Here is a 58,056-nt window from a genome sequence, read left to right on the forward strand (position 1 = left end):
CACTGACAAAATGGGCCGAATAGCCACCTTCTCTACTGCATCAATCTCTGATTCTGCGATCAAGAGACAGAGAATGAAGAGAGAGATTGAGAGAAAGAGGGCGTGAAAGACGGAAATCGGAATAGAAAGAGCGGGAAAATCAGGTTCGCATCGCTTATTGGTCAGAGGGGTCATGCAGTGGCCGTTCCTGTTGAGGTAGGTGACACACAAATCTCCTGCCGCCTCCTCATTTCCATGAATTCGACGTTCCTCCCAGGGTGACCCGCACTGATGTCTGTCTGCAGGCTTAACAGGGGCCTAATTGCGTTTGAAACTGGCATGTGTTTCAGCTAGGATTCAGCTCTTAAAGGCAGTCTGTCCCTGTTAAAGGCAAGCTGCACTGAATCACAGGAGGCTGCTGCTGCGGACTGTGACTGCCACAATTGGAGACAAGGTAAATGGAACACTAGGACAGAAAGAGGGCTCTGTGGCTCTGGAGGCCTTAGTCATGGAGCGTGACAGGAGGAGAGAGACCATGTTTCCGTGGAGTGGGGTGGAGACCCTCAAGGAACGCCCTCCGAAGTGAATGAGAGCAGGTGGCCAGGGAGGTCAATGCAAGAAGTCTGGCCCCGAGGACCTGGCAGCAGTGCCAGAAGAAGTTTAATGAGCTCACATGCGTGGTCCATGTCAGTGAATTCATCTCCACATAGTATCTCCTACCCCCTTCACCGTCAACCTCTCACAATGCTCAATCTACCACACCCCCGTCACTCACCCATCAGCAGTTGATGTTCGGCACAGACCCGGTGGGCCGAAGGGCCTGTTTCAGTGCTGTATCTCTAATCTAATCAACACTCAGGGCTCACACCTAACATTCACATACGCCACCTCATCCTCACACACCTTCCACTGATGTCAGCCTCACACCCACTCTTCACTGCCTCCACATAATTCCAACTATTCAGCTATGGCAGACACATCACCTAAACACAGTGCAACACAATCACTGACATTCTGCATTATCTCTTATAGGACAAGGTGGTCCATAATCGCAGGGAGCAGCAGTGAGCTGGCGGATGCCAGGCATACCTTCATCCCTTGAGCCTGAGGAAGTAGAAGGTTCTCCACATCATGGGATCGGCTGTGACAGAGCCCGCCGCATCCGGCATCACCGAGAACATTCAGTATGGTGCTATTTTCCTGCCTTATGTCCCTTCTTAACGCCCACATCCCCCTCATCCTGCTCTCTAGGAGGATGTACAAGCTGCCGATGGTGGGACCATTGATGTCACCGTTGTGTATGCGTGAGGTTGAGTGATTGGTGGATAGCATGTGTATAGACGAGGTTACCCAGCAGCTTAAGAGTATGCAGGCGAGAGGGAATGGCTGATCAACAGTCAGTCAGGAAGAATCAGGTAAGTATCAGAGGAGACCCCTGAGTGCATATCATTCTCCAAATAGTATTCAATGCAAAGAAAATTGATGGTTCAACTGGGGACTGCAGCCAGAGACAAGGCCATGCTACCAGGGCTGTCTCAGCTGCACTGACGGTACAAGGAAGACTGGGATGTTGTTAGTGATTGGAGATTTGATACTCACTGGAACAGACAGGCATTTCCGAGGGCGCAGACATGCCTCCTGTATGGTGTGTTACCTCCCTGGTGTTATGGTCAAGGATATCACTGAGCATCGGCAGAGCATCCTGAAGGTGGAGGGTGAGCCGTCGTGGTCTACAACGATATGAATGAGATAGGCAGAAAGAGGGAAGTGGTCCTGCAGACATATTTCAGGGAGCTGGGAAACAAGCTCGTGAAGGACCTCAAAAGTAGCAATTTCCAGATTGCTTACAGTACCCCTTGCGAGTGAGTATATACATATGAGGATAGTGCGGATGTATGTGTGGCTGAAAAAGATGCTGCTAAAATGAGGAGGTTTAGATTCCTGAACACTGGGACCAGTTCTGGAAAACGTGGGATCTGTACAGACCGGACGGATTGCACCTGATCAACTTTGCGGGGTGATTTATCGGTGCTGGTGGAGACGGTTTAAACTAAATTGGTAGGGGTGTTGGAACCAGGAGTAAACAGCAGAGAGGAATCTTAAATGGAACAGCATACTGAGAGAGATGGATAGCACAATAGTAAGGTTTAGAAATGTATTATGTGTGGTCGGGTTAAGGGAGATTGTAATAAAGTTTAAGTCAGGGTAAATGTGCCTGTATGTGAATGCACGGAGTGTCGTTAATAAGACTGATGAGCTAAAGGTGCAGATTTCCAGAAGGAATTATGATGCTGCTACTGTAACTGAGACCTAGCTCAAAGGAATACAGGACTGGACGTTAAATATTCCTGGATACAAGGTGTTCAGGAACGTTAGGAAAGGAAGAAAATGGGTAGGGGTGGCGGTATTGATTGAAGAGCACATTATAGTTCTGGAGAGAGAGAACGTTCCGGAGATGGGGAGGGTGGGGGGGGGGGGGTGGGGGGAGCGCGACGGTGATAGGTATTCCAAGGACAGAATCTATTTGGCTGGAGTTGAGGAACAAAAAATGTGCTGTTATATTTATCGGTCGTCTATTGAGCAGCAGCTCATGAGAAGGCCGTGGAGGAACAAATTTGCAAGGACATTACTGAACGATGCAAGAATTATACAGTAGTTACAATGAGGGATATTCATTATCCAAATTTGAACTGGAGTAATAGTAATGTAAAGGGCGGGGGCGTGAGGGCAGGAACATTTTCCACAGCAGTATGTTCTTGTCGAACGAGAAAAGAGGCACTGTTAGACCTGGTTCTCGAAAATGAGCTGGGCCAAGTCAATCAAATATCAGTAGGAGAGCATTTTGGGGACAGTGACCATTGTATCATAAGGTTTAGGTTGGCTTTGGGAGAGGACAAATATCAATCCAGAGAAAGAGCAATTAACTGGGATAAAACCAACTTCAACCGCGTAAAAATAGTGCTGGTGGTGGTGGGGAGGGGGCGGGAAGGGCGGGTGGGGGGCGGGGAGGTGGATGGGATAGATAGGAGTCAAACTTTAACAGGAATAACAATAGCTGAGCAATGGGCTTCCTTCAAAGAAGGGATAGTTCGCACACAGTCAAGGTGTATTCTCCCGAAGGGGAAAGGTAGGGTAAACAAACAAATCCACAGCTCAATGGAAGACCAAATAGATGGAGTTGAAGATGAAGAAGAAAAAGTGCGCTTATGGCAGATGTCAGATAGATGATACAGGGAGAACCAGGCTGAATGTAGAGGCTGAGAGGAGAACTGAAAAAGCAAATAAGCGAATCAAAGAGAGAGTACAAAAAGAGACTGGCAGCTAACATTAAACAGAATCCTAAAGGTATTCTTCAGTTTCCCCCAGTGAAAGTCAGCAGCCTTCCACCAGCCATGCTGCAGGCACTGGGGAAGCACTGTGTAGGAGCTTTAGGCAAATCGAGGGAACCCACATGACAGGCCCTAATGGGATAGAAAAGAATGAATCGTCCAGATTTGTTTGTACAATGGGATGTGTTATTGGATAAATATTTTAATGAAAAGCTTTTTGTTTGTGGTTCTATTTGCAGGATGGTGACCAAGGGGACGCTGTGATGGGGCGTTTCAGATGTGTGTAATGGTGGAGAACTGGGGATCCATGGTCGGAAAGGGAAGCTGTCCAATGGGAAAGGTAATCTTAGCAGATCTCTCTCCAACAACCTGTCTGGGTCGAAGGCATCCAGGAAATATCCTCCCTGCCTCCTCCTCCTCCTGAGGTGACCTCTGGATCCCAGGTGGCAAAGCTTGTGTCCTCAAGATGATAATTATATGAAGGGTGCAGCAGAACACCATGAAGTTGGAATCCTGCTCCAGTGTGTACTGGAAGGATCCCCCCGAGAGGTTCAGACATCGGAAGCATTGATACATCACACCAAGCGTCTGTTCCACGATATTCCTGGTGGTTCCTTTGTTCACGTTTTACACATGTTAATTGTGTGTGGTTGCTTGGCGTGGGAGGTGGTGTCGGGGTGCAGAAACATGAATTATGCCCAGAGGGGTTATCCTTTGTCTCCGTGGAGTCACATCTTTGTTTTGCATGGATGTCTGAATTGTTTGGGAACAGCTGACTGCTTCATGATGAAAGAATCATGACTGCTGCCAGGATAGTGAACATTCACCAACATGATGGTCACACACCAACTGTACATTAAAGGAATGAAAATTCCTTCAGTTCCTGTACCTCTCCCCGTTGACATGTGGGCCTCGCAGACCACCTACACCATCAGGAATCCCACTGTTCTGACAAAGCCACGGGACTTCTCATCCTGCTTCTCACTGCTGAGGGAGAAAATGAAAGAGTCACCTCACCCAGCACAGATGGCCACTGTGACCCAGCAGATGTATCAATGGACAGGATAGGGAGAGATAATGGATACTTCACTAGCTCCTGCCTGGAAAGTGCTGGACACACAGACGTTCAATGAATCTGTGCAATAAACGGCCACTGACAGCTCGGCCTCACCTTGGTGTGAGTCTCCATGTCTTGTTGCAGGCGGTGACACGGCTCTGTGACAACCTCTTTATTGAATCAGAGACACTTCATGCACTGCTCCTGGGTTAGGTATAGGTAGGAAACCCCGGTGTGGGTAGGGCAGAGCCTCCTCCTCTTCCCTTTTTACAGAGCTTCACATCTCTGCACTCTCGGCTCCATTTGTTGGTCATGTTACAGACCCAGAGACACTGTAACTACAGTCCTCATACCTCGTCGAAACTTGGGTCAGAAAATCCTCGGACCTTCCCGAATGACTTCAGCAGTTCACAACACAACCTCCAGTAAACCATCCACAGCACATCTACTCAATTTGCGGCAACATAAGTAAGTTAAATGCCCCTTACCTGTAAGTTGGATGCCTGGTCCTTTCAAATAACACTAGAGAGGGATCCTGGTGCTGCTGAATATATGTTCAGTTGAGACGGACCAGCACGGGCGGTCAGTGGACATGCATAGACCAAGTTTTAAAGACGTGCATGAAAGTTGCCGGAATGACTGATAGACACTTTATTCAGACTCCTCCTCATGCTGCAGATACACATACGTTACACCCACGCTATCACCCCGGCCAGCCTGTGTGTCCTGTACAATGTGTTGGATGTGACCGGTAGCTCAGTGTAATAGTGTTGGACAGTGTAGCTCACACCGTTCTATGGATCCAAGCTTCCACAGCACCAGTGGAGCTGGAGAGATAAAATGTGTGGTTAGGGAGAGATACAAAGGGAAATAAATTTACTTTTAAAAGGGAATTAGAAAAAATACTTCAAGATGAACAAGTTTCAGGAATATTGGAAATGGACAGGGGATTGGGATAATCAGAAGGGCAAGGCCATGGAAAGAATTGATCACACGAGTGAGAATATAAAAATTCAGGTGTTACTGGACCAAGAGCCAATGCAGGTTAGTGAACACAGGGATGTTGGTGAACAGAATTTGGTGCCAATTAGACGATGACAGAAGAGTTTTGGATGACCACAAGGTTACAGAGAGTAGAAGATGGGAGACCAGCCAGGAGTGTGTTAGAATAGACAAGTCTCGAGGTAACAAATGCATGGATGAGGGTTTCAGCAGCAGATGAGCTGAGCTGTCTCTCTCTTCCTGTCTGTCTATATTTCTCTCTGTGTAAATCTCTACCTTACTCCTTTTCCATCCGTATCTCTCTTACACTGCCAATTTCTGTCACATTGCCTAACTCCACTTCTCTCTCTTCATTTCCGTCTTCCCCTTCTTTTTTCTTGCTCTCTCCATTTTCTGTATGCCGAAATTTCCCATCTCTTTCTCCTTCTGTCTCTCTTCCTCTCTTCCTCTGACAGTTCCTCGTGCTGCATCTCTCTTTCATACCCTCTCCCACTCTGACTCTCGAAATTCTCCCTCTCGCTTTCCCACTCATTATCTATCTCCGTATATCCATATCACTGACTATTGCTGGACCTTTCCGTTTCAATGTCTTCCTGTATCTCATTCTGTCACGTTCCCTGTCCCTCTCTGTGTCTCATTATTTCTATCTTTGTGTCTCTGTCCCTTCATCCCGGTCTGTCTCTCCATCTCTGTATCCCATTCTCTCTCTCTCTCTCTCCCTCTCTCTGCCTTTCTAACTCTCTCTTCCTCTTCCATTTCGTCAGACAATACTCCTCCCACTCTTTGCTTTCTGCTACGGCCACGTATCTGTTCTTCACCCAGCTCTCATCATCTCTTTCCCTCTCAATGTCTTTTTTCTCCGAATCTCTCTCTCTCTGCATCACCTTCTCTATCTGTATATTCCTATTTATTTGCATCCCTGTCGCTCTCTATATATCAAATTTTATTTTCTCTGTCTGACCTCTCACTCTCCCTTTCTCTCTCTCACCTTCACTCCTACCTTTGTCTCACTCTCTGCTACACAGTCTCTCTCTCTTTTTCCAGTTCTCTCCCTCTTTCCCCTTCTCTAAGAAGCTATGAAGATTATAAATGGGAGCAAGAATAGGTCATTCAACCCTCAGAGCCTGCTCTGCCGTTCAGCAAACTCATGGCAAATCCTGTACCTCGACTCTACCTTCCCACACTCTCCGATATTCCTTAATTCCCTTAGTACCCACAAATCTATCAATTTTTGTTTTGAATATATTGAGCGAATGAGCATCCACAGCTCTCTGGGATGGAGAATTCCAAAGATTCACCACCCTCGAGTGAAGAAACCTGTCCTCATCTCATCCTTAATGACTAGCCCCTTATCCTGAGACTGTTACGACTGTTCTATATTCAATAGCCAAGGGAAATATGCCGCCCCTACTCACCACCCAGCATCTATCTTATCAAGAATTTCATATGTTTAAATTAGATCACCTCTCATTCTTCTACATTCTGGGGAATGTTGTAAGAAATGGTCATTGGAATAGTGTCATAGAATTACAAAAAGGTGCAGCAAAAGTGGGTGTTTTTTAACAAAGGAATCTCTCTCATTATTACTAATGCTTCAGCAGCCAGTGAGAGCTCACACAAACAGAGAACACACAGTCAGTGAGATTAAGTTTTTTCACAAGGGTTGTTATTTAGTCAGGGACATAACGCTGATCACAGGTATTTCTGTAGATATTCCTGGACCTGATAATGTGGAGTCTCGTGGAGTCACATATCTAAGCAACTGTTCGTTAGATGTAGTAATATTTTATACTTGATTGATTATTCTATTATTCGAACACGAGAATTACAAGAAATAATAAGACAATACTCAAAGCTAAAATTAAACACTAATGGATTTACTGAGTTCGGTAGGAATACCATTCGTTAACAACAATGCTAAACACCTAGTTACATTACACCTGTTCTCAATATGCACATTAGTCACACATACGTTACAAGGAGTCAGACATAAATGATTACTCAGTGAGTGGACACCTCTCTGCTGATCATTCTCTTCAGCAGCTGAGAACGTTACCTGACTAAAACACTAAATCTGTTTGCAATAATTTTTATACCTTTCTTTCCAAGGTGGGCCGAATGTTTCTTTGACAAGATCACACACTGTCTCATCAAATTCCACCTAAAGCTACAATTGTCCAATGTGATGTCTAATTCTTTGTTCAGACTATGGCATGAGAGACTACCTTGATGGTCAGCATGTGTTTACATTTCCTTCGGTAATTTCATCACCCCTTGTGGATGTTACACATGCCTTAGGATTGTTATCAGCACGAACAGTAGCAGCTTCCCTTCCTGGTCACATACGCATTTTAAACCACAGGACAAGTAAAAAATCTAAGTCTCCTAAATTCCTGACGGCTTACAAATGTTGCTTAGAGAATTTCTAGTTTCTTGTCCTTAAAAAGAAAGGCAAACTCTGACGTCATCAATAAATGCAAGTTTGTATCGCTCTGTTGCAGCTTTGCAAATCACATTGGACCACCTAAGACAGCTGAATTATTTTTTTTTTAATATGGTAACCATGCTAGACACCATGACTGCATTTTTTTTGTGAATGTGAAGCTTCTTTAAATTTACAAGTTAGCATCAAAGCCAAACATAACTTTGAAGTAAATCTCTATTGGCTTTGATTCAACTTTAATGATCCAACCCCCATGCTGAAGTAAGAGTCCCACAGTGCATTGCTTCAGTTGCTACCTCTGACAGAAGAAATTGCTGCATTAGTGAGGCTAACAGTAACAGTGATTCCTACGAACACCGAGGCTGGGCCACTGTGCCTGTGAGTGCTGCAGTAGGGACATTGATCAGTCTGACAGTAACACTGCTTCCTGTTATCCTCTGAGACGGGTCCAGACCCTGTCGAGAAGCGTTTTGAGAGGATTGAGGCAGCAATAGAGGTCTTGCAAATTAGTAACACAGCTTGGTCAATTACCACAGTGTGCCAGGTACCCAGACAAGTGGCTCATGATCGTCAGTGACAAAGGAACATTCACGACTAACTCCCTGCTTTAGCCAGTTGGAAAACCGGATGGCCGCTGGTGAGTGACTATTGCCCGCCACAAATACAACTCAGTCACCTCTGAGTGAACCCGGTTGTCTGAGCGACACTCACCCTACTCTCCCTGATTCCCAGAGGCAGGACTGTCTTCCCCAAACTGGATATCTTTCATGTTTATTGGAGTATCCCAGTAAAACTGGAGAAACAATTTAAATTCACATTCACTTCTAAGGCCAGAGATACGCCTGGATTTGTCTGTCAGTAGGGGTTCCACAGTAACCCCATTGATAACATTTTGCAGCCTTTCTGCCTGCTGCAATATTTCGATGATCTCCTCCTCATCACCACACACCATGTCAGCACAGTTAACCCTTTAAAAGGAACTGCTGCAGATACTTTGGGATCTGCAATAAAAGACCATCCACGTAAGGCCCAGCTGGTTCAAGATCGTGTCACATTTCCAGATGTCCAGACTCGATCATCCAGCATCAGCCCAGAACAACATCAGGTCGAGACCATCCAGTGCCTATCCCTGTCCACCTCAAAGACTGCCCTCTGTCCTATCCTCAGGCTGGTCGGGTACAAACGGACCCTCATCTCTCGATTTGCAGAGAGTACAACTCCTATACATGAACTGCCTAATGGTGATGATGACCAGTTTTAAACCGGTTGGACTGAAGAGAACACAGAAGCAGTAACACAATCGAAGAAAGCTGTTGCCCAGGGAACGTGTCTTATGTCACCTAAACGTGACAAGGCTTTCAACATGGAGGTGGGGGACACAGAGAAAAGCCTGGCTGCTGTCCTATTTAGAGAAAACCAGAGAAACTACTCCCTATAGTGAATGATTCCAGAATTATGCGTGAGGCTGAACCGATTTACTCCGATTGTCAAGGACATTTGTTAACCATTTGTTCTGGGTCATCAAACATTTCACTTCCATCACGGGATTCAACCGGGTGCTACTGCCCAGTCCATTATAAACTTTCCCAGCATAGCAAAGGAGTAGTAATTGTATTCCCCTGTCATAGAGTTGTAGTGTTCTAGTCATTTTAGCACAGAATGTCGCCATTCAAACCAACGAGTCTCTTCCATCTTTTTGTGGATAAATACAGTCATTGTCATTCCCCAGCTCTGTCTCCATATTCCTCCAAGCTTATTTCTCTCAAGTGTTCATTCAATATCCACTTGCAATCATTCACCATCTCTGCTTCCACCATCCTCGTAGGCAGCGATTTCCAGCCCATTCCCACTCGCTGTGTAAAGAAGTTGTTCTTCACATCCCCCTGCATCTCTTTCACACAACCTTAACTCTAGTCCTTGTACCATTAGCTAATCTTTTCCTGTCTACCTGATCCAAAGATGTCATCATCTTGTATACCTCTATCAAATCTCACCTCAATCTCATTTACTCCAAGGAAAACAATCCCAGCTTTTCCAGGCTAAACTTGCAGCTAAAATGCTCCATCCCTGGAAACATTATGGTAAATCTTCTCTACGACCTGTCAAAGACCCTCACATCCTTCCTAAAATGTGGTGAACAGAACTGGATGCAGTAATCCAGTTGGGGCCTAACCAGAGATTTATAAATGTTGAGTATAACTTTCCTTCTTCTGTACTCAATACGTCTATTTATCAGGTTGAATATCCAATATGCTTTACTAACAACTCACTCAATATGTCCTGCCGCCTTCAAGGATCTATGCATATGAACTCTATGTCCCTCTGTCCTTGCGCACTCTATCAAACTGTATATTGCCTCGCCTTGTTATTCCGATGGATCACCTCACATTTGCCTGTTTTAATTTCCATCTACCTCTTGTCTGCACAGTCTGCTAGCCTATGTATGTCCTGTTGCATCGATTGTTATCAATCTCACTGTCTTCACCACCTTCAATTTGGTTTCATCATCAAATTGTGAAATTTTCCTCTGTATTCCAAAATGCTTATCATTTATACATATCAGAAAAATAAACAGTGGGCCTAACACCAACCCTTGGTGAACACCACTGTCTACCTTCCTCCAGTGTGAAAAACAACTCTTTACCACAACTCACTGTTCTCTGTCTTTAATTCAGATTTTAATCAAAGCTGACAGTGACCCTTCTATTCCATGAGCATCAATTAACTCTCCAGTTGTCGCAAACAGACTGTGAAAGAAACTACATGTTCAGCTTAAAATTAATTGAGACGCTAAATGTAGCATTAACTAAATTTTGGAAAGAGATGAACTCTGAGATCTCTTAACATTCAGTCATTCATTCACTTTACTACATTTAGTGCTCTATACATGCATTACTCCCTAAAACTGGACACTGTGCAACTTACCGTATTTATGGTTTAGAAAGGGAATTCCAGAGATTCGGGATGAGAAGAGAAAATGCCGGAAATAATTAGCAGGCCTGGCAACATCTGTGTAGAGAGAAACACAGTTCACGTTTCAGATCTGTGACCCTTCATTAGAACGGGCAAACTTTGAGCAAGTGGAAGAGGGGAATGGAGAAGAAGAACAAGGAAGCAAGGACTGTGATGGACCGGAGAGGAGAGATTAAATGACAGACTTACACTTCTAACACTTACGAGCTTTGATGAAGGGTCACAGACCTGAAACGTTAACGTTCCACAAATAATGCCAGACCTGCTGAGTATTTCCAGAACTTTCCGCTCTCTTTTCAGAGTTTCAGCATCCGCAGTATTTTGCTTTGATTTTAGTGCTTAATTCACTGCCACACCTCTTCCAGGAATGCTTACTTTGAAGAAGTTCTGCTCTTCTCTTCCAGAGATTCGGGCCTTAGCAGCCGAAGGCACGGCCACCAATGGTCGAGTAATTAAACTCAGGGATGCTCAAGAGGCCAGAATTAGATGAGGGCAGATATCTAGGAGGGTTGCAGGGCTGAAGGAGTTTTGAGAGATAGGGAGGGTTGAGACAATGAGGGATTTGAATAGAACGCAAGGAGTTTTAAAATTGAAGTGTTGCTGACCAGGGGCCAGTGTAGATCAGCGAGTAGAGAGAGTAAGAGGTGAACAGGATTTGTGTGAGTTAGAACATGGGCATCAGTATTTTGTATCACCTCAAGTTTATGGAGGGTAGAATGTAGGAGACCAGCCAGGTTGTATTGGAATAGTCAAGTCTACAGATTACACAGGCAAGCAGCAGTGTTCCATCAGCAGAAGAGCTGAGGGAGAGGCAATGTTGGGTGAGGGCACAGAGGTGGAATAGGCAGTTTCAGTGACAGTGTGAATATTTGGCAGGAAGCTCATTGCGGGGTCACATTTGACACCAGGTTGTGAACAGTTTCGTTCAGTCTCAAACAGTTGCCAAGAAGAGGATGGAATCTAGAGCTAGGAAATGTCTGATGTTAAGTTTGAAAATAATGGTTTCAGTCTTCCTAATAGGCATGGCAGATGTGTAAGGCGATACATTAGAGTCATAGATTTAGACAGCGCAGAAACTGGCCCTTCGGCACATCATGTCTGCGCCGGCCATACAGCACCCAACTATTATAACTACATATTCCTGCAAATGGCCCGCAGCCTTGTATGCTTTGGAGTTTCACGTGCTCATCTAAATACTCCTTAAATGTTGTGAGGGTTCTTGCCTCCGCCACCTCTTCAGGCAGTGCGTTCCAGGTTCAACATTCCAACCACCCTCGGGGTGATAAAATGCTTCCTCACATCCCCCCTCAACATCTTGCTCCTTAACTTTAATCTATGCCCACTGGTTCTTGACCCCTCCACCAAGGGAAAATGTTTCTTCCTATCTAATCTATCAATGCCTCTCATAATTTTGGATACCTCAAGCATGTCCTCCCCCTTAGCCTTCTCTGCTACAAGGAAAACAACACAAGCCTTTTCAGTCTATCTTCATAGCTAAAATGCTCCAGCCCAGGGAACATCCTGGTGAATCTCCTCTGCACCCTCTCTAATGCAATCACATCCTTCCTATAGTGTGGTACCCAGAATTGTACATAGTACTCCAGCTATGGCCTAACTAGCGTTTGATATGGCTCCATCATAACCTCCCTGCTCTTATATTCTATGCCCTGGCTGATAAAACACTTACCTCGGGGATTCATGGCCTACATCCAGGGAGAAGACTCGGAGGGCGGAGTTCCGGACCAGTAAGTATAAAAAACCTACCTCGGGGATTCGCGGCCCACAGCCAGGGAGAATACTCGGAGGGTGAAGTTCTGGACCGGTAAGTATAAAAAACCTACCTCGGGGATTCGCGGCCCACAGCCAGGGAGAATACTCGGAGGGTGAAGTTCCGGACATGTACGTATAAAAAACTTACCTCTGGTAAAAAAACTGAAAAAAAAACTAAAAAAAAAACCTGAAAGTGACGTCAACGGAAAGCTGTGACCTCATTGGCTGGTAGGGAATCTGTACTGAATTTGAAAATAAAACATTGACAAAATTGATTTAAACACTTATTAACTAATTAATAAGTAGAGAGATTACTGTATTTATTTTTCATTTAATATCTGTAGTAGAAATCTCGCACCAGGGACCATATAGTTAATTGGAACTTAATGTAGCAAGGATTTAAGCAGTATTTATTTATTTGAAATGAATTTACTATAAATGGGTGGGCGGCACTGCGGCACAGTGGTTAACACTGCAGCCTCACAGCTCCAGCGACACGGGTACAATTCTGGGTATTTCCTGTGCAGAGTTTGCAAGTTCTCTCTGTGTCTGCATGGGTTTTCTCCGGGTGCTCCGGTTTCCTCCCACATGCCAAAGACTTGCTGGTAGGCAGGTTAATTGGCCATTATAAATTGCCCCTAGTATAGGTAGGTGGTAGGGAAATATAGGGACAGGTGGGGATGTGGTAGGAATATGGAATTAGTGTTGGATTAGTATAAATGGGTGGTTGATGGTCGGCCCAGACTCGGTGGGCCGAAGGGCCTGTTTCAGTGCTGTATCTCTAAACTAAACTAAACAATTGTCAGTTAGTGCTTCACCTGTGAGATGTGGGAGGTCCATGACGATTCCAGCATTCTGGACGACTACATCTGCAGGAAGTGTACCCAGTTTCAGCTCCTTACAGACCGCATGGATCGGTTGGAGCAGAAATTGGATGCACTTAGGAGCATGCAGGTGGCGGAAAGCATCATAGAAATGAGTTTTAGAGAAGTCGTTACACCCAAGGTGCAGGCAGATAGATGGTTGACCGCTAGAAGGGGCAGGCAGTCAGTGCAGGAATCTCCTATGGCTATCCCCCTCTCTAACAAGTATACCGTTTTGGATACTGTTGGGGGGAAGATGGCTTATCAGGGGAAAACAACAGCAGCAGCCACGGCTGGCTCCATTGTTCAGCAGGGAGGGACAAATCACAGAAGAGCAACAGTTATAGGGGACTCCATAGTCTGGCGCACAGATAGGCGCTTCTGTCGACCTGAAAGAGAGTCCAGGATGGCATGTTGCCTCCCTGGTGCCAGAGTAAAGGTTGTTTCTGAACGGGCAAGGGACATTCTGAAGGGGGAGGGTGAACAGCCAGAGGTTGCCGTACACATCGGTACCAACGACATAGGCAGGAAGGGTGACGAGGTCCTGCAGGGGGAGTTCAGGGAGTCAGGTGGAAAGTTAAAAGACAGGACCTCCAGGGTTATAATCTCGGGATTACATCCCGTGACACGTGCCAGTGAGGCTAGAAATAGGCAGATAGTTCAGCTAAACACGTGGCTGAACAGCTGGTAAATGAGAGGGGTTTTCAGATAACTGGATCATTACGAACTCTTCCGGGACAGGTGGGACCTGTACAAGGAGGACGGATTATATCTAACCTGGAGGGGCACAAATATCCTGGCTGCGAGGTTCGCGACTGTCACTTGGGAGGGTTTAAACTAGTGTTGCCGGGTGGGGGGGGGGGCGCGGTGAGAACCAGATCAATCGGATAGCAGGTGAAATAACTGTGGGGGAACAAGTAATTAAGGCCAGTACGACTAAGAGGAAGAGCAGGCAGAGTGATGTTGCGGAGCACAGTGGGACTGGTGGTCTGAACTGCATTTGTTTCAATGCCAGACATATAACAGGTAAGGCAGATGAACTTAGAGCTTGGATTCGTACTTGGAACTACGATGTCGTTGCTATTACAGAGACTTGGTTGAGGGAAGGACAAGATTGGCAGCAACATTTTCCAGGATTTAGGAGCTTCTGGATAGAGGGCGATGTAAAAGGGCTGGGGGAGTTGGGGCGGCACAGTGGTGCAGTGGTTAGCACTGCAGCCTGACAGCTCCAGCGACCCGGGTTCAATTCTGGGTACTGCCTGTGTGGAGTTTGCAAGTTCTCCCTGTGTCTGCGTGGGTTTCCTCCGGGTGCTCCGGTTTCCTCCCACAAGCCAAAAGACTTGCAGGTTGGTAGGTAAATTGGCCATTATAAATTGCCCCTCGTATAAGTAGGTGGTAGGGAAATATAGGGACAGGTGAGGATGTGGTAGGAATATGGGATTCGTGTCGGATTAGTATAAATGGGTGTTTGATGGTTAGCATAGACTCGGTGGGCCGAAGGGCCTGTTTCAGTGCCTTATCTCTAAACATTACTGGTTCAGAAGAAAGCCACAGCTGTATTGCGGGAAGACACCACGGAGGGGTCATGCAGCGAGGCAATATGGGTAGAACCCAGGAAAAGGAAGGGTGCAGTCACGAAGTTGGGGGTTTACTACAGGCCTCCCAACATCCAGCGGGAGGTAGAGGAGCAGATGCGCCGACAGATTCTGGAAAGATGTACAAGTAACAGTTTGTAGTGGTGGGTGATTTTAACTTCCCCAATATTGACTGGGATGCACTTTGTGCGAGGGGTTTGGATGGGGCAGAATTTCTTAGGAGCATCCAGGAGAGCTTTTTGAAACAATGTGTAGACAGTCCAACCAGAAAAGGGGCCGTACTGGACCTGGTATTTGGGAATGAGCCCGGCCAACTGGTCGAAGTCTCAGTAGGGGAGCATTGACCATAATTCCATAAGTTTTAAGGTACTTGTGGATAAGGATAACAGTAGTCCTCAGGTGAGGGTGCTAAATTGGGGGAAGGCTAATTATAAAAATATTAGGCAGAAACTGAAGAATCTAGATTGCGGGCAGCTGTTTGAGGGTAAATTAACATTTGACATGCGGGGGCCCTTTAAAAGTCAGTTGTTTAGAATCCATCACCGGCATGTTTCAGTGAGGAAGAAGGATAAGTTTGGCAAGTTTCGGGAACCTTGAATAACGAGGGATATTGTGAGCCTAGTCAAAAAAGAAAAAAGGAAGCATTCATAAAGGCTGGAAGGCTGGGAAGAGACGAAACCCTTGATGAATATAAAGACAGTAGGAAGGAATTTAAGCATGGAGTCAGGAGGGCTAAAAGGGGTCATGACAATTCATTGGTAAACAGGATTAAGGAGAATCCCAAGCCTTTTTATACGTCTATAAAGAGCAAGAGGGTAAACGCGGAAAGGGATGGCCCACTCAAGGACAGACGAGGGAATCTATGCGTGGAGCTGGAAGAAATGGACGATGGACAAAATGAGTACTTTGCATCAGTATTCACCAAAGGGAAGGACATGGTGGATGATGAGTCTAGGGAAGGGAGTCTCGATAGTCTAGGTCATGTCGTTATCAAAAAGGAGGAGGTTTTGGTTGTACTGCAAAGAATTGAGGGACACAAGTCCCCAGGGTCTGATGGGATCTACCCCAAAACACTGAGGAAGGAAAGGGAGGAAATTGTTGGGGCCTTGACAGAGATTTTTGTTACCTCATTGGCTACAGGTGAGGTCCCAGATGACTGGAGAATAGCCAATGTTGTTTCTTTGGTTAAGAAGGGTAGCAAGGGTAATCCAGGAAATTATTGGCCGGTGAGCCTTTCGTCAGTGGTAGGGAAATTATTAGAGAGGATTCTTCGGGAAAGGAGTTACCCCATTTGGAAACAAATGAACTTATTAGCGAGAGGAAGCATGGTTTTTTTTAAAGGGGAGGTCGTGTCTCGCTAACTTGATTGCATTTTTTGAGGAAGTGACGAAGGTGATTGATGAAGGAAGGGCAGTAGATGTTTTCCATATAGACTTCAGTAAAGCCTTTGAAAAGGTCCCTCATGGCAGACTGATACAAAGGGTGAAGTCACACGGGATCAGAGGTGAGCTAGCAAGATGGATACAGAACGAGCTTAGTCATAGAAGACAGAGGGTAGCAGTGGAAGGGTGTTTTTTCTGAATGGATGGCTGTGACCACTGGTGTTCCGCAGGCACCAGTTCCGACGGCTTTGCTGTTTGTAGTATATATAAATGATTTGGAGTAAAATGTAGCTGGTCTGATGAGTAAGTTTGCAGATGACACAAAGTTAAGTGGAGTTGCAACAGTGACAATGATTGTCAGAGGATACAGCAGGATACAGATCGGTTGGAGACTTGGGTGGAGAAATAGCATATGGAGTTTAATCCGGACAAATGTGAGGTAATGCATATTGGAAGGTCTAATACAGGTGGGAAGTATACAGTAAATGGCAGAACCCTTAGGAGTATTGACAGGCGGAGAGATCTGGGCGAACAGGTTCACAGGTCAGTGAAAGCGGCAACACATGTGGATAAGGTAGTCAAGAAGGCAAACAGCATGCTTGCCTTCATCGATCTGGGCATAGAGTAAACCGAGTGGCAAGTCATGCTGCAGCTGTACAGAACCTTAACTGGGTCACACATAGAATTTTGCGTGCTGTTCTGGTCGCCACACTACCAGAAGGACGTGGAGGCTTTGGAGAGGGTACAGAAGAGGTTCACCAGGATGTTCCCTGGTCTGGAGGGCATTAGCTATGAGGATAGGTTGGATAAACTCGGATTGTTTTCACTGGAACGACGGATGTTGAGGGGCAACATGATAGAGGTTTACAAAGTTATGAGTGGCATGGACAGAGTGGATAGTCAGAAGCTTTTTCCCAGGGTGGAAGAGTCAGTCACTAGGGGACATAGGATTAATGTGCGAGGGGCAAAGTTTAGAGGGGATGTGCGAGGCAAGTTTTAAACACAGAGGGTGGTGAGTGCCTGGAACTTGCTGCGGGGGGAGGTGGTGGAAGCAGGTACCATAGCGACGTTTGAGAGGCATATTGACAACAACATGAATAGGATGGGAATAGAGGGATACGGTCCCTGGAAATGCAGAAGGTTTTAGTGCAGACAGGATCAATATCGGTGCAGGGTTGGAGGGCCGAATGGCCTCTTCCTGTGCTGTACTGTTCTTTGTTCTTTGTTCTATAACCTCTGCATTTCCTATACTATTGAGATGGTACTAGTGTCCTCCACCGTGAAAACTGAAGGAAAAGACTGATTTAGTGTCCCTACCATTTCTGTGTTCCCTTCTATTAGCTCCCCAATCTCATCCTCCAACGGAACACCATTCACTTTAGCTACTTCTCTTCCCTTTTATATGCTTATAGAAGCTTTTGCTATCGTGTTTATACTTTGCGCCAGTTTTCTTTCCAAATTTTCCTTAGCACTTTGTATTACATTTTTAGTAACCCTTTGTTGATCTTTAAAAGTTTCCCAATCTTCTAGCCTCCCACTAGCTTTTGCGATATGGTGTGCCTTAGTTTTGGTCTCTATTTTATCCTTAACTTCCTTTCTTAGCTATGGGTGTTTTTTTTTCCACTTCCTAGAATCTTTCTTCCACTCTTGAATATATTTTAGTTGGGATAAACTGAATATCTCCTTAAACTTCTGCCACTGCTTGTCAACTGTCCTATCTTGTAGTCTTCCTGCCCAGTCCACTAGAGCCAAATCTATCCTCATGCCTATACAATTACCTTGGTTTTACCCAAGAACGCTCTTGTGGGACTCCAGCTTCTCGCCATCAAACTGAATTTAAAATTCTAGCATGCTCTGATCATTTTCTCTGGAGGAACCTCGAGGGAAAAGTGATCATAGCATGCTAGAATTTCAAATTCAGCTCCTCTTGGTTAAGTATGCAGCCGTGGGAGCTTTTTATAACTGGTGATATTTCACACAACAAATCTGACCCATATTTACAGTTATATTTGCCAATTATTGTTTGTACTTCATTTGATGCTGTAGTATTTATGCATTAGCTTGCAATTATTCGGTAAAACCTTCTTAACATTTATCACTTTACTATAACAAGAGCTAACCAAAAAGGAAAATGGTCATTTAACACAAATTGTTTGAAAGATCTTCCACTTGCAGTTTATATAAAGCTTAGCGATAACGACCTCCACATTCTGACAAAGTATTTTTGCTGCTGGAATAAAGTGTCACTTGTTTCCATTTGCTTCCTAACCTTTTCTTTCCTCTGCACTCCTGGGCGATTCAAAGTTGATTTTTGTCCATCGCTTGTCCACATTCAGGAGGTTCCAGCTCCTCTGCAGCTGCTGCCCTGGAGAAATTCATTGTATTCAAAATCTTTCCCTCAGTTTGGGGACGTGAGGAGAGACTGTTTACACTAGCAGAGGGGAAAAACAAATAGGCAGGGAGTTGTTCTGGTCTGGAATTCACTCTCTGACAGGTGGATAAAGTAAACGTTGGTCCTTTAGAGGATGAGAAGCGGAATTTAGTTATGGGATATGATGAAATGGCCGAGGCATTGAACAGGTATTTTGTATCGGTCTTCTCACTGGAGGACATTAATAACATGCCAGTAATTGACAAAGAGACGAACGTAGGTGAGGACTTGGAAACAATCATTATTATGGAAGAGGTAGTGTTGGGCAAGCTAATGGAGCTAAGGATTGATAAGTCTCCTGGCCCTGATGGAATGCATCCCAGGGTACTAAAAGAGATAGCGGGAGAAATAGCAGGTGCACTGGCGGTAATTTTCCAAAATTCGCTGGACTCTGGGATAGTCCCAGCTGATTGAGAAACAGCAGATGTGACGCCACTGTTTAAAGAGGGAGGTAGACAAAAGATGGGGAATTATAGACTGGTTAGCGTAACCTCTGCAGTGGGGAAGATGCTTGAGTCTATTATCAAGGAAGAAATAGATCTCGGTAGAAATTGTCCCGTTGGGCAGACACAGCATAGGTTCATGAAGGGCAAGTCATGCTTGACAAATCTTTTGGAATTCTATGATGACATTACGAGCAAGGTGGACAATGGGGACACAGTGGATCTGATGCACCTAGATTTCCAAAAGGCGTTCAACAAGGTGCCGCAGAAGAGGCTACTGCATACGATAAGGATGCATGGCGTTAGCAGTAAAGAATTAGCATGGATAGAGGATTGGTTGACTAACAGGAAGCAGAGATTGGGGATAACTGAGTGCTATTCTGTTTGGCAATCAGTCACTAGTGGTGTGCCTCAGGGATCGGTGTTGGGACCGCAATTATTTAGAATTTATATAGATGGTTTGGAGTTGGGGACCACGTGTAGGCTGTCAAAGTTTGCAGATGACACTAAGATGAGTGGCAGAGCAAAGTGTGCAGATGACTGTGAATCTTTGCAGAGGAACATAGATACATTGAGTGAGTGGGCAAAGGTCGGGAAGATGGAATACAATGTTAATAAATGTGAAGTCATTCATTTCGGTAGCGGTAACAGTAAAAAGGATTATTACTTGAATGGTGAAAGGTTGCAGCATGCTGCTATGCAGAGGGACCTGGGCGTCCTTGTGCATGAATCGCAGAAGGTTGGTCTGCAGGTACAGCAAGTAATTAGGAAGGCAAATGGAATTCATTGGATTTCAGAAGAATGAGGGGGGATCTTATAGAAACATATAAAATCATGAAGGGAATAGATAAGTTACAAGTAGAGAGGATGTTTCCACTGGCAGGTGAAGCGAGGACAAGAGGGCATAGCCTCAAGATTAGAGGGAGCAGATTTAGGACTGAATTAAGAAGGAACTTCTTCACACAGAGGGTTGTTAATCTATGGAATTCCTTGCCCAGTGAAGTAGTTGACGCTTCTTCAGTAAATGTTTTTAAAGCTAAGGTAGATATCTTTTGGAAAAATAAAGGAATTAAGGGACACGGTGAGAGTGCATGTAAGTGGATCTGAGTCCACGAAAAGATCAGCCATGAACTTATTGAATGGTGAAGCAGGCTCAAGGGGTCGGACGGCCTACTCCTGCTCCTAGTTCTTATGATATTATGAAAGTAGAATAATATTAACTTTCAAAAGACAATTGGATCAAAACTTCAATTAATATTAGTTAGTTAAAGTAAATGCCAGCATAGAAAGCGAAGTGAAACAAAGAGATGTCATAACGTTAGTGATGAAGAACTCAGCACCACATACATAGAGTGTTTTTACTTATCAATGATTGTTTCGGTTTTGTTAGATCCTGTTGTTTTATTTATGCATACCTTTAATCACACAAAATAATTTTCCAAACAGGAATGAGGTTAATGTTACAGGTGTTCACATAGTAGGAAAATAGCCATTTAACAAAAGTTGCCCTGAAAATATTTCAATCGGCATCTCAAGTTTACATCAAGTAAATTCCTCAAACTTGTAGAATCTTTCAACCTCACAGTCACACAGAATCTCCAATCAGCAATGGCTTAGCAGCTCCATCTGCTGGTGTCCCTGCCTCACTGCAGTTGCAGCTACTCTCACCATCACCATCTGCTGGTTTCCCTCTCTCACTGCAGTTACTGTCCTCCACCTCACCATCTCCTTCTGCTGGTGTCCCTGTCTCTCTGCAGATACTGCCCCATCTCTGCATTTCCATCTGCTGGTGTCCCTGTCTCACTGCAGTTACTGTCCCCCAACACCCCATCTCGATATGCTGGTGTCCCTGTCTCACTGCAGTTACTGTCCCCTCTCACCATGTCCACATGATGGTGCCCTGTTCTCACTGAAGTTACTGTCCCCCTCTCACAATCTCCATCTGCTGGAGTCCCTGTCTCACTGCAGCTTCTGCCCCGGTCACCATCTCCATCTGCTGGTGACTCTGCCTCACTGCACTTTCTGCCACTCTCACCATCTCCATCTGCTGGTTTCCATTTCTGACTGCAGTTACTGTCCCCCCTTATTATCTCCATCTGCTGGTGTCCCTGTCTCACCACAGATATTGTCGCCCTCTCACCATCTCCCTCTCCTGATGTCCCTGTCTCACTGCAGTTACTGTCCCCCTCCCACCACCTTACATTCACTTCGATTTTCAGCTTTGTCCACTGGCTACATTTTTTGACAACGCAACCACTAGGTGGCGCTGTACTGGCACATGCTCACATGTAGACAGTTCCACTAAAACGTCGTGATCTGCCACGTTCGGGCAGCTGCCAGGATCAAAGATGGCGCCGGTCAAAGGCATGTGGAGGGAGGGTGGTGGAGCGGGGTGGGGGGCGGAATGGGATTTAGTTTCAGTGTTTGAAACCCTTCAGCTCTTTCTATGATTTCACTAATTTAACAATGAGATTGAAAGGGTATTTCACCGCCTTCTTCAGCTCCTGTCTGAATTTAGTCTGGGTCACAGTGTAAATACATGTGTTGGTGCAGGAACTGAGGAGCTGCAGCATCCTTGATGTGTGATCTGTGATAAAGAGAGGGTCAGTGTAGGAGGAATAATCGTGAATTTCTGCAATTCGCACATAAATGATAAACACAATCCGGGTCACCCATAACAGTGTAAAACTGCCGGATATACTGAAGAGTAAAATTATTGATTTCCTGCGATTCTCCATCTCTGGGTCCTTGTGATTCTCTGTATTGCTGTGGTGCCGGAAACCTCTGCGGACTTTGCTGGAGAATAAAATCCGTCTGACAATCAGAACATTAAGCAGCAAAACCAGAAAGACCGGGACACAAGGGGTTAAAATGCGGTTAATCAATTCAAATGCCACCCACGCGGGGGACGTAAAGAAGCTCAGTTTACCAACACAACTCATGGGAACATTATCAATAATGTACTCTTGTTCTAGAGTAAAGTACCAGGGGAGAGACTCTAAACAGCCCAGCACACTCACTGTTCCTACAACCACAGCCGCCGTTTTCTCGCTGCAATATTTTGTTTTCTGCTTCTCACAACAAATGGCCACAAATCGATCAAAGGTGAAAGTGACTGTGAGCCAGACAGAAACAACTGTGGCTGCAGAAAACAGGACGACAATCAGAGAACACACGGGAGTAAGGTTCAGGAATGAATATGGGAAATAAATTGGAACAATCCAGTACAATATAGGATAAGTGATAACGACCAGTAGATCAGACACTGTCATTCCCACCAGGTAGACGCTGATACATTTGGAGAGACCGCACTTTCCTCGGGACAGGATCACAATCGCCACTAAGTTAACTGGAAGAGAGAGAAAAGGAAGCAGGGAAATTACTGATCAGACCTGGAGGCAAAACAGCAGTTTGACATGATCTGGGCTGAAATTTCCAGCTTGGTTGCCGCATCGAGCAGTGAAATCTAATTCATTGAGCTGGGCAGTACTGAGTGAGGATGCAGTGCCAGTGGGAAAATGCGATGGGGTTTTACAGATATGGAATCCAATGGGTTAAGTGGGAATGCGTCTCCAGACCGTTGGTTAAGAAAGTTTGGGGAGAGTGGGATGTGTAGCTGTTTTTTTGCTCTGGTCTCGGAGAACCGACAGGGACTGTTGCCAAATGGAAAAAGGGTGACAACTGCAGCGCTGAGTTTGACTATCGGCCATGATCCAGAATGGTGGAGCAGGCTCGAAGGGCTGAATGGCCTCCTCCTGCTCCATTGTTCCTGTATTCCTATCAGGTTGGTCGAGGCAGCTGGAAGTAGAGCCATTGAGTGAGATTGGGAGGGAGAGAAGGAAACGGACATGTTGGAGTTCGAGGGAAGACTGAAGCAGATGGTTTTGGAAAGTGGATAAATTGAATCAATGGATGAGGAGACTGAGGATTCAATACAGTGAAAGGAGAGGCTGAGATTCACAGGGAGAGACTGCAGCAGAGTGTTAGAGGAAATCTAATCGATAGATCCCAGTAATACAACTCAATTCTTGAATTCAAATAATAATCCCTGTGGTTATTGGTGTTGGAGAGCAGTTCGTTGTTTATAGAATATAGTCAATATATTTAGTTAGTACAGGGTATTAAATATAAAGTTAAATACATTTCTGATGTCAAACGCGCTCTTTATTGAATTCAGTAGTCACAGCGATTTTAAAGTGCAGTATTTAAATAATGAATTCCCTTTAGTGAAGAACTGATTCTATTCTGTTTATTCAATCACTAAGTAAGGAACAGGAACTTTCGACAAAACAAAATGAGGCCTGACAGAAATCAACACAGAGGATCAAGCCCAACAGAAAAATAAACACAATCTGACAACAGACAACTTCAACTCACAGTTTCTTTCACTAATTGTTCTGGACATTCCAGCACTTTATGATAGTGAATTATTCACGCTGCTTCTTCTTTCTCTTTCTCTTTCCTTCTGCTTATTTATTTCCCTCGGTTTCATTCTCCCTGCTCCTTTTCTCCTTCCCTATCTCTCTGGAGTACTCACACCCTTCAAACTGTTACTTGATGCTACTTTTGATATACGATTTACTCCTAACCTTCTGCTTCTGTGTTCTGTTCACCTGCCCCAGGTTCAATGATTCTATTTTCAAAGTCACTTTGTTCAATGGTGAAACCTCTTTGAATAATTTATTGTATCCACAGAACACCCAAGTCTCCACATGTTCACCTGCACTCTTCACTTCATCTACAATGCGTGGAATAAACAGGATCGAAAGCTTCTTCGAGACAAACCTCCCAATCATTGAAATTCCTTCTCCTGGAATTATAAAGTAATCCGTTGTAATGTGGGATTGTTTAATTAATGAAACACCAACATCAGCGCTGGAGCTGATAATCCACAGAAAGATGGAAAGACTCTTGATTCCAACTGATGGAGTATAAACCAATAAAATATGACTTCAATACTTTCTATTTTACAATGTAGTCCAGTGACAGTGAACGCTCCGCAATGAAGCAGAGAAGGAGAAGTGAAAGTGTTAGCAGCAAACACAGTTCAGTAGCCAGACCTCTGAAGCAGCGTCACACACACAGAAAGAAATAATATTTGAAACAGTGATGACCAATCCGTTCATTGATATTCCAGTTAAACTGAAACATGTTCTTGGGGAGGGAGGACATTGTGCTGTGTCCTTGCAACACTGAGACCGTGAGATGTCTCAGGATCAATTACTGAAAAAAAAATCATAAAAGTATTCCAGTGCCAGTTAGATCCACATCATGGAACTGTTAAAAGCTCCTGATGGTCTGATTCTTGACCTTCACCGAGCCATCTCTTTGAACTGCATTCAATACACAGAATAATCCAGTAACAATGCCAGAGTTACAGAAAACAATGTCATTAAAATGTAATACAGCTCCTGCACGACTGAAAGAATAGTCAATGAGGTGATTCCATCAGTAACTTGCTGGAAAAGAACACGTGGCTGCGTAACGCACGCAGTGTGAAATAATTCAGAGTACAGCAGCACAGTTAACATCGATTTACACCATTATCAGATGAGATATTGGTTTACCAGGAACTCCAATTGCTGCAAGTGTAGGATAGTAAATGTCTTCTATCTGAAATATTACTGGATATCCCATTTCTGTTTGAAGCAGAGTCTTCTGTTAGCCTGGAATACACAGCTCCAGCAGGCGCTCTGAGCTGATCCATTCCAATGTGTCCTGATTTATACAGGGGATAGGTCTCCACTGACACGGTTATACACCTGAGCATTGCTCTTAGTTACATTCACCTGAACAAACACATTACATCAGCAGCTTTGACTCTGATGTAAATAATGTGGTGGATTAAGCACAATCATTTCAATGTCAATCAAATTTTCTTCGTAAGCCTTCTCTCGGGGATAAACCTGAAATTTCTTCTCACACTGGATGGTGGTACCATTATGAGTGGCATCATTTACATTTTCCATATTATTGCATTGACCTTGTTCACTCCTGGCGTTTCTATTGTAAATGCAACTGATCTGTCTGCAGTGGATACTGAATTCGGGGACAAAAACAATCCCACTTCACTCTGTTCCTGCCTTTTCCCAGTTAAAATAGAAACTTTGAGTCTCTGATTCGGGAACATGTTCAGAGTTACAGCCTAGAAATTACTGTGGGTGATATTAGGCGGCAGGCACTGTACATGTCCACTGGGGAGGCAGTTCCATAGTGATGATATCCAGAAGCCCAGACCAATGGCCTGGTGACTGGGGTTCAAATCCCAACATGACAGCTGCTGGAAGTTATATTCAATTAATTAACAAAAGTCTGCAATTGAAAACTGGTCTTTGTAATGGTGCCATGAAACTATCACCGATTGCTGTAAAAATATATTTGGTTCGATCACTCCTTTCAGGGAAGGAAATTGGCCATCCTTACCTGGTCTGGCCGACATGTGCCTACAGACCCAAAGCAATGTGGCTGACTTTTAACTGCCCTCTGAAACGGCCCAGCAGGCTGTCAAGGGCTATAAATGCTGACCTTGTCAGCGGAGTTCACATCACACGGAAGAGTAAAAGAAAATCTTCTCTCTGCTATTTCACTGCAGTTATTTACCTGTTTATTCTACAGTAGTTCATGGCTCCGGTAAAATTACAACTCTGACAACTCCTGACTCCTTTCCTCCAGTTCACTGCTGATCAGAAACCCAAATCCCACCTTCCCTCACTATCAACTTCTTAAATGCCTGCTTCCATGTCCAACTCTCACCAAGTCCATCTCACCCAATACCTTCAGCCTAACTTACCTGCATTGGCTCGCAGTCCTCCTGGTGCTGACATTTATAATTCTTAGCATTGGGTTAAAATTCTTCCATGTCCTCACCACTCCTCATGTTCTACCACGCCTCCAAACCTGTAGCAAACCCTTCCATGACCTCCCCATATCTCTCACAATGATATCTTTCAGTGGGACTGTCCCCGTGTGGTTCCAATATTACTGATCTGATTGTAACCAGAACATCTCCAGCAATGGCCTTTTTTCCTGCACCAGCACCATAACCTCTGGAGTCCCGGAACTTTCCATTTTTACTCCATCCTCTTCCGTATCGACGCACTGCCCACTGGTGACATCATTGACAGATATGGGGTTAATTTCCACATGTGTGCTGACAACACCCAGCTCCAGCTCTCCATCATCTCTATCCATCATCTCTATCCATCCTCCACTGTCTCTGTGTTATCAGACTCTCACAGTCTGTTTTCCATGAGCTCCAATATCCTCCAATTAAACAGGGGACAGAATGAAGCCTCCACCTTTGGCTTCACCACAAAGTCCACACTCTGTCTGTGATTCCATCACCGTACCTCGTTGATGCATCGGGGTGACTATGGTGTTGTGTAAAATATGATCCGCATTCATCCCTGACCTGATCTTCTGACCTGATGTTGTAACCATCGGAAATGACGCCTCCATCCACCTCCATAACATCTCCGACTTCAGCCCATCAGTGAAAACACTCAAACACTCATCTGTGTAAGATTATTAGGTTATTAAAAGTTACCAAACAGTGTACTCATTGTTAAATGCTTGTAATCATAACCTAACAATTGTCTTATTATTATAAACTAAAATCTAACTTCATTCGAAATTTTCTTAGTAGCATAGACACGATGTCAAAGTATAGTGAATCTGGGAGATTATGTCAAGTTTTAAAATGCTTACTGCAGTACAAGGGTGGGACCTTAAGAGCAGACAGTGGAAACAGCTTCAGTGTAGATATGCCTTGTAATGAGATAAGGAACCTAGAAATGTAAAAGCATTGAGATACAGTAGTCAACACAAAGGGGTACTACATGTAAAAATGCAAAAGGTCACAAAATGATTCCTGTATTCTTCAGAAAGTCATCCTTTGATACAAAGCTAATCAGTGATAGGGAGAGAGACAGCGCGTGAGAAAGAGGTTGGGGAGGAGAACGTGATTGGTGGAGTCCGTTCCAGTTCAATAGCCGGCTGCAGTGCAGCCCCCCAATGTTGAATATCCACTTTGCACGCAATGAATTCAATCATCGTTCCAAAGGTTGGCCTGTCATCCTGTGAGCGGAATCTTTACCCCAGGGGCCCCGAGAGCAGTTGTTACAACCCCCTGGCCTAGTGCCACTGCCGTACCAATTGTGCAATATTCAACATCCCTGCCCCCCACCCTCCCCACCTCAGCTCCCCGCACCTCCCCCCAGGCAGTGGAAGAAGCCCCGGTTAATGCAATTTCCTCAACAACATCCCCGCAAACACCTCCCTCTGCCCCACCACATGCCCCTGCAATCGAAAGAAAGAACAATAAGTCCACGTTTCAGAATTCTTTAAATGAGAACTGCACGATGCCACTGCAGTCAAATAGCTTCCTCATGGCACCGTATCTAGAGTCGTGAAGAGAACCTTGTTGTTCAGATCTTTAAAAGTACTTGGACAAGATGTGTTGCGTGGAGACAGAGCACGTTTTATGCAATGGTAGATCCCATGAGCACGTCAGTCAGGTTTCTTGTTTGCTGCCGGTGTATCTTCCTAACAGGGAAATGGGGATTTTTCAATTTGAATTATCTGTTCTAGGGTTGCGTGGGCATCGCTAGCAAGGCCTAGCATTTATTTCCCCTCTGAAATTGCCATTCAGGAGATGGCCTTCTTGAACCGCTGCAGTCCATGTGGGGTCGGTACACCCACTGTGCTGTTAGAGAGGGAGCTCAGGGATTTTGACGCAGTGTAGTAGTTATTCTATTCAGCAGGACACTGGTCCCAAATTGGTTTAAGTGGAGCCCGTCCCAGTGGAACAGCTCCCTCTTTCCCCAGCACTGGCGCCAGCAGCTGCCTCTCACGCCCCTCTTTCATATCCATATTTAATCTTCTAATCTGGTTCACGCTGTGCCAATTGGTGGGCTGGTGAGGCTTGGGTTCAGCTGAAAGTGTCCAAACTGAGATTGATAGATTTGTGTTTGACACGGGGATTAAGGGTAAAGGAACCAAGGCAGGCAGATGGGTTTAAGGTCCAGATCAGCTGAGATGTCACTGAATGGGGAACTTAATCAAGGATCTGAATGGCCTCCTCCTGTTCCTATAACAGATAGAGACAGAGAGACAGAGGCAGTGAGAATAATGGTGTCCCTGTCTCACTGATATATATGATGGTTTCAGAACTGATCATTGTGGAAAATCATTTCCCTCTTATAGTAACTAGAAAAACACCAGTACAATGTCAACAGTGAAATTGTAATGTGTTTATTGAGACATTGAAAGCGCAGTATTGCTGTACAATGAAATGTACAGTACTTTATAAAAAATATTAAAGCATCTTAAATATCGATAAATGCAACATCGCTTCCCAGTAACAAACACAACCAAATTCCCCTGTCCTATTGGATTGGAATTTTGCCTTTCGTTTCTGGGCGCCTGGCCTCAGAGCAGAGAGAAAAATCAGCTGCAGCAAGGGAGCAATCGCCCATCGATCACAGGGTAGAACATCCTTAATATCACTGTAAAAGCATCAGTCACATTCCATAAGAGTCACATTGACATCCCTGACAGTTTTTCCTTCTGGCACATGGCTCAGGTTTTACTGAGCGTCCAGGAGGTAAAGAATAAAATCTGTCTTCTTTCATACCCTGCTAATAAGAACAAATTCACTACTGGGGTGAGGGAATGTATCAGTGAAGGATGAAAATGATGTTCATGCATGTTCCGAGTGTATTTTAGATTCCCACGGTACAATATCCCATATTTAATGTGCCAGGATATGAAGCAGGTCTGAGTTATCACAAGTCCCGTATTGAGAGAGTGGTGAGTAAAGCATATGGGATCTTCGGCTTCATAAATAGAGGCACAGAGTACAAAATCAGGGAGGTTACTCAGAGCCTTTAATCAAGCTCCAGTTAGGCCCCAACTGGAGAATTGTGTCCAGTTCTGCTCACTACACTTTAGGAAGTAGGTGAGGGTCCTTGAGAAGGTGCAGATGAGATTTACCAGAATGGTTCCAGGGATGGGGGAATTTAGCTGCAAGGTTAGGTTGGAAAAGCTGGGTTTGTTCTCTTCAGAAGAATGGAGATTAAGGGGAGATTTATTCGAGCTGTACAAGATTATGACAGGCTTAGATAAGTTGGACCATAAAAAACTGCTCCCATTAACAAATAATACAAGGATGTGGGGACACAGGTTGAAGGGTTTGGGCAAAAGATGCAGGGGGGAATGTGAGGAAGGAGCTTTCTACGCAGTAGGTGGTGATGACCTGAAACTCGCTGGCCACAAGGGCAGTGGAAGTGGAGACGATCACTGACTTCAAGAGGAAGTTGGATGATCGCCTAAGAGAAATAGCCTAGCAGGCATACGGGAATTGAGCCGCAGAGTGGGACAGACTGAATAGCTCAGTGGAGAGCCAGCATGGACTAGATGGCCCAAATTGCCTCCTTCTGTGCCATGATAGACTCTATGACTCTATGAGTCCAGTTTCTACACTTCCACCACAACGTGGGTGCTGTTAACCTTTGTTAAATTGTTCACCTGGTTAATCCACAGTTCAAATTGTTGGACTGGAGGCTAAGTTTGTGTTTTACCCCCACACAACGCAGAAATAGCGATGCAGTATGCAGTTATCTCAAGAAGATTGGGAATACAAAAACGATGGAAGATATGCTTCAGTTGTACGTATTCATAGTAGGACACCTTCTGGAGTCATTGTGTTCAGTTGTGCTCGCCACCCCTCAGGAAGGATCTATTGGCCTTCAGAAGGTGCAGCACAGATTGACCAGACTGAGACTGGGCTCAGAGGGATGCATTATGAGGGCACGTTGCATAGGCTTGGCTTGTATTCCCTCGGGTGTAGAGGTTTGGTGAGAGATCAAATTGTGGTACTTATATATCAATTATATTAGTGATTTGGATGTGAGTAATTTTTTCCAAGTTTGCGAATGACACAAAACTAGGTGGGAATGTGTGTTGTCAGGAGAATGCATGAGGCTTCAAGGCGATTTGTAAGGGCTGACTGAGAGGGAAAGAACATGGCAGATAGAATATAATATGGAAAAATGTGAAGGTATCCATTTTGGTGGGAAAAGCAGAAATGCAGAGATTTTATGAAATGGTGAGAGGTCGGAAAGTGTTGATGTTCGAATTGGGACAATAAATGGCATATTAGCCTTATTTGCAAGGGAATTTGAGTGCAGGCATAATGATTTGTTAGTGCGGGAAGATAGCACTGAGCTGGATGATCATCCATGATCTAGTTGCATGGTGGAGTCGATCAAAGGGCCGAATGGCTTATTCCTTTTCCTATATTAGAGCGAGGCAGCTCAGGAGCAAAATCCAGAAGCATCTTTGCACACAACAATCAGCAGAAAGTGGATACTTTTCTCCCCAAAGGGTGATGGATGGTGCTGCACAGTTGCAGCTTTAGAGACTGTGATATTTTTTTCTTAATTACTGGTATCACGGTTGATGGAACAAAGACGTGTAAAGTGAGCTGAGGTGCAGAAAGTCATGATATAATTGAATAATAGCAGGCTAGCTGGGCTGAATTGCTTACTCCTGTTCGCTATGTTTTAAAGGTTTCGTGTGATTGACATGTGAAGAAAACTCCATACCAGGATTGGGGTAGGATTTCTCTTGCAGATTCTGTTTCTTAAGCTGGCTGTTTGGAAACGCATATTCTCTCTTGGTAACAATGAATGAAGTGTCAATGATTATCATGTTACTTGGCATTGGACCTCTTGCGGAGGGGCCCATACCTTGTGCCCAGGAGATCTGTAAATGCTCGATATCTTCACCGCTGCATAGACGGTGGAGTCCTCACCAATGGCTGACGCTGAAATAAATGGTGAAATTGGTCAGAAAAATCAACCTATTGTCTTAAAATCTGATAAAAGTTCAATGACATTCTCTCAGCAGTGGACGACAGCAGAAGGAAGCAAAAATAGAAAATTTCCTTGTTTAGACCAAACAATGCTGTTCATCGTCTAGCCATAAACCGAAAGTGAAACAGTAAATGCTGTACAATACTTACATCTGGTTATATAGCGGTATATTTAACATCTACACTGAAATTGTCCTAACTTAATTGTCAATGCCTTTCATTTCTTATAGAGGGCGCAGCTCTGCTCTACACTGCTCAAAGATTCATCTTCAGCTGGGGATCAATCCACTGAGAAAAACACAAACGGTTCACTTCCCTTGCCTGTGTGCATTGCTGTGGTCATTTTCAGATAGTTTGAAATGTGAATGAAAAACTATGTGTCCTCATGAATATTTACTACAAGAACCAGTGAGCTGAGATATTAATAACAGAACATGGACTCAGTGAGTGAAAGCAGCAAGATATTCGGGTACTGCTTGCCAAGCGCATGAATGAGTGAAATAAGAGCCGACATATTAAAAGGTTGGATGTAACCCCCAGGGCCATTTGTAACTTATTTTGTTTCTCTTCGGTTGTACTTTTAGGTTAAGGACAGCGTCTAAATGAAACAAAAAAAATAAATCATACATGTGCAAATACTTAAAATATTTGCTCGTTTCTTGAAGAGTTCTGTGTCGATTGTTAGATTTTCCTCATTTGCACTTCAGTAAATCATTGCACCTATTGAGCATTCCTGATTTTATTAACTCCAGCTTTGGCAGCCGTATCTTCAGCTGCCTGGTCCCCAAGCTCCCGAATTCCCTCTCCAAACCACCCCAAACTCTATTTCCCTTTCTTCCTTTAAGATGCTCCTTAAAGTGGACCTCTTTCACTAAGCCTTTGGCCTCCTGCCCTATTATCACTTCATGTGGCTCAATGTCTAATTTTGCTGGATAACCCTTTTGTGACGTTATTTGGGATGTTTTTTGTACTTTACAGGCGTTATATAATTATAGGTCGGTGTTGTATCATCTGGACGGGACACTGACTTTACTGCCAAGTGTTGGTGGCAGCTGATCCTTGACAAACCCTAAAGGCTCTTTGATTGTTCATGAAGAAGTGAATATATCTCCTTTGCTGACCTTTTCTTTCTCATTTCAACTATTGCTGCAGTAGCTGGATGGGATGGCCAAGATTTCCCTGGGGATGGGGAGCATATTTTCTGTGTGTGACTTGTTTTTGTTGAGGCTCTCACTAATGCAGCATTGCAGCGTCTGGTCCTGAGCTGAGCAATGGTCAAAATGATTGCTTAACTGTATCACTTTCCACTTTGACTATGAATCCGTATTTATCCATGTGCTGCAGTCCGAAGCATTTCTACAACGACATGCATTACTGTTGACATATTTGGATAGCTGCCATATTTGATCTTATTCCCTTGGACAATTTCTTACTAGCAGTGTCATGTTTCATATCCTACCTAGGGGTCACACTCTTCCCGTTATAACAACCTATGGCCATCACATCTCCACCACTGAGGAACTGTCTAAGCAAATAGAATAGGAGGGTCAGTGTCCAATTAGATTAGAAATTGGCAGCAGGACAGAAACTGTGAGTCACAGTATGTGGTTGATTTTCAGACTGGAGGATGGTAGACGGTGATGTACCCCAAGGATCAGTGCTGGGACCACTGTTTCTTTTCACTGTATATAAATGAATTGGATCTTGGGATACAGAGTAGAATCTAAATTTTTTTGGCGACAAAAAAACGTGGAGGTGAGGCAATTACTGAGGATGATATGAACCGCCTGCAACAGGACATAGATAGGCTGGCAGAATGGGCAAAGAGGTGGCAGATGGAACTTAATACTGACAAGTGTGAGGTGATATATTTTGGCACAATGATAGGAAGAGACAATATATACTTAATGACACAGTTCTGAAGATTGTGCAGGAACAGAGGGCCCTGGGGGTGCATGTGAATCGATCTTTGGAAGTGGCAGGCCATATTGAGAGAGTGGTTAGTAAAGCATGTGGAATTTTGGGCTTCACAAATAGAGACATTGAGTACAAAAGCATGAAAGTTATGCTGAGCCTTTATAACTCTCTGGTTCGGCCCTAACCAGAATTGTCAGCAGACAATTACGAGGAATATTGTAATAACCTATTCTTATTCATTAAATGCTGAGAAAATTCTAAACGTTAATGACAATTCTGGAAGCAGGAATGCCAAACAGAACTTACATGTAAATCTTCGCTGGTTTGGTCGCGAGGATGTTCTGTGGTCGTTCAAACAATAAAACATCACCAATTATTAACAATGAATTTCATGACCCTGGTTATGAACTTATTAAGGCAGGTATTAAATGTGTTGCGGGCGAGGTTTATTTGTTATGTGTAAAGGTGCCCCTCTTTGCATGTTCAGGAACACATGTGCCTATCCAACTGTTCAATGTCCATATATATTTCTTAGATTGAAAATAAATTATTGAGTTGAATGAACCCAGCAAAGGTTTGGATGTGCGTGCATGTGTGTGTGTGTGTCTATTAGAGTGTGAATGGGTGTGTACGTTTCCCTGCGAGTATATGTATGTGTCTGTGTGTGATTGGGTGTTCGAGTGTGTATCTATATGTATATATAAGAACATATGAAATAGTAACAGGAGTAGGCCATTCAGCCCTTCGAGCTTGCTCCACCATTAAGGTAGATCAGGGCTGATCAACTTCAACACCATTTTCCTGCACTATCCATGTTTCCCGTGATGTTTTTAATTTGTCGAAATCTACTCGACCTCAGTCTTGAATGGACCCAAATGCTGAGATTCCACCGCCCTCTGAGGCAGAGAATTCCAAATATTCACACCCTCTGTGTGAAGAAATTACACCTCATCTCAGTCCTAAATGGCCTACCCCTTATTCTCAGACTGTGTCCCCTGGTTCTAGACTCCCCAGCCATGGGGAATGATCCTCTCTGCATGTACCCTGTCACGCCCTGTAAGAATGTTGCATGCTTGAATGGGATCACTGTTCATTCTTATAAACTCCAGAGAATAAAGATCAAATCTACTTAATCTATCCTCCTAGAATAATCCCTCCATCCCAGGCCTCAGTCTAGTAAACCTGCAGTACACTCCCTCTCTGACAAGTATATATTTCCTTAGGTAAGGAAAGCAAACGGCACATAATACTCCAGGTGTGGTCTCACCAAGGCTCGATATAATTTCAGTAAGCCATCTTTACTCAAATCCTCTTGTAGTAAAGACCATCCATTTACCTTCTTAACAGCTTGCTGCACATGCATGTCAGGAGTCTGATGGAATACTCTCCACTTGCCTGGATGGATGCAGCTCCAACAACATGCAAGTAGCTCAACACCATCCAGGACAAAGACTTCTGCTTGATTGCCACCCCAATAAAAAACAATCATTCCCTCCACCACCGACACACAGTGGCCGACTTGAAGCTATATCAACCGTTGCTTCACTTTCGCTTGGAATCGCTGAGCACTGACTATTGCATGCAACTGATGCAGTTTGTCACGCAAGTAGTCCTGTGTTGTAGCTTCACCAGGTTGACATCTCATTTTGAGGTATGCCTGGTGCTGCTCCTGGCATGCCCTCCTACAAACTTCATTGAACCAGGGTTGGTGTACTGGATTGATGGTACTGGTTGAGTAAGGGATATGCCGGGCCATGAGGTTACAGATTGTGGTTGATCACAATTCTGCTGCTGTTGATGGCCCACAGCACCTCATGGATGCCCAGTTTTGCATTGCTAGATCTGTTCGAAATCTATCCTATTTAGCACGGTGGTATCCTCAAGTGAAGGCGGGACTTTGTCTCCATAAGGACTGTGCGGTCGTCACTCCTGCCATGGACATCTGCGGTTGGCAGATTGACGAGGATGGGAGCAAGTATGTTTTTCCCTCTTGCTGGTTCCCTCACCACCTGCCGCATACCCAGTCTAGCAGCTATGTCCTTTAGGACCCGGCCAGCTCGGTCAGTAGCGGTGCTCCCGAGCCACTGTTGGTGATGGACATTGAAGTCCCCCACCCAGAGTAATTTCTGTGCCCTTGCCACCCTCAGTGATTCCTCCAAGTGTTGTTCAACATGGAGGAGTACTGACTCGTCACCTGAGGGAAGGCGGTTGCTGGTAATCATCTGGAGGTTTCCTTGCCCATGTACGACCTGATGTCGTGAGAATTCATGGCGTCAGGAGTCGATGTTGAGGACTACCAGGGAAACATCCATCCAGTCTGTATACCATCGTGCAACCACCTCTGCTGGTCTTTCCTGCCAGTGGCACTGGACATAACCAGGGATGGTGAACGCAGTGTCTGGGACGTTGGCTGCAAGATATGATTCCGTGAGCATGACTATGTCAGGCTGCTTCTTGACTAGTCTGTGTCATAGCTCTCCCAACTTTGGCACAAGCCCCCAGATATCAGTAAGGAGGACTTTGCAGGGTCGACAGGGCTGGATTTGCTGTCGTTTCCGGTGCTGAGGTCGATGCCTGGTGGTCCGTCCGGTTTCACTCTTTTTCATTGACTTCAGAACTCGCTTCCTCACAGCACTGTGGCTGTGCCTACATCACATGGACTGCTGCGGTTCCAGAAGGCTGCTCACCACTCAAGGGCAATTCGGGATGAGCAATAAATGCTGGCCCAGCCAGCGATGCTCACATCTCGTGAATTAATAAAAATAAATGTTAGCTTTCAGTGACTCATGAACAAAGACACCCAAGATCTTTTGAAGTCCAACTTAGCTCATATCATAAATGAAAAAGATACAATGCGGACAGAGAGAACACATTGTGCTTCACGCGTGCTTCTGAGAATTTTAATGGTTGGAGTGATTGAAGGTTTAATTTTCTCAACTGATTTCTCCGCTGTTTCTGCACTTCCCTGAGAAGGAAGGAATAAGTGTCAGGAATTGCAAGCCAGTTACTGGTCGACAGAAGAAGAGCATGAGAAAAGTCAAAGACTTTTGACAAGTCAAAGTTCTTCAAGCCCCAATGCCCACTACAACAGGCGGAGTTGCTTTGTTGCTAAGTGATGAGACATGTCATCCGGAAGTTTACACTAATGATCTGAAAGCAAAAATTCAAATCCCATCATGGCAGCTGGAGAATGTAAAGTCTGTTAGTTCCAAAGGTTTAGAATAATGAAGCCAGCAATGATGACCGTTTAAAAAAAATGGCTTGTTGTGAAAATAAAAAACACATCTGGCTCACTAATGTGCTTTCGGAATACAAATTCACCACCCTTACCCAGTCAGGCTGGGATGTGTTTCCAGATCCCACAACAACTTTATCGACACATGGTTACCTCTGGAATGCTTCCAAGGGCAATAAAAGCTGGCTTTGCCGGTGAGGCCCTGATCCCATGAACTAACCATAATAATAAGCACAAAATGTTTGCATGGAGTGGCCCAAAAATTGCCAAGTGTGAAATGGCCATATTAGGCTCGCACTTCCAGTACATGCTTCTTAACACTGTTAATGTGCAAGATGATGATGAATATGTTGAAGGACAGAACCCAGGGTACAGTTGAAATACTGTATAGACAAGGTAGATGAAGCAAGATTAGATACTGTTATCACTCGTTTATGATACATAGGAGTAGCGGTGAAAGAAAATAGCTCCAGGGAGGTTGTCTGTGCAGGGCACAGGGTTTGGGAGCTGATCAAGAAGTGAGGATCTCGGAAGGACTGGAGATAGTTTCTTGATGGCAGCAGTTTCGAGGGATGCATCGACTGAGCCAAAAGTGGATCAGGGTACAGAGGGAACTGAGGTGAGGAATTGGATTGTGGAGATGTTCAGAAGGGAGCGGGTCCATTGAGCAGTTGGTGGGTCTCATGAACAGGGTAAGTTTAACAATTATGGGTGAGGGGATATCAAAATTGCACAGCAGCGTTGGAGCGGGGTACCCAAGCGGGACGGGCAGGCGCCATGGAAGCAGAGTGGCGGGAAGGAGTCACGTGGAGAAGCGAGTTATCTTTGACTTTGAAAGACAATAGTCATATAGAGAAGGGAACTGCATTTTAAAACATCTTCCAGGAAGTCTCTAAAGTTACCCCTGACCCCATTGCAGGCAGCATCTAAACATTCTGTTAATGATTCCAAAATAGTCACATCCGGAACTGTAGTTGGGAGTCCATTACTGGCACTATTACTCATTGAAGGACTACTCCCTTATATTTTTTTAATTCATTCACGGGATATGGGCGTCGCTGGCCAGGCCAGCATTTCTTGCCCATCCCTAATTGCCCTTGAGAAGGTGATGGTGAGCTGTCTTCTTGAACCGCTGCAGTCCATGTGGGGTAGGTAGACCCACAGTGCTGTTAGGAAGGGAGTTCCAGGATTTTGACCCAGCGACAGTGAAGAAACGGTGATATAGTTCCAAGTCAGGATAATGGGTGACTTGGAGGGGAACTTGCAGGTGGTGGTGTTCCCATGTATTTGCTGCCCTTGTCCTTCTAGTTGGTAGCGGTCGCGGGTTTGGAAGGTGCTGTCGAAGGAGCCTTGGTGCATTGCTGCAGTGCATCTTGTAGATGGTACACACTGCTGCCACTGTACGTTGGTGGTGGAGGGAGTGAATGTTTGCAGATGGGGTGCCAATCAAGCGGTCCGCTTTGCCCTGGATGGTGTGGAGCTTCTTAAGTGTTGTTGGAGCTGCACCCATCCAGGCAAGTGGAGAGTATTCCATCACACTCCTGACTTGTGCCTTGTAGATTGTGGACAGGCTTTGGGGAGCCATGAGGTGAGTTACTCGCCTCAGGATTCCTAGCCTCTGACCTGCTCTTGCAGCCACGGTATTTATATGACTACTCCAGTTCAGTTTCTGGTCAATGGTAAACCTTAGGATGTTGATAGTGGGGGATTCAGCGATGGTAATGCCGTTGAATGTCAAGGGGAGATGGTTAGACTCTCTTTTGTTGGAGATGGTCATTGCCTGGCACTTGTGTGGCACGTATGTTACTTGCCACTTGTCAGCCCAATCCTGGATATTGTCCAGGTCTTGCTGCATTTCTACACAGACTGCTTCAGTATCTGAGGAGTTGCTAATGGTGCTGAACATTGTGCAATTATCAGCGAACATCCCCACTTCTGACCTTATGATTGAAGGAAGGTCATTGATGAAGCAGCTGAAGATGGTTGGGCCGAGGACACTACCCTGAGGTACTCCTGCAGTGATGTCCTGGAGATCAGATGATTGACCTCCAACAACCACAACCATCTTCCTTTGCGCTAGGTAGGACTCCAGCCAGCGAAGGGTTTTCCCCCTGATTCCCATTGACCTCAGTTTTGCGAGGGCTCCTTGATGCCATACTCGGGCAAATGCTGCATTGATGTCAAGGGCAGTCACTCTCGCCTCACCTCTTGAGTTCAGCTCTTTTGTCCATGTTTGAACCAAGGCTGTAATGAGGTCAGGAGCTGAGTGGCCCTGGCGGAACCCAACCTGAGCATCACTGAGCAGGTTGTTGCGAAGCAAGTGCTGCTTGATGGCACTGTTGATGACACCTTCCATCAATTTTCTGATTATTGAGAGTAGGCTAATGGGGCGGTAGTTGGCTTCGTTGGATTTGTCCTGCTTTTTGTGTACAGGACATACCTGAGCAATTTTCCACATTGCCGGGTAGATGCCAGTGTTGTCGCTGTACTGGAACAGCTTGGCTAGGGGCACGGCAAGTTCTGGAGCACAGGTCTTCAGTACTATTGCCGGATTACTGTCAGGGCCCATAGCTTTTGCAGTATCCAGTGCATTCAGTCGTTTCTTGATATCACGTGGAGTGAATCGATTTGGCTGAAGTTTGTCATCTGTGATGCTGGGGACTTCAGGAGGAGGCCGAGATGGATCATCAACTCGGCATTTCTGGCTGAAGATCTGTCCAGGCTTACCTCCCACATGTTGCCGCTTTCTCTCTTCCATGCCATCTGAACAACATCTATACAATCACCTCTCCATGATCTCCCTCCAGAGAGAGAAGCCTGAGAATTCCCACGCATTCCTCAGAAACTGGCATGATTGGGGCAGGGAATTGTTTTGTTGGATCGGCCTGTGCGATATGACGCCTCTGTTTTTTTTAACCAGCTCAGGTACATTTCTAACCCAGCCATATGGCCCAGAAGCAGTGCTATGTATGAGATTCCACATCATAAATCCAGCCATGTATTCATCCCCAGTGAAAGCCATGGAACTGTATATCTGGTGTGACCGTCATTATGATATTGCCTCTCTTGGCATTCCGACCAAGGTGAATTTCTGCTCAGGTCATTCTCATGTACATCATTAACATATCTTTGCTCCATCACCTGCTGGTCAGCTCTTCAGTGACCTTGTCCTATCTGCACCTTCTCCTTTGTTATCTCTTGCCCCACTCCCACTTTACTTGCTTGTACCCTTTTAGGTTTCTAATATTTGCCAGTTGAGAAGAAGGGACACTGACCTGAAACTTTAACTCTGCTTCTCTCTCCACAGATGCTGCCAGACCTGCTGAGTATTTCTAGCATTTCTTGTTTTTAAATCTGGTGCTTAACACAGGACACAAATTGTAACTGAATTACTACTACACGATAAACAGAGAACATAATGAGATATGGATTGAAAGGTCTTGGGGCAATAGAGCAAAATGGGCGTGTTGTATGGGCCGCCATTTTCGGACCCGCCCGATATTCAGCTCCACTGAAGTCAATGCAGGTGAATATTGGGCGGGTTGTAAAGCGGGAGGCAGGTGAAATTCAGCTCAAGATGAATTTTTACATCAATCTCTCACTTCACACCGTGGTAAACCGGTCCTTACACAACTGACACGGATTGAAAATCAAACAGATACAGCTTTTACTGAGGTCAAACGAACACAGTGAATGTTACAATGTCACTCACCTCTTACAGTGATGTGTGTACATCACTTAGAGCTGATGTTATCCTCCTTCCCCCTACATCAGCTTCATACTGACAGGTATAATGTTCTCCTTCACCGTGATCTATATTCCTGATGGTGAAGGTGAGAGAATTACTCCCTGCAGCAGCAGACTGGACATCAGAGTAATTGGTTTCTCCTTGCCTGTACAAGTGAAATGTGATGCCAGGAACGTCCTGGGGGCATGTACAGTTAAATGAGACATTCCCACCCTTAGTGGTAACTCTAGAATCCACGGAAAGATTTGGTTTGGGGAGATCTGTAATTGGTAAAGTTGAATTAGTGACAATTGGTTTCAAATGCACACCAGATTTATTGTTCACACACAGCACATGTGTTCAACGTTTCTTATCTTCAACAGAGATGATACTCTTACGTCCACATAAGCGAGGTTACTTAGGTTCATCCGAGAGTCAGAACCGAGTGTATGTTCAGACCTCCCCTTCCGATTCTCCAAGTAGTTGATCAGACTACTTATTTCTGAACGAGCTATCCAGCACTTGGAAGCACACTTTCTTATACCCTACTTCGTACATGCTACCTGTGTGATCAGCTCGGGCTGGGCCGGCCCTGACTACACGATGTACAGTGATTGGTCAGTCAGCTGTTTCTAATGCCGTGGGTGCACTACGTCAGCCACAGTGGGTCTCCCTTTCACCAGTTTTGACATACACTCATTTCTGGTAACCTCATCCCTAATGTTTTGATCACATTTCCTGGCTAGTTCTCTGTTTTCCAGTATTTGGCTGATAACAAGGCATTACTTCACTCTGCCAAAGCAACACCCACCCCCCCCCCCCCACCCCCCGCCCCCACGCACTCCCCGGTCTCCAAGCAACCAGCCCACATGGCGCGTCTGATACAAATTTAGCTATAGTTTAGACATGCCTTAATGACCACCTTGCAGGTTTCACCACATTCACTTCCCCATTATCAGTTCAGTGACACGACAGTGCTGATTCAGTGCATCCCACTTCCCTACTGTGGAGTTATTTACCACTATTAGCCACACACAATTCTTTTCCCACATACCAGGTTACATACAGTTCGCGGGTTGGAAGGTGCTCATCTACAATTGATAGGGTAGATGTAGAGAAGATGTTTACGCTTGTGAGACAGACCCAAACAAGGGGGCATCAATAGAAGATAGTCACTGATAAATCCAATGGGGGAATTCAGGAAAAAAATCTTTACCCAGAGAGTGTGGAGAATGTCGAACTACTTCCCACAGGGAGAGATTGAGGAGAATAGATTACATGCTTTCAAGGAGCAGATAGATATTTATGAGTGAGTGAGTAATGGAAGGATATACAGTTTGGATGAGATGAAGTAGACTGGGATGGGGATCGTTTGGAGAATAAACACTAGAGCCCAGCAGTTGAGTCGAATGATCTGTTTCTGTGCTGTAAATTCCATGCAATTATTTGTAGATCAACACTATTCTCCTTCAACATAAGAGATGAACATGTGCTTCATTGTTACAGAGACAGTCAGAAGCTGAGTGCACAGGCACACACTGCGATATCTAAACACTGTTACATTGATACAAATATGAATTTCTGTAAATAGCAAACGGTGTTGAACAGATATATTAACAATCTCTCTTCCCCTTCAGGACATGCGCAATGCCAATATCATCACCCTCTATAAAAACAAAGGTGACCGCGGTGACTGCGACAACTGCCGTGTAATCTCCCTTCTCAGCATAGTGGGGAAAGTCTTTGCTCGAGTCGCTTCAAACAGGCTCCAGAAGCTGGCCAAGCGCATCTACCATGAGGCACAGTGTGGCCTTCGAGCAGAGAGATCGACCATCGACATGCTGTTCTCTCTTCATCAGATACAGGAGAAATGCAACGAAAAACAGATGCACCTCGACATTGCTTTCATTGATCTCACCAAAGCCTTTGACCTCGTCAGCAGACGTGGTCTCTTCAGACTACTAGAAAAGATTGGATGTCCACCAAAGCTACGAAGTATCATCACCTCATTCCATGACAATATGGAAGGCACAATTCAACATAGCGGCACCTCATCAGACCCCTTTCCTATCCTGAGTGGCGTGAAACAGGGCTGTGTTCTCGCACCCACACTTATTGGGATTTTTTTGTCTGCCTGCTGCTCTCACATGCGTTCAAGTACTTAGAAGAACGAATTTTCCTCCACACAAGATCAGGGGGCAGGTTGTTCAACCTTGCCCGTGTAAGAGCAAAGTCCAAAGGACGGAAAGTCCTCATCAGAAAACTCCTCTTTGCTGACGATGCTGCTTTAACATCTCACACTGAAGAGTGCCTGCAGAGTCTCATCGACAGGTTTACGGCTGCCTGCAACGAATTTGGCCTTACCATCAGCCTCAAGAAAACGAACATCATGGGACAGGACGTCAGAAATGCTCCATCCATCAATATTGGCGACCACGCTCTGGAGGTGTTCACCTACCTAGGCTCAACTATCACCAGTAACCTTTCCCCAGATGCAGAAATCAACAAGCGCATGGGAAAGGCTTCCACTGCTATGTCCAGACTGGCCAAGTGAGTGTGGGAAAATGGCGCACTGACACGGAACACAAAGGTCCGAGTGTATCAAGCCTGTGTCCTCAGTACCTTGCTCTATGGCAGCGAGGACTGGACAATGTATGTCAGCCAAGAGTGACGTCTCAATTCATTCCATCTTTGCTGCCTCCGGAGAATACATGGCGTCACACGGCAGGACCGTGTCTCCAACACAGAAGTACTCGAGACGGCCAACATCGCCAGATTATACACACTACTGAATTAGCGGCGCTTCAGATGGCTTGGCCATGTGAGCCGCATAGAAGATGGTACAATCCCCAAAGAAACATTGTACAGCGAGATCGCCACTGGTTTCAGACCCACCGGCCGTCCATGTCTCCACTTTAAAGACGTCTGCAAACGCGACATGAAGTCCTGTGACATTGATCACAAGTCGTGGGAGTCAGTTGCCAGCGTTCGCCAGAGCTGGTGGGCAGCCATATAGGCGGGGCTAAAGTGTGGTGAGTCGAAGAGACTTGGCAGTTGGCAGGAAAAAAGACAGAAGGGGTGAGCCAACTGTGTAACAGCCCCGACAAACAAATTTTTCTGCAGCACCTGTTGAAGAGCCTGTCACTCCAGGATTGGTCTTTATAGCCACTCCAGGCGCTGCTCCACAAACTACTGACCACCTCCAGGCACTTACCCATTGTCTCTCGAGATAAGGAGGACAAAGAAAGTTCCCCTTCGCTCACCTGCTATAGTGACCATCACAGATTCACTGAACTGGGATTCTAACCATTTTCCATCGATGAAGGCTGTATAGATGAACGTCCAGCACGCTTCCAGCGTTCCGGATGACTATTTCTGCAGGAAGTGCACCCAGTTGCAGCTCCTCACTGACCGCATGGATCGGCTGGAGCGGCAACTGGATGCACTTAGGAGCATGCAGGTGGCAGAAATTGCCATCGACAGGAGTTTTAGAGAAGTAGTTGCACCCAAGGTGCAGGCAGATAGATGGATGACCGCTAGAAGGGGCAGAGAGTCAGTGTAGGAATCCCCTGTGGCTATCCCCCTCTCTGACAAGTATACCGTTTTGGATACTGGTGGGGGGATGGCCTATCAGGGGAAAACAGCAGCAGCCAGAGCAGTGGCAGCACGGCTGGCACTGTTGTTCAGCAGGGAGGGACAAAGCGCAGAAGAGCAATAGTTATAGGGGACTCTATAGTCAGGGGCACAGATTGGCGCTTCTGTGGACGTGAAAGAGACTCCAGGATGGTATGTTGTCTCCCTGGTGCCAGGGTCAAGTATGTCTCTGAACGGACAGGGGGCATTCTGAAGGGGAATGGTGAACAGCCATAGGTTGTGGTACAAATCGGCATGAATGACATAGGCAGGAAGAGTGACGAAGTCCTGCAGGGGGAGTTCAGGGAGTTGGTAGAATGTTAAAAGACAGGACCTCTAGGGTTGTAATCTCGGGATTACTCCCTGTGCCACGTGCCAGTGAGGCTAGAAGCAGGAGGCTAGTGCAGCTAAACATGTGGCTGAACAGCTGGTGTAGAAGGGAGGGTTTCAGATATCTGGACCATTGGGATCTCTTCAGGGGCAGATGGGACCTGTACAAGAAGGACAGGTTGCATCTAAATGGGAGGGGCACATATATTCTGGCTGCGAGGTTTGCAAGCGTCACTCTGGAGGGTTTAAACTAGTGTGGCAGGGGGGTGGGAACCAGAGCAGACGGACAGCAGGTGAAATAAATGAGGGGGAACGAGTAACTCAGGTCAGTAAGACTGAGAGGAAGAGCAGGCAGGGAGATGTTGCGGAGCACAGCGGGACTGGTGGTCTGAAGTGCATTTGTTTCAATGCGAGAAGTATAATAGGTAAGGCAGATGAACTTAGAGCTTGGATTAGTACTTGGAACTATGATGTTGTTGCTATTACAGAGACTTGGTTTGAGGGTAGGACAGGATTCGCAGCGAAATGTTCCAGGATTCAGAAGCTTCAGGCGGGATAGCGGGGGATGTAAAAGGCTTGGGGGAGTTGCATTACTTGTTAAGGAGAATATCACAGCTGTACTGCGGGAGGATACCTCGGAGGGATCGTGCTCCCAGGCAATATGGGTGGAGCTCAGGAATAGGAAGGGTGCAGTCACTATGTTGGGGGTTATCTACAGGCCTCCCAACAGCCAGTGGGATGTAGAGGAGCAGATACGTAGACAGATTTTGTAAAGATGTAAAGGTAACAGGATTGCAGTGGTGGGCGATTTTAACTTCCCCTATATTGACTGGGACTCACTTAGTGCTAGCGGGTTGGATGGAGCAGAATGTGTAAGGAGCATCCAGGAGAGCTTCTTGAAACAATATGTAGATAGTCCAACTAGGGATGGGGTCATACTGGACCCGGTATTGGGGAATGAGCACGTCCAGACGGTCGAAGTTTCAGTAGGGGAGCATTTCGGGAACAGTGACCATAATTCCTTAAGTTCTAAGGTACCTGTGGATAAGGATAAGAGTAGTCCTCGGGTGCAGGTGCCAAATTGATGGAAGGCAAATTATAACAATATTAGGCAGGAACTGAAGAATTTAGATTGCGGGCGGCTGTTTGAGGGTAAATCAACATCTGACATGTGGGAGTCTTTAAAACGTCAGCTGATTAGAATGCAGGACCAGCATGTTCCTGTGAGGAAGAAGGATATGTTTGGCAAGCTTTGGGAACCTTGGATAACGCGGGATATTGTGAGCCTAGTCAAAAAGAAAAAGGAAGCATTCATAAGGGCTGGAAGGCTAGGAACAGACGAATCCGTTGTAGAATATAAAGACAGTAGGAAGGAACTTAAGCAAGGAGTCAGGACGGCTAAAAGGGGTCATGAAAAGTCATTGGCAAACAGGACTAAGGAAAATCCCAAGGCTTTTTAGACGTATATAAAATGCAAGAGGGTAACTAGGGAAAGGGTTGGCCCACTCAAGGACAGAGAAGGGAATCCACGTGTGGAGCCAGAGGAAATGGCCGAGGTACGAAATGAATACTTTGCATCAGTATTTACCAAAGAGAAGGACTTGGTGGATGATGAGCCTAGGAAAGGGAGTGTAGATAGTCTCAGTCATCTCATTATCAAAAGGGAGGAGGTGTTGGGTGTGTTGCAAAGCAGTAAGGTAGATAGGTCCCCAGGGCCTGATGGTATCTACTCCAGAATACTGAGGGAGGCAAGGGAAGAAATTGCTGGGGCCTTGACTGAAATCTTTGCATCCTCATTGGCTACAGGTGAGGTCCTAGAGGTCTGGAGGATAGCCAATGTTGTTCCTCTGTTTAAGAAGGGCATCAAGGCTAATCCAGGAACTTATTGGCCGGTGAGCCTTACGTCAGTGGTAGGGAAATTATTGGAGATGATTCTTCGGGACAGGATTTACTCCCATTTGGAAACAAACGAACTTATTAGCGAGAGGCTGCATGGTTCTGTGAGCGGGAGGTCGTGTCTCAGTAATTTGATTGAGTTCTTTGAGGAAGTGACAAAGATGATTGATGAAGGAAGGGCGGTGGATGTTATCGATATGAACTTTAGTAAAGCCTTTGACAGGGTCACGCATGGCAGATAGGTACAAAAGGTGAAGTCACACGGGATCAGAGGTGAGCTGGCAAGATGGATACAGAAATGGGTCGGTCATAGAAGACAGAGGTTAGCAGTGGAAGGGTGCTTTTCTGAATGGAGGGATGTGACTAGTGGTGTTCCGCAGGGATCAGTTCTGGGACCTTTGCTGTTTGTGCTGTATTTAAATGATTTGGAGGAAAATGTAGCTGGTCTGATTAGCAAGTTTGCGGACGACACAAAGGTTGGTGGTGTTGCGGATAGTGATGAGGATTGTCAGAGCATACAGCAGGATATAGATCGGTTGGAGACTTGGGTGGAGAAATGGCAGATGGAGTTTAATCCGGACAATTGTGAGGTCATGCATATTGGAAGGTCCAATGCAGGTGGGAAGTGTACAGTAAATGGTAGAACCCTTATTAGTATTGACAGGCAGAGAGATCTGGGCGTACAGGTCCACAGGTCACTGAAAGTGGCCACGCAGGTTGATAAGGTAGTCAAGAAGGCATACGGCATGCTTGCCTTCATCTTTCGTGGCACAGAGTATAAAAATTGGCAAGTCATGCTGCAGCTGTCCAGAACTTTAGTTAGGCCACATCTGGAATATTGCGTGCAATTCTGGTCGCCACACTACCAGAAGGACGAGCAGGCTTTGGAGAGGGTGCGGAAGAGGTTTCCCAGGATATTGCCTGGTCTGGAGGGCATTAGCTGTGAGGAGAGGTTGGATAAACTGGGATTGTTTTCACTGGAACGACGGAGGTGGAGGGGCGACATGATAGAGGTTGACAAGTTATGAGCGGCATGGACAGAGTGGATAGTCAGAAGCTTTTTCCCAGGGTGGAAGAGTTGGTTACGAGGGGATATAGGTTTAAGGTGAGAGGGGCAAAGTTTAGAGGGAATGTGCGAGGCAAGTTTTTTACACAGAGGGTGGTGAGTGCCTGGAATTTGCTGCTGGTGGAGGTTGTGGAAGCAGACATGATAGCGATGATTAAGAGGCATCTTGACAAATACATTGATAGGAAGGGAATAGAGGGATACGGTCCCCGGAAGTGCAGAAGGTGTTAGCTTTGGCAGGCATCAAGATCGGCGCGGGCTTGGAGAGCCGAATGGCCTGTTCCTGTGCTGTACTGTTCTTTGTTCTTTGTTTGTTCTTTGTATTTGCATTTGTACCGCCGTCCTTGGTTTGTACTGGTCACTGGGAATGTTTCAATGTTGCCCTTTGTGATGAATTGAGGATCGCACTGTCTCTGGCTCTCTTTGTAAAAGCAGAATGTTTCACCGTGATCATCTCCAGTCACGGTGCAGGTAATGGTGACATCCTCCCCTCCGACATACATGCCAGTCGATTGATCCAGGGATACCCCTGGCGCTGATGGCCGATCTGATACAGAATAATTGGACAGTTTGAAATGGATCTGTGGAATCTGTGCTGTCTTTCTCCAGTAAGTTACAGACCTTCACATTTTATGCTCTTTTTGCATGTACTCTCAATAAATTCAATGGCTGGTTAAATGGAGTGGGGTGTGAAATAGGTTTTGGACCTTTACCTAAACCAATCCCATTCCATCAGGGCGGGTTCCAAAATGCCCTCTGACTGGCTTTGAATTTGAGCATGTTTGAAGTCACAATATTGTGTGACATCAATTCTCTTGGGTGGTCCGATCGTTTGGCAACTCCTTTTACAAATTGGGAATAACATTTTCACTGAAACTTATACCAAGATAATGGGGCGCGGTGTGTCATGGGATGGGTTTCAATACCTCCTGTTTTACCCTCCAGAATATCTACCACAATACAATATCCGGTATAATTTTGCCTTGGACTGGAGTGGAAAATGGAAGATAGCGTATTTGTTGTCTACACCCAGTGGAAAGGAAGAATTGGCAGGGTCTAAAATGGTGGTACGATTCATCAGCATCGAATTTCCACTAGCGAGGATCAGTTCCACTCCATGGAGAGCCCACATGGACTATATAGGCCGGATGGCCTCATTCTCTGCTATTAACGACTCTATGACTGCATGGTCTATCCATATTATTCATGGCATGTGTGGACATCGATCGGTATTGGATTGTCTTCGAGTGAAAGTTATCGAAACTTACCCACGACTGTCACCTTCACAGTATCACTTCTCTCTGAGGTGATCTCCCTCACTGACACTGTCTTTATGTGAACACAGGAATAATCTGCTCATCCAGTTCCCTATCGCTTTGTCACATGAAAGGTGACTGTGTATTGCCATGATCTGGCAGTCTGGGTTTGATTGGTTCATTTTGGATTCCTCTGTTCGAAATAGAAACTGCTGCCTGAATACAGATATGGTGCTTTACAGGTAATCTTGACCAGTTCTTCTCTCAGAAATACACGATCCTCACGGTTAACAGACAATGATGGTTTTCTGGGGCAATCTTTAAGTATAGGAAGGAAGCACGGTCATGTTATAAAAAAGTATGCATACTGGAGTAAATTTAGCCTAATGCAGCATGTGGGAATAGGGTGAGATTGGGTCTGCCGCCCGTTTTCCGCCCAACCAAATTTTCATCCGCGTGGAACTGAATATCAAGTGCTGCTTAAAATGGACCAAGCTGAAACCGCTCGTTTTGGGGCACCACCCGATATGGATTTATAGCTTAGAAAATTCTGTCATTACATCGGTACCGAGTGGGTCTCTGCGCTCTGGAGTACAGCATTCGCGCAGTACTAACTTAAATTAGCAGTTGTAACAAACAGAAGTTTGCACTCTATTCAAGTCAATGGAGGGTAAAATCAGACAGAGAGCAAAACTGGACCCAGACCAGAATTCGCCTCTTTTCTACTTGAAGGATTTGATTAAAGCGGTAATGTGAGCTCATATTTCTCGAAACGGGTGAATTGACCAGATTCTGACGCAATCAACCCCACCCTTTCCTCCCCGACTACCTTGCCCTGCCCCTCTATGTAACCCCGTCCATACCTTCGCTGCCATTCCTGGAGATGATTCATCCTTGCTGGTGCCAAGTCTGGAGGTGAACATCCATTCCGATGCTGGCCTGGGGTTAAACATCCATTTCAATGCTTGTCTGGGGTTAAACATCCATGGCAATGCTGGCCTGGGGTTATACATCCATTGCAATGCTAGTCTGGGTTTAAACATACATTGCAATGCTGTCCTTGGATTATACATCCATTGCAATGCTGGTCTGGGGTTAAACATCCATTCCAATGCTGGCCTGGGGTTATCCATCCATTGCAATGCTTGTCTGGGGTTATACATCCATTGCAATGCTGGCCTGGGGTTATACTGCCATTGCAATGCTGGTCTGGGGTAAAACATCCATTCCAATGCTGGTCTGGGTTTAAACATACATTGCAATGCTTTTCTTGGATGATACATCCATTGCAATGCTGGTCTGGGGTTAAACATCCATTCCAATGCTGACCTGTGGTTATACATCCATTGCAATGCTGGTCTGGGGTTATACAGCCATTACAATGCTGGTCTGGGGTAAAACATCCATTCCAATGCTGGTCTGGGTTTAAACATACATTGCAATGCTTTCCTTGGATGATACATCCATTGCAATGCTGGTCTGGGGTTAAACATCCATTCCAATGCTGACCTGTGGTTATACATCCATTGCAATGCTGGTCTGGGGTTATACAGCCATTGCAATGCTGGTCTGGGGTAAAACATCCATTCCAATGCTGGTCTGGGTTTAAACATACATTGCAATGCTTTCCTTGGATTATACATCCATTGCAATGCTGGTCTGGGGTTAAACATCCATTCCAATGCTGGCCTGTGGTTATACATCCATTGCAATGCTGGTCTGGGTTGAAACATACATTGCAATGCTGTCCTTGGATTATACATCCATTGCAATGCTGGTCTGGGGCTAAATATCCATTGCAATGCTGGTCTGGGGTTAAATATCCATTGCAATGCTGGTCTGGAGTTAAACATCCATTGCAATGCTGGCAGTAGTTGAATGGAGGTGTGAAAGAGAGAAGAACACAGTCCTGAGACTCAACTGCACAAATCCGACCAGGCCAAGCCATGTTGAAACATTCATGAACTGTGTGGCATGGGGATATTGTGCGCTGTTCACCTAATCTGGCAGGTAGGGCTAAATTGTAACTATGTGTCGAGTAATGAGGATTGAAGTTATTCTTATTATTTAAGTGAATGCAAAGTTGCAATCTGCCACAACGTTGGGAGAACCCTGGATGCTGCAAACCGACTGCCGATTTAACTCTTCAAAAAATCCCGCCGTCGAGAATCCGAAAAGACACACCCGCCTAATTATATCACTCCACGTGCCACCAAATACGCCACGGTGGACAGAATATAATCCACCCCGCCCCCTCCCCCACCAAGAGTGTTGATAAAACATATTACCAATCTCAGTTCTCTGCCATTCACCTTCGATCGTTATCTTTACAGCTCTGCTGAACTCTGACCATATATCCATTGTTTGCACCTAAGTGCGATATTTCCATTGATACTGCTCGCCTCGGGTTTTACTGTCAACCCTGAATGGTGCCCACTGTGACAATTTGCTAATTGTATAGTTCCCATCTCTCTCTGTAAAAGTGGAAGGTTTTATCACGATCATTGCCACGACCAGGATAGTGAAGATGATTCTCGACAGGGGCGAGAGTAACAGGGTAGTTGTTATGGGGGACTTTAACTTTCCAAATATTGACTGGAAATACTATAGGTCGAGTACTTTAGATGGGTCAGTCTTTGTGCAGTGTGTGCAGAAGGGTTTTCTGACACAGTTTGGAGACAGGCCAACCAGGGGCGATGCCACATTGGATTTGGTATTGGGTAATGAACCCGGCCAGGTGTTAGATTTAGATGTAGGTGAGCACTTTGGTGATAGTGATCACAATTCGGTTAGGTTTACCTTAGCGATGGGCAGGGACAGGTATATACCGCAGCGCAAGAATTATAGCTGGGGGAAAGGAAATTATGATGCGATTAGGCAGGATTTAGGATGCGTAGGATGGGGAAGGAAACTGCAGGGGATGGGCACAATCGAAATGTGGAGCTTATTCAAGGAGCAGCTACTGCGTGTCCTTGATAAGTATGTACCTGTCAAGCAGGGAGGAAGTTGTCGAGCGAGCCGTGGTTTAATAAAGAAGTTGAAGCGCTTGTCAAAAGGAAGAAGAAGGCTGATGTTAGGATGAGACGTGAAGGCTCAGTTAGGGCGCTTGAGAGTTACAAGCTAGCCAGGAAGGATCTAAAGGGAGAGCGAAGAAGAGCAAGGAGAGGACACGAGAAGTCATTGGCGGATAGGAACAAGGAAAACCCTAAGGCTTTCTATAGGTATATCAGGAATAAAAGAATGACTAGAGTTAGATTAGGGCCAATCAAGGATAGTAGTGGGAAGTTGTGGGTGGAATCAGAGGAGATAGGGGAAGTGTTAAATGAATATTTTTCGTCAGTATTTACAGTAGAGAAAGAAAATGTTGTCGAGGAGAATACTGAGATTCAGGCTACTAGGCTAGATGGGATTGAGGCTCACAAGGAGGAGGTGATATCAATTTTGGAAAGTGGGAAAATAGATAAGTCCCCTGGGCCAGATGGGATTTATCCTCGGATTCTCTGGGAAGCCAGGGAGGAGATTGCAGAGCCTTTGTCCTTGATCTTCATGTCGTCATTGCCGACAGGAATAGTGCCGGAAGACTGGAGGATAGCAAATGTTGTCCCCTTGTTCAAGAAGGGGAGTAGAGACAGCCCTGGTAATTATAGACCTGTGAGCCTGACCTCGGTTGTGGGTAAAATGTTGGAAAAGGTTATAAGAGACAGGATTTATAATCATCTTGAAAGGAATAAGTTCATTATCGATACACAGCACGATTTTGTGAAGGGTAGGTCGTGCCTCACAAACCTTATTGAGTTTTTCGAGAAGGTGACCAAACAGCTGGATGAGGATAAATCAGTGGATGTGGTATATATGGATTTCAGTAAGGCGTTTGATATGATTCACGAGGCAAGTACGCGAAGGTAGGGGGGGAAGTGGGGGGGGGAGGGGGGGGGGGGGGGGGGGGGGGGTAGGGGGGGAGGGTGGTGGGGGGGGCGGGGGGGGGGAGGGAGTGGGGTGGGGGGGGGTGGGTGGGGGGAGGGTGGGGAGGGGGGGGGGGGGGAGAGGGGGGGGGGTTGGGGGGGGGGGGGGGGGGGGGGGGGTGATTTAGGCTTAGGATCAGAATTGGCTTGCTGAAAGAAGGTGGTGGGTTGATGGCAAATGTTCATCCTGGAGTTTAGTTACTAGTGGTGTACCGCAAGGATCTGTTTTGGGGCCACTGCTGTTTGTCATTTTTATAAACGACCTGAAAGAGGGTGTAGAAGGGTGGGTTAGTAAATTTGCGGATGACATGAAGTTCGGTGGAGTTGTGGATCGTGCCGAAGGATGTTGTAGGTACAGAGGGACATAGACAGACTGCAGAGCTGGGCTGAGAGATGGCAAATGGAATTTAATGCGGAAAAGTGTGAGGTGATTCACTTTGGAAGGAGTAACAGGAATGCAGAGTACTGGGCGAATGGGAAGATTCTTGGTAGTGTGGACGAACAGAGAGATCTTGGTGTCCAGGTACATAAATCCCTGAAAGTTGCTACCCAGGTTAATAGGGCTGTTAAGAAGGCATATGGTGTGTTAGCGTTTATTAGTAGGGGGATCGAGTTTCGGAGCCACGAGGTCATGCTGCAGCTGTACAAATCTCTGGTGAGACCGCACCTGGAGTATTGCGTGCAGTTCTGGTCACCGCATTATAGGAAGGATGTGGAAGCTTTGGAAAGGGTGCAGAGGAGATTTACTCGGATGTTGCCTGGTATGGTGGGAAGGTCTTACGAGGAAAGGCTGAGGGACTTGAGGTTGTTTTCGTTGGAGAGAAGGAGGAGGAGAGGTGACTTAATAGAGACATAGAAGATAATCAGAGGGTTAGAAAGGGTGGATCGTGGGAGTCTTTTTCCTCGGATGGTGATGGCAAACACGAGGGGACATAGCTTTAAGTTGAGGGGTGACAGATATAGGACAGATGTTCGAGGTAGTTTCATTACTCAGAGAGTAGTAGGGGCATGGAATGCCCTGCCTGCAACAGTAGTAGACTCACCAACTTAAAGGGCATTTAAGTGGTCATTGGATAGACATATGGATGAAAATGGAATAGTGTAGGTCAGATGGTTTCACAGGTCTGCGTAACATCGAGGGCCGAAGGGCCTGTACAGTGCTGTAATGTTCTAATTCTAATTGCCAGTCACGGTGCAGGTAATGATGGCCACCTCTCCTGTTACATTCTCCCCAGTCCGTTGATTAAGAGATATCACTGGCGTTGTTGGCAGATGTGCAGCAAAATAGATGGAAAGAAGATTTAGCAATGGATCTGTAACTTTGCCTGTAAGGTACATGTTTGTAACACAATACCAATTGCACTGTGTCAAAGTGAAGTGTTTACATCAGGGACTGCGATTCCACAGCAGCAGTTTTCGGGATTTGCTTCAAATGAAATGAGCAATTAAGCAGAGTCCTGAATTTATATAGCACATCCAGGAACTCAGGAGGACCTCGAACCCTTTCCAGCCAATTTGTGCAATTAGGTGGTCTGGTAATGAGTTCTGAGATTTTGATCCAGCAACGATGAAGGAATAAATGATAAATCTCCAAGTCAGGATGGTGTGCTACTTGGAGGGGAATGTGTAGCTGATGGTGTCCCCATGCAACTGCTGCCCTCGCCCTTCTCAGTGTTGGACCACGAGTGTGAGAGATGCTGTCAAAATGCCAGCCGATACGAGATATGAAAGCCCTCTCAATGTACTGAAGTTCAAATATTATGCACGACGGGATCATTTTGAAAATCTCGGTATACAGATTCTGTTCTCTAACAGAGAAACCTGTAAAGTGACAAGGGCTGTCAGGCCGTCAGTGCCTCTTGAGCTGGCACTACATACAGAGGATTTTTATCCCTGTTACCGTACTGTCAGTGTGACATTAAATGTTGATAGGTCAATCGTGTGGGGGTAAAACTGGCCTTGGGCAAATTTGAAACGGACAGTAATAATTGGGTTTTAATCCCTGTTTCAATTGAAAACACAAACAGGTGGGGAATAAAATAAACGGCCGAATCATTGCCGTCCATTTCGCAATACATTTAGGAGATATTTCACCCTCGGGTATTGTCAGCAACAAGCAATTATGAAGGCCAATGGTATGTTGGCATTTGGTACAAAGGGATTGGAGTACAAGAATAAATAAATCTTATTGCAATTATACAGGACACTGGTGCGGCCACAATTGTATTATTGTGTGCAGTCCTGGCCTATTTCCCTGAGAAGGGATAAACTTGCCCCAGAGGGTGGACAATGAAAGTCCACCAGACTGGCTGCTGGGTGCGGACACTGTCCAATGTGAAGAGATTCAGTTGAGTAGACAGGAGTTCAGGAGTGTGAGAGGTGATCTCCCTGAAGCAGAACAGTTTTAAGATGCTTCACAAGGTAGATGCTGAGGAAGTGTTTCCTCAGGCTGGATAATCTAGACGCGGGGTCACAGTTTCAGAATACATGACCAGCCAGTCCGCAATGAGATTTGGAGAATTTTCTTCACGCAAAGTGTTGTGAATCTTTGTAATTCTCTACACTAGAGATTTGTGGATGGTCAGTCATTGACTATATTCAAACAGATGTCGATAGATTTTTGAGTACTGAGGGAACGAATGGATGTGGGAAGTGTGCGGGAAGGTCGAGTTGAGGTAGGAGATCAGCCATGATCAGATTGAATGACAGAACAAGCTCGAAGGGCCAAATGGCCTCCCCTTGCTCCAATTCATATGTTCCTATGTTCAATGGTATTCTGTATTCTTAGCGTGAAAGAGAGTAAAACTTACCCGCAAGAGTTGCCTTCACGGTGTCACTTAAATATGAGATGATCTCCCGATCTGGCACTGTCTTTCTGTAAACACAGGAGTAATCTACTGACCCGGGAGACACCAGGTCTGTGACGAATATACAGATGGATTGACTGTGTCTGCTTTGATTGGTTCTTTCTGGCTTCCTCAGTACCAAGAGAAACTGCTCCCTGAATATGAGGACGGTGCTTCACAAGTAATCCTGACTGACTCTCCTTTCAGAAATCCTCTAACTGAACGCTCCAGGTATAATGATTTTTTCAAGGTAATCTATAAGGAGAGTAAAGAAACACATTCCAGTTAAACACAAGAACCCACTGGCTGCGAGGGTGATCAGCGCCTGATTTTCATTGCAGCTGAACTTACTGTTCATGAAGTCAAATTAAAGTAATTTCCAGCATGTTGTGAAGTGATCAGCTAATCCCGATTTTACGCTGCATTAAAGTGAATGGAGGTGAAAATTGTGTGGAGTGTAAATCATGCAGCCGATCCAAATCCCTTTCTTTACACTTCGTGAATTTGATTAAAATTCACCATCAATGTCTCCATGAGGTGTGAGTTCATTGGTTGGGCGTAGTTTAAGTCCCTAAAGTCAGACTCAGTAGGATGTATGTTCCTCTCGGGCAACAGTCTAAACCCGCCAATATCGCATCACCAGTTCATATTAAACACCACCAGATTTCCATTTATTTGGCCTCCAATTGAACAACAGTTGGAAAAGCAGGCGTCTAATTCACTTCCATGGCCGGAGATATTTTTTAACCCAATACATTTAAGTCATACTTTTGCTGGCAGTAGATGCAGAGCGAGTGAATTGGTCAGGTGTTGACTCTTGCATCGCTCTGTTTGGAAGGAAAGCGCTATACTTGGAGACACAGATTCCACAAAAACAAGAGATTTCAGAAATTGACTAAAAAGAGAAAGTAACATTTGCATTTCCGTACTGCCTTTCAGTAACTCAGATCGTGCCAAACCACATCACAGCCAATGAAATAGATCTGAACTGAAGTCGCTGCTGCAATTTAGGAAATAAAACAACTAGGGAGATTGCAAGAGCAAAGGCATTTATAGACCTGCGGGAAGAAATAATTTAAAAATGTAGTGTAAATATCCACTATAAATTAAAACAGTGAATGTGATATTAGATTGAAATTCAACGAGGCTGATGGAGTTATGCTATCGTTTTATACAGATGTGTTTAGGCCAAGGCCGGAATACCACATTCAGTGCTGGGCACAACAGCTCAGGAATGATATATCGTCCGTCGAGTGGGTACAGAACAGATTCACTAGGATAATACACGGACTAAATTGGAGAACATAGAGAAGAGTCATGCATGATCTAATTGAGGCGTTTGAGGGAAATTAAATATTTTCTTTTCATACTTGGAGGATGTAGCGCCGTTAACAAGGCCAGCATTTGTGCCCATCCCTGAATGCCCTAGAACTGAGTGACTTACTGGGGCCATTTCAGAGGTCAGTTAAGGGCCAACCATGTTGCTGGAGGTCTGGAGTCATATGGAGGCCAGACCAGGTAAGACGGCAGATTTCCTTCCCCAGAGTACATTAGAGAACCTGATAGGTATTGACAACAATCCATGACAGTTTCCTGGCATTATTACCGACAAGAGTTTCTAATTCTCGATTTATTTTAATTAATTGAATTGAAATACCAACAAATTTGAGGAATTGGATGGCTAACTGTGAGAAATCTAGAAGTAATGATAATATTCAATAAAATCTTGTTCTGGGACCAGCTGGAGTGCTATGTACAGTTTTGTAACCCTCGTGACCAAAAGGAAATGGATGAAATGTCCAAAAGTAATCACATTTCCAACAGTGCCTTCCCAATGACAACTGCTGAGATGCAGACCTGCATCACCGCTATCAATGTTACAACACGATTAGATACAGACACAGAAATGAAATGTTATAAAAACAATCTGAATGATTTAACAGTACAGGACCTCAGTGTCTCCTTGTCAGCAATTTAGAGAGATACATTGAAACTAACCTTGAGAAGCACTGCACCGAATCCCAAAAAGCACTAAAAGGTAAAAGATAAAATTATTAAACGAACGTTAATGTCCATGGGATCATTAAATGATATACCACAGAATGAAGGTCGTTCGACCCATCGTGCTTGCAGTGCCTGTTTGGTACAGCTATGGAATCAAGCTCATTCCCCTACCCTTTCTGCATACTCCAGTATTTACCCATTCACATGCTTATCCAATTACATGTTGAATGTTAAAATTGAATCTGCTTCCACCTCTATTTCAGGAAGTGCATTCCAGATCATAACAACAAGATGCATAAAAAAAAATCATCATGTTGCGTCTGGTACCTTTGTCACTCGGGTTAAATCTGTGTCATCTGGTTACTGCCTCTTCTGCCACTGGGAACTATGTTCCTCATCCACTCCATCAACAACTTCAATGATTTTGAGCAACTTTATCAAATCTCCTCTTAGATTTCTCTAACCTAAGGAGATCTGTCCCATCTTTTCCAGAAACACTGCATAATTGAGGGTAAGGACGGGAGAATATCGTCAGCATTTAGAACAATCCTTTCAGGAGTGAAGTAGAGAAACACTTCTACACGTACAGGGTGTTAGAAGTTTGGAGCTCTCTTCTGCAAACAGAAATCAATGCAAGGTCCATTGCAAATTTTAAATTTGAGATTGAGAGATTTTTATTCAGTAAATATATTGAGGGGTCTGCGGCTAAAGTGGCCATGTTGTGTTAGGGCAGAAATCAGCCATGATCTGATTCAATGACAAAACAAGGTGGAGGTGTGAAAAATACTTCTTCCTGTTCCTACCTTCCTATGACGAGATGTAGGACAGTGAATATAGACCTTTATGTTTAAAGGTTTAAAATACAAGGGGATGGAAGTTATGCTTCAGTTTTACAAAGCCCTGGATAGACCACACCTGCAGTTACTGTGAGCAGTTCTGGGCACCACACATTAGGAAGGATATATTGGCATTGGAAGGAGTGCAGTGAATGTTTACCAGAATGAAAGCTGGTTTCCAAGGGTTAAATTATGAGGTAAGATGA

The 58,056-nt window shown here is 45.1% G+C and overlaps 1 protein-coding gene across 1 annotated transcript; it reads right to left on the bottom strand.

Annotated features, from left to right (window-relative positions):
- Positions 1-17,643: 17,643 nt before the first annotated feature.
- On the bottom strand, positions 17,644-24,904 carry LOC137361292 (G-protein coupled receptor 39-like). The gene is made up of 4 exons (XM_068026180.1): positions 24,807-24,904; positions 23,832-23,851; positions 21,724-22,616; positions 17,644-17,679 (listed from the first exon to the last, which is right to left on the bottom strand). The coding sequence occupies exons 1-4, from the start codon at positions 24,902-24,904 to the stop codon at positions 17,644-17,646; spliced, it is 1,047 nt and encodes a 348-aa protein (XP_067882281.1).
- Positions 24,905-58,056: the final 33,152 nt, after the last annotated feature.

Source organism: Heterodontus francisci, unplaced genomic scaffold (genome assembly GCF_036365525.1).
Source record: "Heterodontus francisci isolate sHetFra1 unplaced genomic scaffold, sHetFra1.hap1 HAP1_SCAFFOLD_50, whole genome shotgun sequence".
Taxonomy (NCBI): Eukaryota; Metazoa; Chordata; class Chondrichthyes; order Heterodontiformes; family Heterodontidae; genus Heterodontus; species Heterodontus francisci.

Bases quoted from the DNA above. Each gene is read 5' to 3' on its own strand.
- LOC137361292 (XM_068026180.1), bottom strand. From the start codon at position 24,904: ATGGGATATCCAGTAATATTTCAGATAGAAGACATTTACTATCCTACA. The intron at 23,852-24,806 runs GTAAATCGATGT...GCAGAAGGTTAG, and splicing joins ATATCTCATCTGATAATGGT to GAGTAAATCGTATATCAAAA. The intron at 22,617-23,831 runs GTAGCATCAAGT...TCTCTCTTCCAG, and splicing joins GAGTAAATCGTATATCAAAA to TTAACTTAGTGGCGATTGTG.